At 35.8% G+C, this 72,089-nt stretch overlaps 1 long non-coding RNA gene across 1 annotated transcript; it reads left to right on the forward strand.

The window, feature by feature from the left end:
* The first annotated feature begins 70,554 nt into the window (after positions 1 to 70,554).
* On the forward strand, positions 70,555 to 71,891 carry LOC127843049 (uncharacterized). The gene is made up of 3 exons (XR_008032067.1): positions 70,555 to 70,622; positions 70,984 to 71,069; positions 71,791 to 71,891. It is a non-coding gene; the product is annotated as an uncharacterized LOC127843049 (long non-coding RNA).
* Positions 71,892 to 72,089: the final 198 nt, after the last annotated feature.

The raw sequence follows: 72,089 nt of genomic DNA on the forward strand, positions 1-72,089 counted from the left end.
CATTTACATGTCCACGCATGGCAGGTGGTTCCTGCAAGTCTTAGTCTCTCACACCGCCACCCAATGAACTTACCATATCAGTTTATTTTACTTTAATAGTTTTAGAAACTAAGCTATGACCAACTATGTCCATAAACTACTTTTATGCCGATGCACAACAAAAATGAATACAGAACTAACTAATTTAAGTACACAAATGATTTAAGTTTCAACTATCCTTTTATACTACAAAAACGGACATCATAGGCTATTATCATATTGTGACAATACTAGGCAGCATGCTCTAATACGCACAGCTGTGTCACTGGCCTTACCTTTTCAGTTCCGTTAACTCTGACCTTGCATGTCCGCACAAGACCATGTCTGCCGTTGCTTACCTCCTGCACATCTCCCAAAGGCCAATGTCCACGTGAAGAGTTCTCGTCACACACATGCATAATGTCATTCACAGCTAGATTTCGCCTGCTGTGTTGCCACTTTGATCTTACCTGTAAGGCTGGGAGGTACTTCTTAAGCCAGCGCCGCCAAAAGATATTGGCCAAGTACTAGACTTGCCTCCAGCCCTGTCGGCAATAATTGTCGGTCTTGTCAAATACACCTGGAGGGAAACACCTATTCGGTCGTAACAAAAACAGTGTATTCGGCGAGAGAGCTTGCGGGTCACGGTGATCATCACTTACCTGTGTAATTGGTCGGTCGTTCAATATCCTTTCAACCTCGGTAGCCAAAGTTAATAGGGCTTCATCGCAAAGAAACTGTTCACGCACGGCAGATTTTAATGTCTGTTTGAAGGATCGAACCAACCTTTCCCAAACTCCTCCCATATGACTTGCATATGGAGGATTGAAATGCCATACAATACCTTTCTGGTTCAAATGCTTAGAGATATGACTCTGATTCCACTGTCGTATCGACTCACGCAGTTCCCTTTCACCTGCTGTCAGATTTGTGCAATTGTCACTAAAAATCTTCTCCGGTCTGCCTCGTCTACTCCCAAACGCTGTAACGCACCGATGAAAGAGTCGGTATTCAGACTGTGCGTAATTTCAACGTGTACCGCTCTAGAACATAAACAAGTAAACAGACAGCCGTACCTTTTCAGCTGCCTCCTGCAAGATTTCACAAACATTGGACCAAAGAAATCAACTCCAACGTTAGTAAATGGCGGCTTATCCGGCTCAAGCCTCTCATCAGGGAGTGGGCCCATCTGTTGAGTTTCTGGTTGCTGCTGTCGTCTCTTACAACGAATACATTTGCTAACCACAGATTAACTGATTTGAGACCCGGTGTTATCCTATACAGTTGTCTTAACAAGGACAAAATGTGATGTGGTCCCATGTGAGCATTGGTTTCATGGTATGACCTGATGAGAGTCACATGGTGGTTACCTGGTAAAATGATCTGATGTTTGACGTCGTTACTAAGGTGGTCATTTTCGAGGCGACCGCCTACCTTTAGTAAACAATTTGTGAAAACTGGGCTAAGTTTTGACAGAAAACTTTTACCTGAAACATGTCCTGATTTCCGGACACAACTTATTTCGTTGTTATACTCACTACTTTGTACAAGTGACAAAATAGCATTTGTCGTGGCCCTCATTTCACTTACCGTCAATTGCTTAACCTCTAAGCAGACATTCTCTTGACTTCGTGAATATTTCTGAATGAGATATGCCTTGAATCTGAGAATCTGCAGCGTAAACCAGTCGGAATGCCTTATCAACAGGTTATCAAGCCCGCTATCGGGTGTCAATTGTGTCGCGTGCGCATAACGGTCCTGCTTTACCTCAATATCGTCCGATAGACTGGCTACTGTTTGTGGTATTGATGGCCAGTCGGACTTACCTTTCAGCAGGAAATCCGGTCCGTTCAGCCAAATGTTGAGTTTTTCTTTCTCATATGCCAATAATCCCCTAGTCAGCGGGATTCATTTCAGTCGGAACGTACCTCCAGTCATTTAGCTTGGTTACATCATGGATCGCTGCTAATCTGTATCTATGAATGTCTTAAAATGTCTAGACTCATTTCTAATGTATCCTAAGACTATCATTGAGTCTTTCCAAAAATACCTGTCCTCAACCTTCGAATCCAATTCTTGCGATGCAAATTGATATAATTTTACAGCTACGAAAGCTGCAGCTAGCTCTAATCTTTGTATCAACATTGCTTAAATGGGTGCTAGCCTAGACTTGCCCATAACAAGACTGCATTTGCAGCTACCGATGGCATCGTCTATCTTAATATATACGGCTGCCCCGTACGCTTGCTCGGATGCGTCACAGAACATATGTAATTCTACCTTTGCCGAAGAGCCTTCTACTCCTTTTGGCTGGAAACATCTGTCAATACTTACCTGTGACAATGCAGGTAAACAATCTAGCCACTGGGTCCACTTATCAATGTCCGTGGACGACATCTGTTCATCCCACTGTAGCTTTTGTCGGCAAGCATTCTGTAAAGCCAGCTTTGGGATGAGAGTAGCAGGTGCCACAAGTCCAAGTGGGTCATACAATGAACTAGCTACTGAAAGTATGCAACGACGAGTGTGACATTTGTCAGGAAGATCAACATCAAATATGAACTTATCCTTTTCTACATACCACTGCAACCCAAGAGCACGTTCAACCTGTTTTTCACTATCAAGGTCAACTTTTTAGCACTGAACTACCCTGTCAGATTCGGGAATTGTGTCGAGAACCCTATTGCTATTCGAAATCCACTTTGTCAAATTGAATCCTCCGTTTGACAATAATTCTCTCAGTTCAGTAGACAAATTATTACCTACCTGAACATCCGGTACGGACTTCAACAAGTCACCAACGTAGAAGTTTCTTTCTACCGTCTTTACTGCTTCTGGACTGAAGCTGTCAGCATTTTCTCTTGCTGTGCTCTTCAAGCCGTAAGCTGCACAGCTGGGTGAGTACGTCGCACCAAACAAATGGACAGTCATACAATACTCACCAGGTGACTACTCCATATCTCCACCAGGCCACCAAAGAAATCGTAGGGCATCCCTGTCTTTGTCACTCACCTTCACTTTGAAAAGCTGCCTTCCATGCAGGGTATTTTGTCTTGTCACCAGTGAACACGGGGAGCTTTACTCTTTGAATTTGTTTCCACATATCTCTGCCTAATGCGGAATCCAATTTACTGCCGTCTTCTTAGTTTGATTCATGATCTTGGTCATACTTGGAGCTTACTGTGAAAACGTCATCATATAAACTCACGAGTTTATCATACTGTTTTTCAAAACTGTCAATTTCAATCAAAGTACTTTCCAATTCTGTTGAATCGTTCACTTAGGCTAGGTCTTTAACACTTTGTACTGCCATGTCCATAGCCTCTTCAACCTTGTCAAGAGTCTCTTTTGCACGATTTTTGTTTTGTGTATCATCGCTTAAAATGTTTTTCATTTTATTACGCGCCCTGGCAAATGCTTCTTTACATGTTGCTTTCTTTATTTAAATATTTCACACAATACTATACTTTTCATATATTGCATTAGACAACTGTTTTCTATTGTTTCTATCAAAAAATATATTTCCACGTATATCCTTTCTCTATAAAACCGAAAACTAAACTAAACTGCTAGTCTATCAAAACTTATTCTAACAGCTTTTTAAATGTCAATCATTTATTAATGAAATCAATTTGCTTCAGTATAAACAAGAGCATGGTAAAATTAATGCTCTTTCAACAGAGTGTTATTAATATAAACAATCTGGCAACACAATGTTTTTATAAACTTCATGGTTAAATGCTAATCAACAGTTTTGCTTCAGAAAATTCTCCCCTACCTTGATAACTTTAGATTATCAAAATGTCAAGTAAACCAGATATATGCTAACTGCATTTGCTAACTGTACTCTGACAAATTTCAAAAGTATGCCATATACTGTATTTGTTCAAACGCCGTACGTATAAGACTTATCCTGTATTCTATCAAATGTTAATAGTATGAGATATCTTTTGTACTATGTGCTTATCTTGATTCAGTGGAAGCGTTACTATTACTATACTAACTATAATTTACTGTAAACGAGACACTTTTATCTCCAAATTCTCAATCACACAATCCTTCCTTTAAAGTCTATGGTATTGAATAACGTGTTTGCTTACATATTGAACATGTTTCCAAACCTCTTATCTACACACTATGATGACGTTAAAACTGCCCATGTTTGATCCTGGTCTGTAAAACGTGTTTAAATTGAGTGTCACTCTTCGCCGTGAATGATCATTGTGTTTTTTACTTGGTCTCTGGTACTATAACTTTCAAGTCTCAATGTCATCTCATTAGCGCTTCCATACTCTGGACCGCATACCTGTACCTTTCACTAGGCCTTCACTGTTTTGATGTTCTTGCGTTCAGAGAGTTGGGTCGCCTTTTTCATGTCAGCATCGTCGTTAAACGTAATGATCCTTGATGCTGTGTCCTTAACCTCAAATGGTATTCCTTTTCCATGTAACATATCAGTCAACACCTTAAATTCTTGAACGTCTACAGAGACGCCTAAATTGTATGTTTTCAAAGATTGAGACATATTTTGTACCCTACCGGTTTCTTGTTTGCGCTCTGTCTGTCAGTCTGTCATGTCAGTCACACTTTTCTGGATCCTGCGATAAGTTAAACAGTTCTTAATATTTGTTCATGAAACTTGACACATGGATAGATGGCAATACGGACATTATGCACGTCATTTCATTTTGTTCTTACGTAGAAAATTATGGTTGCTATGGCAACAAATAGACTAGAAATACTGCTGAAAATGGTGGTTTTCCGGATCCTGCGATAACTTTAAAAGTTCTTAATATTTTTTCATGAAACTTGAAACATGGATAGATGGCAATATGGTACGTCATTTCATTTTGTTCCTACGTCAAAAACAAAGAATAAATCAATAAAATTCTGACAATTGTGGAATTTCTGACAATGGTGGAGCCGGTAGGGGACTATATTGATTGGCAATAGTCTTGTTATAGTTATTGTACTGTTTCTTCTTAAACGATTCTGTTAGCTTTGAACAACCCTGCGTGGCTTCATATCCCATCCTCGTCGCCAGATATCGTGTTTATTAAACAAAGACTGGATACGGCATTGCAACTTTATTAACTGGTATTATTAGTCCCCTACTGGTGAAACCGGAGAGGGACTTATGGTTTGCGCTCTGTCTGTCAGTCTGTCAGTCAGTCACACTTTTCTGGATCCTGCGATAACGTTAAAAGTTCTTAATCTTTTCATGAAACTTGAAACATGGATAGATGGCAATGTGGACATTATGCACGTCATTTCAGTTCGTCCCTACGTCAAACATTATGGTTGCTATGGCATCAAATAGACTAGAAATACTGCTGAAAATGGTGGTTTTCTGGATCCTGCGATAACTTTTAAAGTTGTTAATATTTTTTCATGAAACTTCAAGTAGTTAACATCCGATCTTCACCACACTTGGTCAGAAGTTGTATCTAGATGATGTGTAAGTTAAGTTTGAACATGGGCCATGCAGGGTCAAAAACCAGGTCACCGGATCACTGCGTGCGTTTTAAACATTGAGCATGGTGTCCGCTGTTTTTTTGTGAAGACAACATGCACAATATTATTTACCAATGCGGCATGTGGGGTGTAGGAAATAGGTTACGCAGTAACTTTTTATATGCGATAATTGTCAAGTTCCTTTCGCAGAAACTTTAAATTATGCAATAACTGTGCCACGGAGTATAGAGACACAACTCCTGGCGCGATCACCTGTTGCAGTCTTAGAAGACAAAGCAACACACGCGTCTTGTTCTAATAAATTCTTCACTTTATTGATTGACGCCAACAGATGTTAAATCATATGCAGAAGACGAAGACGTTAAGGTTCGAAGACGGTTATCTGTTTGTATCATTACCTATACAACCTTTGTTAAATCATGTATTTAATATAATGCATGCGTCTGATTGAATGTTGTATTATTATCTCATGAATACATGATTGTACATTCATACAGATCACACTTATACAATCAATCAATTAACCTATGACATTATGTGTGGTTTTCCTGGCCTTTACCAAAAATCTTATCTCATTAAGATATCAAAAATTTACTGATAAAATATCAGAAATACTATCGATAAGGAAAATTATTCTCTTATAAAACTGACAATTATGAGGTAACACAAAATATTACTTACTTCATATTACTATCTGTAGTCCCCAAAAATGATTAACAGTCGTGCCAGACCCAATAGTTTCAGAGTCTACTAGCACATGAGTGACCAACCTACTTGTTTCAAGGTTCTACGTACACTGAAGAGTTGGGCAACTTACAATTGGAATTCAAATAATTAATATGCATGAATGATAGGCCTGACCAATCGAAGTTCAAGAATGGCCCCTAAACATCAGATCCAATTACAACGTTTTCCTTATATGGAGCATCCCTGCTCACCTTGAAATGCCCTCTCTGTGTTTATTCTAACAACAACAGTGACACTAGCAGAGGTTGCAGCTCGGTGAAACTGTCATTTTAATTAAAAATTATGGTCATAGCAGACATGGGAAATGAGCAAAACACGCCCATTTACATGTCCACGCATGGCAGGTGGTTCCTGCAAGTCTTAGTCTCTCACACCGCCACCCAATGAACTTACCATATCAGTTTATTTTACTTTAATAGTTTTAGAAACTAAGCTATGACCAACTATGTCCATAAACTACTTTTATGCCGATGCACAACAAAAATGAATACAGAACTAACTAATTTAAGTACACAAATGCTTTAAGTTTCAACTATCCTTTTATACTACAAAAACGGACATCATAGGCTATTATCATATTGTGACAATACTAGGCAGCATGCTCTAATACGCACAGCTGTGTCACTGGCCTTACCTTTTCAGTTCCGTTAACTCTGACCTTGCATGTCCGCACAAGACCATGTCTGCCGTTGCTTACCTCCTGCACATCTCCCAAAGGCCAATGTCCACGTGAAGAGTTCTCGTCACACACATGCATAATGTCATTCACAGCTAGATTTCGCCTGCTGTGTTGCCACTTTGATCTTACCTGTAAGGCTGGGAGGTACTTCTTAAGCCAGCGCCGCCAAAAGATATTGGCCAAGTACTAGACTTGCCTCCAGCCCTGTCGGCAATAATTGTCGGTCTTGTCAAATACACCTGGAGGGAAACACCTATTCGGTCGTAACAAAAACAGTGTATTCGGCGAGAGAGCTTGCGGGTCACGGTGATCATCACTTACCTGTGTAATTGGTCGGTCGTTCAATATCCTTTCAACCTCGGTAGCCAAAGTTAATAGGGCTTCATCGCAAAGAAACTGTTCACGCACGGCAGATTTTAATGTCTGTTTGAAGGATCGAACCAACCTTTCCCAAACTCCTCCCATATGACTTGCATATGGAGGATTGAAATGCCATACAATACCTTTCTGGTTCAAATGCTTAGAGATATGACTCTGATTCCACTGTCGTATCGACTCACGCAGTTCCCTTTCACCTGCTGTCAGATTTGTGCAATTGTCACTAAAAATCTTCTCCGGTCTGCCTCGTCTACTCCCAAACGCTGTAACGCACCGATGAAAGAGTCGGTATTCAGACTGTGCGTAATTTCAACGTGTACCGCTCTAGAACATAAACAAGTAAACAGACAGCCGTACCTTTTCAGCTGCCTCCTGCAAGATTTCACAAACATTGGACCAAAGAAATCAACTCCAACGTTAGTAAATGGCGGCTTATCCGGCTCAAGCCTCTCATCAGGGAGTGGGCCCATCTGTTGAGTTTCTGGTTGCTGCTGTCGTCTCTTACAACGAATACATTTGCTAACCACAGATTAACTGATTTGAGACCCGGTGTTATCCTATACAGTTGTCTTAACAAGGACAAAATGTGATGTGGTCCCATGTGAGCATTGGTTTCATGGTATGACCTGATGAGAGTCACATGGTGGTTACCTGGTAAAATGATCTGATGTTTGACGTCGTTACTAAGGTGGTCATTTTCGAGGCGACCGCCTACCTTTAGTAAACAATTTGTGAAAACTGGGCTAAGTTTTGACAGAAAACTTTTACCTGAAACATGTCCTGATTTCCGGACACAACTTATTTCGTTGTTATACTCACTACTTTGTACAAGTGACAAAATAGCATTTGTCGTGGCCCTCATTTCACTTACCGTCAATTGCTTAACCTCTAAGCAGACATTCTCTTGACTTCGTGAATATTTCTGAATGAGATATGCCTTGAATCTGAGAATCTGCAGCGTAAACCAGTCGGAATGCCTTATCAACAGGTTATCAAGCCCGCTATCGGGTGTCAATTGTGTCGCGTGCGCATAACGGTCCTGCTTTACCTCAATATCGTCCGATAGACTGGCTACTGTTTGTGGTATTGATGGCCAGTCGGACTTACCTTTCAGCAGGAAATCCGGTCCGTTCAGCCAAATGTTGAGTTTTTCTTTCTCATATGCCAATAATCCCCTAGTCAGCGGGATTCATTTCAGTCGGAACGTACCTCCAGTCATTTAGCTTGGTTACATCATGGATCGCTGCTAATCTGTATCTATGAATGTCTTAAAATGTCTAGACTCATTTCTAATGTATCCTAAGACTATCATTGAGTCTTTCCAAAAATACCTGTCCTCAACCTTCGAATCCAATTCTTGCGATGCAAATTGATATAATTTTACAGCTACGAAAGCTGCAGCTAGCTCTAATCTTTGTATCAACATTGCTTAAATGGGTGCTAGCCTAGACTTGCCCATAACAAGACTGCATTTGCAGCTACCGATGGCATCGTCTATCTTAATATATACGGCTGCCCCGTACGCTTGCTCGGATGCGTCACAGAACATATGTAATTCTACCTTTGCCGAAGAGCCTTCTACTCCTTTTGGCTGGAAACATCTGTCAATACTTACCTGTGACAATGCAGGTAAACAATCTAGCCACTGGGTCCACTTATCAATGTCCGTGGACGACATCTGTTCATCCCACTGTAGCTTTTGTCGGCAAGCATTCTGTAAAGCCAGCTTTGGGATGAGAGTAGCAGGTGCCACAAGTCCAAGTGGGTCATACAATGAACTAGCTACTGAAAGTATGCAACGACGAGTGTGACATTTGTCAGGAAGATCAACATCAAATATAAACTTATCCTTTTCTACATACCACTGCAACCCAAGAGCACGTTCAACCTGTTTTTCACTATCAAGGTCAACTTTTTAGCACTGAACTACCCTGTCAGATTCGGGAATTGTGTCGAGAACCCTATTGCTATTCGAAATCCACTTTGTCAAATTGAATCCTCCGTTTGACAATAATTCTCTCAGTTCAGTAGACAAATTATTACCTACCTGAACATCCGGTACGGACTTCAACAAGTCACCAACGTAGAAGTTTCTTTCTACCGTCTTTACTGCTTCTGGACTGAAGCTGTCAGCATTTTCTCTTGCTGTGCTCTTCAAGCCGTAAGCTGCACAGCTGGGTGAGTACGTCGCACCAAACAAATGGACAGTCATACAATACTCACCAGGTGACTACTCCATATCTCCACCAGGCCACCAAAGAAATCGTAGGGCATCCCTGTCTTTGTCACTCACCTTCACTTTGTGGAACATGGTAAAATACTACTCTAACCTAACCAGATTTGTTTGGGTTGCACACTGGGTGGTGTGGGAGAACATGAAGAGAAAAAAATGAAAAAGGTATACATTGCAGATCTACATCTACAAAACTTATTTCTCCCATTTACTATCAAATTGAGCCATTCATGTCTTGCTAGCAATCACAACAAACAACCTTCATTCCGTAAAAAAGACACATTGTTACTAAATAATAACCAAACAAGAAAATAATAATGGTTTGGTGGGCGAGGCCTCACTCTGTGGCATGTCGGTTAGAGGCGTATGTACTTTATAAAGAATTACTGAGGGTCATTAAACCCCGCCACCATTTTTACCACTTTAAACGGTACAGTGTCCGAATGTTGGCCACTGTGGCTTTCAACACGTTCATTCTATCGACAGAATATTCTGACACTAAAATGTATAACAAATTTATTTACACTTAACTGACATTAAGATAAGCGAAACACATTAAATAAAACCAGAATAGCAAAAACAGAGAAACTATTAAAGGTATCCACCCACCCTTTTACTAGATAAAAATTTCAGGCCCTACGCTTGCTCAGACACTTACCTAATCTCCACCGCTGGGACCGCTCCCAACGGCAAGAATTTGAGGATCGCCACCCTTGAGAGCCACACCTGAAAGGTCCCCGAGATCCATCCTCCAATATCTCCCGGCGTACACACGTAGCGACTACGTTACTGCACACACCGCCCTGGCGGTTTACATAACTTGACAGATTCCTCGGGTATTACTAGAGGGAACCCTGCGACTGGACACCTTACGCCGTATTCCCATAGCTGGAAAACTCCTGCTGGCGGTTACCGGTGGGAAACCGGTAACTGGACTCCTCACGGTGGTTAACCGTGGTGCTCCCATAACTGTGCCTCTCCTGCTGGCTTTTGCCAGTGGCTTTCCCATAGCTGGACGACTCTTCCGCTGTGCTCCCAAAGCACGGAAACTTACTGAACTATGCCAGCGGGATTCCCTTAGCTGGACGACTCTACAGCTGTGCTTCCAAAGCTGGGCAACCCCTGGTGGACTATGCCAGCGGGATTCCCGTAGCTGGACGACTCTACCGCTGTGCTCCCAAAACTCGGCAACTCTTGCTGGACTATGCCAGCGGGATTCCCGTAGCTGGACGACTCTACCGCTGTGCTCTCAAAACTGGGCAAATCCTGCTGCTCAGGAATCGGCTTGCAACTGTGTTCTCCCTCTGCTGTTGCTTCACTGTCATCGATGCCGCCAGTCTTACCGTTGCCTCCTACAGTGCTTATGTTTGTGCATATCCTTATTTAACGGACAACTTCGCAAACTGTTGGAAGCGCCAACGGAATCGCATCATCGATGCCTTCAGTGAACGCGTCTTCTCTGACGCCGATGCCGCCAGTCTCACTGTTGCCTCCTACAGTAATTATGTCGGTGCACACCCCAATGTGATGGACAACTTCGCGAACTGTTGGTAGCGCAAACGTTACCGCATCGTCGACGCCTCCAGTCTCACCGTTGCCTCCTTCAGTGCTCTCGTCGGTGCACACCCCAATGTCACGGACGACGTCTTGCACTGTCGGCACTGCCAACTGAACTACATCACCGACGCCTCCAGTCTCATCGTTGCCTCCTACAGTGCTCTCATCGGTGCACACCCCAACGTCATGACGATGTCTTGCACTGTCGGCAGCGCCAATGGAACTACATCACCGACGCCGCCAGTCTCATTGTTGCCTCCTTCAGTGCTCTTGTCGGTGCACACCCCAATGTCACGGACGACATCTTTCACTGTCGGCAGCGCACAGACGGCTTCTTCCAGCCACCTTACCTGGAGCTTCACCCAGCAAGCCGTGATCTCCGCCACCAAGTTGGATATATGGGCGGCCAGCTCGGCTTTTACCTTTTCCTGGGCCTCGCGGAGTCTACTTATTTCAATTACTATTACCTAATTAAAATGGCAATCAGCAAACACAATAAAAACTAAATTGCCCAATAATAACCAATTAAATCACCAAAATCACCATAGCTATAACACCAATTAAAATCAAAACAATACCCAACCTGCAATCTTTTAGCTACGCCACCAAAAAACTCGCTCTTAAACCCCAATTTCCTGGCACTGTGTTTATATTAGTGATGCCACAGGTGTTACTTCATGTAGCATTCGACCACTGCAGTGCATGAACTGCGATGCACTCAATTCGCGCCAAATATCACGCGACCTTGGAATACAGACAATGGAAAGTCTAGACTTTTCAGCATAAGACCACGAGGTCGTCTGTTTATTGCACACGTCTTAAAATAGACGAACGTTGCGCCAAGTACAATAAGTATAGCATAGACCACTTTTTGAAAAGAAAGGTGAATACAAAAACTGCAAATTAAATGCGATGCGACGGTTCAAATAAAATTCAACGATGCCGATTATAGAAATATAATTTAGAAAGTTACAGATTAGCCTAACCATTAAAACTAGATATGCTACTAGGTCACCCTGTTAGATGGGTGTATATTTATTTAACTTGGTTGTAATCATATTATGTATACCTTGTTGAGTATTGTGTTTCTGTCAAATAAGGCAGTCATTGATAAACCTTTTTGCAAATTATAAAAATAACATTTTAAGCAACACTCTTTATTTAAAGTTCTTACATTTAATCAAATAATTTTATAATATTTGTACTTTCTCAGAAATGATCACTTAGATAATGTATATATCTCTTATATCTCTTAGTACTATCACTGCTTACAATCTACACCTCAGACATTATATCAGGAAGATCTATCCGCCTAGGATGCTTCCGAGCAATATCACATACAACATTGCAAATGTTAAAGCCAATGTCCCTATGAATGGAAAGCAGTCACAAACCGGACAACTTTATGGTGGTAATTTCTTTGACTGCATACGTCCAACGCCGGATTTGGTCAGCGCTTCCAAATGTTGGTCTAGTCTATGCCACCACACATATCTTCGTGACATTGACTTCATTTTGACTAAGCCCAGATGGCTTTCATGTAGGTCATTCAGAACTGCTTTCTGATGGACTTTAAGTACCACTACCCTCTGGCCCCACCTAATATACCCTTTGAAAAGAGACATTACATTTCTTCTGTTAAAATATGGGTAAAAGTAATTAATATCACTTGCACACGACTCACTACTCAGGCCACCCGCTTTTCAAACACTCATACACCCTTGAAAGAGCCTTGTCAGCTAGGTGACCTAGCAATTTCAAACTTGGAAATGGGCAGTTTCTCGATTTGAAGAATAACTGTTGAGTCCATCTTGTCAAACTGACAATATAAAGAAGTGAAACTCCAGCTGCTGGAGCAGTATTGAATTTTCATTAAAAACAATTAGTTGGTCCTTTATTTAAGGCAAGTGACCGATTGCCCAAACAGTACAAAACAGCACAATACAGCACAATACAAACCAACATAAACACAAAATATGAATAAAGCTGGGGTCACCGCCTTGGAACGGTCAATGCAAAGCATTGGGGGTTTAAACCTGGTTATACAGCGCTCAACCTCACACTTGGCCCAGCAATATTCATAATACATTTAAGTGTAAATAAAATTTAACGTCATAGCATTGTAACTCAAATTAAACAATAATAAAAGGGAATTAAAACGCATTCAATTTAATTACTATTTAATTACTCAATTGCATTGAAGATACAAGAGTAACAGAATTACAACATTTTGACGAACGATCAAATAAAACTATTAACAATTGTCAACTACATTCCTTCTTTATAGAAAAGATTTGAGAATATAGAATCATATAGTTAATATCTCAGATAATCATCGCGCAAATACAGGAGAGACAAAGTGTCGCAATTTGTGAACGCCTTAATTTTTTTTGATTATAATAGTGAACAATCAACAGCACAAAAAACATTATTAAACATTGTTTTACAACCTTACATAGGAGTGCAACATAACATTCATAATGAAATTATTGAAATCGAAAACATTAATCGCATACATGTAGTATCATTATCATGGTATATAAGATACATTCTGTATTTTATGCACATTAAAATTTCTATACACTCTTCAATCAAATATTTTGAGGACATGAAAAGAACACCAAACCATCCTATATGATAAAATGTACATACAGAATATAAGATTTTTTTGGCAGCTTCTGCATATACACATATTTGAAATTGAACGTCAAAATAATTAATTGAACAAAATTGCATTGTGTTATTAATACCAATTGTAAAAAAAATCTTATCTCATGGGTATCAGACAAACAATGGCAGATGCATATCTTAAAATCAAGAATAAGATGCTATGGTATACATGGCAAAATGACAACAAAACATCTCAATAATCAGCAGATATATCTTGTGTATACGGTTCAAGAACAGTCTCTCATCATGTATAAAAATAAATCAGAATGAGATCAATATATACTGAGAATAACTTAGAACTACTTAAAAGATAACTGTTAGAATGATATAATATATGTGCACCTTTGAGAATCTACATGAAGCTGCTGCTACCTGCAGACTTCTTAGTAACAACAATAAAACATATTTTAAAACAGATTTGACTTACTGGATCAAATATTTGCCTAATGATATACGTGTTATATCTAAAACATCACACTAAACTCCTTTGTTTGAACATCAAATGTTAGTTAGAAGATCTTTTGCTGCATTCTGAGCTGTCCATGTTTTTTTCTTATCACTTGACACAGCTTTTTCAGTTGATTCCTTTCTGGCGGTACTGTCTTCATGTGTGCTTTTGCTTAATTGCTTAGTCATAGAAACAGCTGTACTCTTTTTTTGCCCAATGAATTCCTCTTCTGTTCGCAGTATTGCAGTCCGTTTGTCCCCTTCTCCATTCTGCTATTGGCATTTTCAAGCATACCCTTAGCCACCTGAATATCAACAACATATTTTTCTTTCAAAGCAATCCCTATTTTTGTTGTGGCTTCTTTTAACAGAACTTCAGCACTTTTCAGCACATTATTATATGCATCCTCCTTTTTCATAACCTTCTCATGTGTAACATTGTTTTTATTCAGTGTTCTTACATCCTCAAGTTCTTTTGCAGCATTTCTTTTTCCTGTCTTTTTCTTGAAGTGCTTTTTCCTTTCTCTCTGATTCTTCTTTTTCCTTCCTTACCCTCTCCTCATACATTACTTTTGCTTTCATGGCCATACTGACTTGTTTGTTGGACATCTGGATATTGTGGACTCCTTTCACATGCTAAACTTTATCTTTTGCCAATCTCAATCCATTTATTGTCTCAATGCCAATGATTGCTCTCTCTGGTGTGACAGTGTTTTTGTTGTCAGGCAATTACCTTTCAATATCAGCATTTCCATGAGATATTGTTAATGCCGACTTGATCACCAAGAAGGCGTATGTCTCGACAAATTTGTCACTGCTTTTAGCCTTTACTCTAACTGGCACGATTGACAATGCGTTACCAGTCCCCGTACGCGCTGTATATGTTTGCAGCAATTGTTACATTGGCTTCATTTGAGTTTACTGCTTCAATACGTGGCTGTACGTGAAGGATGGTGGGATGTAGCCTTTTTTAATTGCTACATGTTAGTTTCCTTTTACATTTAGGTTTCCTATGGCCCGTTTTAAGACAGCTGAAGCACAAACCCGTTGTTTTCAAAAAGGTGTATAAGTCCTTAAGGGAATTCAGGGTGATATTTCTACAGTCACACAGGTTGTGATACTTTGCACAAAATAAGCATGGATTTTTAGCAGAGCTATTTTCCCTAGTGTCACTAACAATTGTCGCCAGGGTTCGCCACTGTTTGGGCACTTGTTTGTCTCTAACGGGCGCCGATTTACACAAACCCTTTGTTTTCAAAAAGGTGTATCTGCCCCTAAGGGAATTCAGGCTTATATTTCTACAGTCATACTGGTTGTGATACCCTGCACAAAATAAGCATGGATTTGTAGCAGAGCTATTTCCCCTAGTGTCACTTACTATTGTCGCCAGGGTTTGCCTCTGTTTGGGCACTTGTTTGTCTCTAACGGGCGCGGATTTGGTTGTCTTCGTCACGAGCATTTCTTTCACGTACACGGAACACATTTGCCGTTTGGCCTCTTTTTTTTACAAAGATCACTAACATTTCAAATTTTATGGTTTGACCCTTTTCTTTCTGCACATACACACGGTTTCGACATCTGTCATGTAGATATAATTGCAATTTTTGTACAATTGCTCTAAAAAATTTCGGAGAATTCTAGTACTCTCGCGGCGTCAACATCCTCGACCGCAAGTGGCATTCTCGAAGAAATATATCGATTTCATCAAGTGGCTTTGGATCGTCTGCCTTGATGATGGGCCAATCTAGCGCCTTTTTGACGTACGTTTGGGCGATGACGTCAGCGCCACCATATGTCTCCTCGAACTCTTGGAAGGCTGCCTTTTAACCAGTTTCCGCTTTCAAATTGGAATAAACTGTTATTATTGTGTGTGCTTCTCTTGTAGTAAATTCAAACAGATAATTGAGCCTCTCATCGTTGGAATCTGTGTTGTTGCTGACTATTGATAGAAATTGTCTTTTTAATCTTGTGTAGTCAGATTCTGGGCCTGAGAATTTATTGATTTCCGCACTTAGCTTATTAAGTTCAAGCGGCACACTTATTTCGAATGGTTCTTGAGTTTTGTTTATTGTTATTGTGCTTACATAGGGAATTTGTGATTTGATTTCAAAGGCATTATCATGTAGAATACTTTTTTCTTAGTCCTCCAGAATTCGCGATTTAGCGTCACTAACATTAATTTCATTTTGTTTTTCAAGTTCTTCTTCTTTCAGTTTTAGGCACAATTTTTCTTCTGGTGTGGCCTTTTTCTGTTAAAGGGCTTCTTTCCTTGAACGCAACTCCGCCTTTCTCTGGTCCTCATTGACCCTTTCGATTGATACGTGGCTTAAAACATCTGTCTTGACACTGCTTCGTATAGATTTTCCATCGCTGTTGGTGCCTGCGCGGCCCTCTGATAGTTCCTTGAACTACTGTTCTGCAGCACGCTTCATGGTCAAGAAGTCCACATATTATTTTTAAAATAATTTGTGATTTTGCTTGGTTCTTTTTGAGTCAAGAAGTATTTGCACTTCATCGTAAACTGACAGTGATTGTTCATAACTAAGCCAAATTGTGTATTTTGATTTTACCACTTTTGGTTCATATTTTAGAGTGTCACTTAGGCTAGTTGTAAGATTTTTAAAATTAATAATTTATTAATTAAATGTCTTCTTTATTTGCCTTTGACATCTAGTTCGTATGTTACGCCCTTTTCAATTAACGTTCTTTTACGGTTCTGGGTCGTCATTAGGACCTTGATCCATGGTGTAGAATTTTCAAGTGATTTTTTTAATCAAATTCTTCAATATATGTACTGTCTTAGTCGGGTTTATAGAGTAACTTCTCAATGCGTTTTTTATCTTTATTTTATCTATAAAACAGTGACGACGCAGCGTCCGGTGAAATGTCTACGTCTACGTTTGAAAACGTTGAAAACGATTGACTGAAATAAACAAAACAATCTTTCAGTCCTTGAAATTCTCAATATTGCAATACTTGTACCAATTACAAGTTTAAGTGAATTGGACATTTGACAGTATCATAAATAAATGATAAACAATATTTTGTTTGGTTTTAGTTATAATCTGTTGCTGCTTGCCAAATAAATCACAAAGTTTCTTGAATACGTTGCCTGTTTTCTAAGGGAAAGCAAAGTCTGCTAACATTGCAACATTTCCAAACATCGGTTATCTATCTTGATAACAGCCCTTTGCCATGCGATTAGACTACCAGCAACTCGCTTTAAAATGAAAAAGTTCATGCTTGAAATGATTTTTCTTCAATAATCCAATGTGGTGACTGTTCATTAGAGTTATGGTCATTTCGTCCCACTACCAGTTCGAGCCACTGATATTACTGTTGAAAAGGGGTAGCGTTTCATCCCACTGATAATATATAGCCGGGTAGGTGTGAATAATACCGTATAGGTGTGAATGAAAACGGGAAACTTTTGCACCTGTGATGGTCACCTCTGTGCCACATAAAAACATTATTTAATTTCAAGATTATTTATTCAGGTGAAATGTATTCTGCATGCGATTTTTCATAATTGAAGATTGAATTTAAATATGATAAATTAAATTAAATGTATTTCAGTCAAAGATTTATTTTAAAGTTGTCATATATATTATATATAGTGCATTAACAATATTGCTATGGAATACATAAATAAAATAAAACATCACGCCACAAGATATATTTCACATTTTGTACACATATATACACACAATAAAACAGGCTCTTAGCAAATACAGTACACTATACGTTGTTTTTGTTTTTAATCAGATTTCACAAGATTTCGTAAAAAAGATTTACACAAATAAATACATACTCACAAGCAATAAAAACAGCCTTTAATACACATAGCACAAATATAAAACAATGAAACAGAGCCTCTTATACACTACACTTTTTTCAGTTTTTTTTCTTCAGACCTCGTCTTCGTCGTGAACCTGGTCATGGAATGTATCAGATCCCAAACCTGCAATGCGACTACATGCCGTTGAAGCTGGGTAGTCGTTGTCTCATGGTTCTCATACTCCTCAATCCACAACTATTTCAATGGTACAGAAGGATGCAGACGGAAAATTTTCACGTTGTTTACACCTGGCAGTAGGAATGGTGACTGAATTTCTAACTGTTTTAACGTGGTCTGCGTAATTGGAAGATCGCGCTCCAGTTTATTTAAGGAGTAATAATCGACATATCGTCCGTCTTGAAAGAAAGCCACACAAGATATAAAAGCCAATATCACTACTTTACTTTCAATTGGCAGTTTTTTCTCTTTGATCTTTTCCAGTACGCTCTTTAGCCATGGGAAGACCCCAGAGCACTTGGAGGAATGACAAAGTTTCCTTTTTTCCAGTTCTGTTAGAACTAAATTTTGCATTGCCGCACCTTCACGTTCAAATTAACTGTCTTGGTCAGGTATATCTGTCAACACCCAAAAGCCGTAATTGTACTCCCAATTCAATCCCACATTACGGTTGGCACCATTAGTCTTTATTGCTGGAAAGTAACCTAAAGTCAAACCATTAAAGCCGTTCTGAATTGCCTCGTCTACATTTAAGAGTATTTTGAGTATTATGATTATTATGACTTTTACCTCAAAGTCCAGATCGGTTGGGTCTCTGGGCCTCAGATGTTGTCTACATCTCTTGGCAATCCTGACCAGGTTCGCCGGTTTCGGCAGGTTGACGTCGTTTGCCGTGATTATTTCCTTGAGGACGTCCTCCACAATGAGTGCCGCAGGTGCGAACACATCCTTTTTCGAACGTTCCCCGCACACGCGTCTTGACTTCTTTGGACATGCCAGGATTTGCGGGATGAGTGTGCCCACCCAACGAAGCAGTGTAGATGTCACCGAACTGCTTGACGTTAGCGTAACATTTCTTGGCTTTGTTTCTGACACTGCACTGCCAGTATTTGCGACCACCATTACTGAAAAGTCCAAGTCAAATAATGGCTATAACCATGTCAAAATCATTGATGGATACCTGCCTAATCAAGTTCCCCTGAACAAGAAATCCAAGTATGATTAAATATTTTTTATGATTATAGAGAAATAGATTTTTAACAACAAGAATGACATTTCAAACTTGAGAATGAGTCACAGCTCTGGCAAAATTAAGGGTAACCTGCACTAATCAAATGTGTTTAGGTAAAATGCCTTTAACATTTAAACGCAATATCTTTGATATATATTTTTTGTCGAAATGCAAGGTTAGCCAATTCCAATAACTGCCATGCTTTTTATATTTCAACAAGAGCTGTGTTTGTGAAACACAATGCGCCCACCCATATATTTTTCCTTGACCTTTGACCTTGCAGGATGACCTTGACCTTTCACCACTCAAAATATGCAGCTTTATGAGATATACACGCATACCAAAAATCAAGTTGCTGTCATAAATATTGCAAAAGTTATGGCCAAGTTTAAAGTTAAGGAACAGACTCACACACATACAATGACAGACACACACATACAATGACAGACAGACACACACATACAATGATGACAGACAGAAAGACAGGCCAAAAATATTATACCCCGATCATTCAATCTGAAGGCATAAAAAGGCGGTGCTTAAATTTATTATTATACTTTTTCACTCACATCATACTCAATGTAAATAAGAATGACTATGCATATGACATCAATGTTATTGAGAATTGATCATAAGCAATAATCTAATATCAACATTATTGTTGCTCTGTTCAAACAATTAAAGTACCAAGTACTTCTTTTTATGCCCCCTTCGAAGAAGAGGGGGTATATTGCTTTGCACATGTCGGTCTGGCGGTCGGTCTGTGGGTCGGTCGGTCCGTTCACCAGGTGGTTTCCGGATGGTAACTCAAGAACGCTTGGGGCTAGGATCATGAAACTTCATTGGTACATTGATCATGACTCGCAGATGACCCCTATTGATTTTGAGGTCACTAGGTCAAAAGTCAAGGTCACGGTGACCCGAAATAGTAAAATGGTTTCCGGATGATAACTCAAGAACGCTTAGGCCTAGGATTATGAAACTTGATAGGTAGATTGATCATGACTCGCAGTTGACCCCTATTGATTTTCAGGTCACTGGGTCAAGGTCACAGTGACCCGAAATAGTAAAATGGTTTCCGGATGATAACTCAAGAACGCTTAGGCCTAGGATCATGAAACTTCGTAGGTAGATTTATAATTGCTGGCAGATGACCCCTATTGATTTTCAGGTCACTATGTCAAAGGTCAAGGTCACGGTGACCCGAAATAGTAAAATGGTTTCCGGATGATAACTCAAGAACGCTTATGCCTAGGATCATGAACCTTCATATGTACATTGATAATGACTCGCAGATGACCCCTATTGATTTTCAGGTCACTAGGTCAAAGGTCAAGGTCACGGTGACCCGAAATAGTAAAATGGTTTCCGGATGATAACTCAAGAACGCTTATTCCTAGGATCATGAAACTTGATAGGTAGATTGATCATGACTCGCAGATGAACCTATTGATTTTCAGGTCACTAGGTCAAAGGTCAAGGTCACGGTGACCCAAAATAGTAAAATAGTTTCCGGATGATAACTCAAGAACACTTATGGCTAGGATCATGAACCTTATAGGTACATTGATCATGACTGGCAGATGACCCCTATTGATTTTCAGGTCACTAGGTCAAAGGTCAAGGTCACAGTGACAAAAAACATATTCACACAATGGCTGTTACTACAACGGAGAGCCCATATGGGGGCATGCATGTTTTACAAACGGCCCTTGTTTCAGTTTAATTTCATTTTCTCTTGAACCTGGTCTATTTGGCCTGAACAATTGCTGAGGTAGATGGAGGGGATTCTGGGGCCAAGTGTTTTGCCAGTCTTCTTGAATCACCTTCTTCCAAGACCATTTTTCTGCCCATTCCTACTTTATCCTTAATCCGTTTTTTGTACAGCATTTCTGCCATCTCTGGAACATAGCCATAGGTCTTGGCTACTTTCTCTGGAAAGACTGACCAGTGCTTGCTTTTTTTGTTGTAGCATCTGTGATACCTGTGTTAACAACAAACAAATGTATAACCAAAAAATAATATGACAGCTAACTAATTTGTATTAACAATATTATTGCAGGAAACTGTCACAGTTGACCTATGTTCCCCCAATAGGCTTTTTCACAAATATCCGCCATCAGGACAAAAAAATGAGTATTTGCGTAAATACTTAAAACCATAATTATTCTAAAACACAATTTACTGAATTAATTTTAAATTAAATGAGTGAACAAATAATTTCTTGAATAATCAAATATTGCAAAAAGAATGGAGTACTTATGGTCAATATTTTATGTTCAACAGATAAAACTGGTTTAAATAACTAACAGATTTAGTACCTATTGCCTGTATTATATCTGTATTGTTTGATAATGCATTGTGCAACTACAGTGACTGATAAATGAGTAAACTTTGGTAGTACGATATCAGTTTTAGGTTACTCAAAATTACACAAAATGTTTGTTTACTGCTGCTTCCATTAAATGCAATTAAAGGGGCATGTTGATATACAATGTGCATATTATTCCCAACAGGGTTCAAAAACTCTTTTTTCTATAGTTTCATAGAAAATCAAAATGTTACACTGATGTAGCAAGGCCTCCTTAGTGGCACTGATGCCCTGAAAAAAGTGCCTTGACTCAATTTTATATTAAACAAAACTTACCAAACGAGTAAACCTTATCATATCAGTGAGACTTAGCCACTGAAATATGGGTCTTCTAGTTATATATCATACACGAACTGGTGTACTAACAGATAAACAGACCGACCGACATCGAAAAATAATATACACCTCCTCTTCAAGGGGGGGGGGAAGCATGCAAGTTTGATGGGGGAATTAACCTCATAAGTGTAAGAGAAGATAAGTGAGAATTGTGAGAGACTCACAGGACACTTGGACAAGATGCACTACATGGACAAAAAAAAACACACAAATATTACATACCAGAAATTCTTCATAGGAGTCAGCCTTGCTGCAGGCAAACCAGAAGTGGTTTACAATGTCCTTCATCCATAGTATTAAAATTTGGTTTGCTTTCTTCTTCACAATCTGAAAATAACAAAACAATAAAAACACATTTAATTACATGTCAGTTAAAACTCCAAAATTTATTTTGATAATTAAAAAAATCCAAATACATTGTGTTTTTTTCGGCTTATATTGGGGCAGAAAAGGGGCCCCATTCCCAATGCCAAAAAGAAGATATTTTTCCCACATAGAAGTAAACAATTCCCAATCTGGAGTTGCTTTTTAGCATTTCTTTTATTGAATTCTGGCTGATACATTTGCAACATAACAAACATTTGAATTGTAGATGGAAATTATATGAAAGGTATAATGTATCAAAAAAGCACAATTATGATTTCCCAAGTCAGGAAAATTTTCCCAATTCAATAGGCCCGAGCCCCATTCCCAAAATAAAGAAAAATAATTGATATATTAATTTTTTTTAATCTAAATAATTAAAGCAAGAAAAGAGATGTACTGTAACAAAAACAAATTTATCCCAATTTTACAGCGAAATCGGTTGATTAAAGCCCCGTTTATTAAATTTCATCTATAATCAACGGCAAGGCTATAATCAATGGCACGAAATGACGTCATCAACTGTCGAACCGGGACTACTTTTTCCCACGCATCTCGTCACCTGTATTTGTCAAGTGCATCAATAATAAAAGCAATCTCAAATGTTTGTCAATCTTTATGGCCTTAAAACAAAGGAAAGTAGCAAAAAACTTTTTTTTTATTTATTGTCATTAAAACCTAGTATTAAGTAAATTTAACACTATTCAAATAGGTTCTGTTGTTGTTGCTCCCCTTTGAAGAAGTCAGTTCGAGTTGCTCCCCTTTGACCGTAGAAAACAGTCGTCTGGACCAAGAAATCCTGTGTTAATTTACAAGCTGTACTCGGATATGCGTCCATCTGATTTTTCTTCAAAGCATCTTTTCTACCTGGCAATACGCACAAATGACACTGCATCCCAGTGATTCTTGCATCAACAATTAAGTGTCAACAAGTTAGGTCAGATGCTGAAGGCCATGACAAAAGACGCCGGCTTTCTCAAGCACAAGAGAATAACGAACCACTCAGTTCGCAAATTCCTGGTCCAAAAACTTCGAAATGCAAACATTCCACCCACTTAAACCATGGCCATAACATGGCACAAAAATGTCCAGTCCATAACCAATTATTCCAACCTATCTGTTGAACAGCAGCAAAAGTGTTCATTCTTGCTCAGTCCAGTAAACCTTCATGCACCGAAACTATGGCCGAAATGCAGCATAGACAACCACTGTCTACCGTCGAACAAGTTGATCTTGATGTTCGCCCCACCCAGTCACTTCACCACTAAATGTCTTTCTCTAGTTCGAACAACTTTGCCTCACAATTCTTTGGTGCCACTTTCAACATTCAAAATGTTAATGTTTATTATTAGCTTAAATCCAAGTAATCTTTGTTATTTTATCACGAAATAACCACATATTATAACAAAGAAGCAAATAGTGTGCACCTCGTGATCGACTCGATAGTTTGATATCGAAAGTGAATTGTGTGTGGTGTTAGGCTACGTTGTAAACAAATGTAGTTCCTTGTATATAACAGCTTAATGTCATATTGATATCATAAAACTTAAAGATTTGCAATTCAATATGATTAAAATTGTAATTAATAACGCTCGACACTTTGTTACAGAACGATATTCTGATTTAAAAAAAAATGATGAGCGGTTATTTTTGGAACGCGGAGTAATACACTGACCTTGGTTACACTACAGTCATTATCAAAGAACGACAAACACTCATGAAAACTTATTTTGTTAAATAAGAAAAGTTTACTGAATAAAAAGTGGGATAAATAGAATAATAGGTCAGTGTTGATTATAGATCAGGTTTATCATGCTCGGCACGATAACGAAAAAGCACTTGCCAAGGCTCGTGCTTTTTGTTTTCTAAGCCTCGCATGATAAACCTGATCTATAATCAACACTAACCTATTATTCTCTATTTAACCGTTAAACAAAAATTATGATTATTATTCTGTTTATTTGACGCACATGCTTTTTTGTTCAATCAAACATTCACAAGGAAATTAGAATTGATAAGCAATCTAAGTAACCTTTATCTTGCCTCTCTGCTTCACTGGAAATGGAAGATATTCCAGATACTGGATGTTTAAAAACAGATGGTCTTGTTTTGAATGGAGTGCTTGTTGTAGCTTTCTTTTCTACTTTCTTCCCACAACTGGAAATACTGAAAACAAACAATATGACAAACATGAAAATTCATGCAGCACATGTAGTATAGAATAAATGAAAATTGCACACAGTATGCAACAAAATGGTTTGGAAGATTATCATCGTTATTCTTTGTTCGCTGTATATATTCAAACTATCTAATAATATGTAATATAAACGTACCAATACATGGAAATAACATTTCTTCACCTAAAACAATAATAATCATAGAAAAGTAAACAACACTATTTTTATTCGTACTCGTAGGCTACTCACAGATCTAAAAGAAAACGGGCGGTTTCCTCGTTCGATCGAAATTTGTGCTGCCTTTGAAAGTCTCTCCACCTTACAAATTCACTTCCAATAGTAATACGGCCAAGATTATACGATGTTTTCGCATCCTTTCTGCGTTTCGATTTTTCTTCTATCGATAGTGTACGCTTTCTTTTTGAAATTGACGCCATTTTTGTTTTGAATGTCTGGCCTCTTCACCTTTGACTTGCTCACGTGATACACAATGTCTTGTGCCGACCAATAAAAATTTGTTGCCGGAAAATCGGCCGAAATCGCTCGGCATGATTTAGTAAACAGCGATGTAAATAAACTGATTGTTTGTAAACACGAGTGACTTGGATGATACTGTATTTTGAGCTCAAAACAAGTTGTATTGCTCATATTTTTTATGGTAATGTCCAATAGCATATATATATTGTTTTTTGATTACCTTTATAAATAAAATAAGGAAAATATATTTAAAAATCGGTAAATAATTACGGATCGTCACCTTTATAGTGCCTTTAAATTTTAAAAACTGTTTCAAAGGTAGTCGCTCTTGGTCACTACAAAAATAAATATGGGAACATATGACTTTGCAGCTCCATTATTTTTCAAGATATCTTAAACATTCAAACGGATTCGTGATCAGCAACATGGCGGTATATAAATTTACACATTTAATTTTGTTTTTGGACGTTTATAGGTTATACATCATGCTGATTTTAACTCTAAACCAATTTGTATTTTTTATCAAATAAACTGCATTAACATGTATGGTTAATGCCACTATTTTCACAAATATTTGATCGGCATCAAACCTGATTGTGGTTAACTTATGTTCTTGATGAGTGTTTTAGAAAACAGTCAAACAATTCGAACAATCAAAGTGAACAAAGAAAAATATTGAGTAAACCCCTTTTTCGAGTAAACCCATAATGAAGGGTTAATGTCAATATTTTCTCAAATAGCTGATTGGCATCAATCTTGTTTGTGGTTAAATTAAGTTCTTGGCGAGTGTTTTCGAAAACCACTCACACAACTGGGACATTTCAAGTGAAAACAGAAAAATAGTGAGTAAACCTTTTTTTTAGTAAACCGAAAATAAGGTTTAATGTCAATATTTTCACAAATAGTTGATCGGCATCAAACCTGTTTGTGGTAAACTTATTTTCATGAAAAGTCTTTTCAAAAACCACTCAATTAACTAAAACATTTAAATTAAAAATATAAAAATATTGAGAAAACCCGTTTTTGTGTAACCCCCCGAAAAAGGGTTATTGTCAATATTTTCAAAAAATATTTGATCGGCATCAAACCTGTTTGTGGTTCACTTAAGTTCTTTGCGAGTGTTTTCCAAAACCATTCAAACAACTGGAACATTTTAAGTGAAAACAGAAAAATATAGAGTTAACCTTTTTTTTTGAGTAAACCAAAAATAAAGGGTTAATGTCAATATTTTCATAATATTTGATCGGCATCAAACCTGTCTGTGGTTAAGTTAAGTTCATGACGAGTATTTTCGAAAACCACTCGAAAAACCGGAACATTCAAAGTGAAAAACACACACATATTGAGTCAACCCTTTTTAGCTCACCTGATTGCTCAGATGAGCTTTTGTGACCGGTCTTTGTCCGTCGTCCGTCCGTCCGTCGTCCGTCCGTCGTCCGTCCGTCGTCCGTCCGTCCACATTTGTTCATAAACACTCTAGAGGCCACATTTATTGTCTGATCTTCATGAAACTTTATTAGAAGCTTTGTCCCAATAAAATCTCGGTCGAATTTAAAACTGGGTCGAGCAGGGTCAAAAACTAGGTTATAAGGTCAAAAAAAGAAAAAAACTTGTAAACACTGTAGAAGTCACATTTCATGCCCAATCTTCATGTTTCTTTGTCGAAATGTTTGTCTTAATGATATGACGGTTGGGTTTAAAAGTGGTTCCGGTTAGTTGAAAAACATGACCGCCAGTGGCCGGGCAGTTTTCTTTATTTTGCTATAGAGAAACATTGTAAACACTAGAAGTCACAATTTTTGCCCAATCATCATGAAAATTGGTCAAACTTTGGTTTTATTGATATCTCGGACGAGTTCGAAAATGGTCCAGATCGGTGAAAAAAACATGGCCGCCAGTGGGCGGGGCATTTCTCTCTCTCTCTCTCTATATATATATATATAGTGAAAACATGTGAACACTCTAGAAGTCACATTTTTGGCCCAATTTTCATGCAATTTAGTCAGAACATTTGTTTCCTCGATATGAGAGTTGAGTTCGAAAATGGTTCCGGTCAGTTTAATAATATGGCTCCGGGGGGGGGGGCAGTTTTCCTTATTTGGCTATAGAGAAACCTTGTAAACACTCTAGAAACAACAGTTTTTGCCCAATCATGATAAAAGTTGGTCAAAACATTGGTTTTATTGATATCTCGGACGAGTTTGAAAATGGTCAAGATCGGTGAAAAAACATGACCGTCAGTGGGCGGGGCATTTTTCTCTATATGTATATAGTGAAAACATGTGAACACTCTAGAATTCACATTTTTGGCCCAATTTTCATGCAATTTGGTCAGAACATTTGTTTCCTTGATATGAGAGTTGAGTTCGAAAATGGTTCCGGTCAGTTTAATAATATGGCTACCGGAGGAGGGGGCAGTTTTCCTTATTTGGTTATAGAGAAACCTTGTAAACACTCTAGAAGTAACAATTTTTGCCCAATCATGATAAAAATTGGTCAAAACATTGGTTTGGTTTATATTGAGTTTAAAAAGGTTCCGGTCAGTTGAATAACATGGCTGCCGGATGGGGCAGTTTTCTCATATTTATATAGTAAAAAAGCTTGTTAACACTCTAGAAGTCACATATTTGCCCAATAGTCATGAAAATTGGTGAAAAGCTTGGTTTTTATATATATCACATAATTAATGCCATAATTATTGCCTTTAGATTGTCCAAATTTTCATTATATTATACAAAATCCTCTTAGGGTTAAAATTTTGTTTTAGATTTTATGAATCTTGGTCATAATATTTATTTTTGTAAGCAAAGTTTGATGTTTGGTTAGGGGGGTCCCATTTGAAATAATGTACAACAAAACAATCATATAATTATGTAAATAAAAACACCTTATTTGGTTAGTGTTTTAAAACAAACATTATCCGAAAATTGTACTACTGCCCCAGACAACAAATACAAATGTGATACAACCTGGTATTTAAGATAAAGTGGCATGTAGTTTGTCACAGTGTACGAAGCCGATTCAAGACTGTTACGTTGACAACCATGACAATCAAAAAGTGTAGCCTGGAAACTGGTAGGTTTGGACACTTTAATATACGAGTGGCGCATGCGTATTGACATTAAGCGAAAAGAAGCAAAACGTGCTAGATAATTGAAAAATAAACAATAAACAAACTATCAACAAAATGAAATTTCATCAGAACAGTCTGAAGACATTAGACATTAACTTACTTCAAATAGAATACCCAGTTGACCGCTCTGTGTCGCATAGGTAAACCGGTAGGTTCGGACGCTCGGATGTTGTGAAGTTGCATGAGGCTCTGAAAGTGACATCTACATTGATGTTTAGTGTAACGGTATAAGGATAGTGTCTTTTTAATTTTAAAACAATATACATGCCAAAATGGGCTCAAACGAATAATAAATAGGAACCATTGTGATATGACCATGAACAAATATATATAACGTCACTTACATTTCGACGGTCTCAATTGAAAATGACGTAAGTAGAGCTGAAAAAAAAAACGGACTTGCATCCTTTTCGATCGAGACCCGTGTCTTAAAATTATTTCTAACTGTATCTAACTTCCCTTATCCTGCTTGATTTTTATGTATAATTTAAAACGACAATATGATTGTCAGATTTTGCAAAGCTAAAATTGAAATGTGATAACAGTACGGATATGTGTATGATTTTGCCGTCAATCACATTTACACACATCCCTGCTGACTTTGTGTTTTTAAGATTGGTGCGAATGTTTATCGTTCAGTAGACTACGCACGAGTATACAACACTTTAAGCTATATAATTTTTCACATGGGAGCAATATAAAACACATGATAAGGGAGAACGCGTAACGCAATAATTAATTAACTAAACACAGTGGGTACACAAAACTTGTCTCCCCTCCTTATGACTCGTTTCTCGTGACAAATAGATAGATGCATACAATCACTGCATGCATCGCAATAGGCCCAATTAACAATTTTAAGATAAGGATTTTTTCCGATGATGGGTAAACACTCTTACAAACAAAGCAAACCTCAGAATCCTCATTGGAAATTTCATTATGCCCCCCTTCGAAGAAGAGGGGGTATATTGCTTTGCACATGTCGGTCGGTCGGTCTGTCGGTCGGTCCGTCCACCAGGTGGTTTCCGGATGATAACTCAAGAACGCTTGGGCCTAGGATCATGAAACGTCATAGGTACATTGATCATGATTCGCAGATGACCGCTATTGATTTTGAGGTCACTACGTAAAAGGTCATGGTCACGGTGACCCTAAAATAGTAAAATGGTTTCCGAATGATAACTCAAGAACGCATAGGCCTAGGATCATGAAACTTGATAGGTAGATTGATCATGACTCGCAGGTGACCCCTATAGATTTTCAGGTCACTAGGTCAAAGGTCAAGGTCACAGTGACCCGAAAAAGTAAAATGGTTTCCGGATGATAACTCAAGAACGCTTATGCCTAGGATCATAGGATCATGAAACTTCGTAGGTAGATTGATATTGGCCCCCTATTGATTTTCAGGTCACTAGATCAAAGGCCAAAGTCACGGTGACCCGAAATAGTAAAATGGTTTTCGGATGATAACTAAAGAACGCTTATGCCTAGGATCATGAAACTTCATAGGTACATTGATCATGACTCGCAGATGACCCCTATTGATTTTCAGGTCACTAGGTCAAAGGTCAAGGTCACGGTGACCCGAAATAATAAAATGGTATCCGGATGATAACTGAAGAACGCTTATGCCTAGGATCATGAAACTTTATAAGTAGATTGATCATGACTCGCAGTTGAACCCTATTGATTTTCAGGTCACTATATCCAAGGTCAAGGTCACGGTGACCTGAAATAGTAAAATGGTTTCCGGATGATAACTCAAGAACGCTTATGCCTAGGATCATGAAACTTCATAGGTACATTGATCATAACACGCAGATGACCCCTATCGATTTTCAGGTCACTAGGTCAAAGGTCAAGGTCACGGTGACCCGAAATAGTAAAATGGTTTCCGGATGATAACCGAAGAACGCTTATTCCTAGGATCATGAAACTTTAAAGGTAGATTGATCATGACTCGCAGATGACCCCTATTGATTTTCAGGTCACTAGGTCAAAGGTCAAGGTCACGGTGACCCGAAATAGTAAAATGGTTTCCGGATGATAACTTAAGAACGCTTATGGCTAGGATCATGAAACTTCATAGGTACATTGATCATGACTGGCAGATGACCCCTATTGATTTTTAGGTCACTAGGTCAAAGGTCAAGGTCACAGTGACAAAAAACATATTCACATATTGGCTGTCACTACAACGGAGAGCCCATATGGGGGCATGCATGTTTTACAAACAGCCCTTGTTATCGTTGTTTTAATGGAGTTGTTGTGAATTCCTATTGTCGATGGTTGGGGACTCTTTGGATTCGTTGCAGTTGTGCCAGTACGGGTTTCTTTTGCATGTTCGTATTCGTACAGCTGTTGCAAGAAAGTGGCCTCGGTTATTTGTGTTCCACTTGGTTTAGGTGTGTATATGGCCTTTTTGCAAGTGCATTTGGATGCTTGAACACCTGTCTTTGGTGACATAAGGCTAGAACTTCTACGGTTGTTCTTGTCTTCGAAGTATTTATCAACTACCTCTTTGCCAGTTTTCATTGCAATTACCTTCTGCAAGGGTGTGTCTCCCCTTGAAGTCTCACACGGGAACAGTTTTTCGGCCTGCATCACCTGTTACTTAAAGGGGTATATTCCCGTCTTTCAAAAGGCCGATACAATATTTAAGGGACTCATTACGTACAAATATGCCGTGCACGCAATTTCTGCCATGTCGTATTTGGTTACTGATCTACGCATATGCCTATGCATAAATGCAGTGCATCCCTGTAATAATGACCTTTAAAGGGACCAAAAATAGCTACGTCCAATGGCTTCAATATGTGTGATGTATGAGCAGGTAATACAAATAAGATGATATTTACTGAAATGGCCCACTCAAAAAGCTCCTTGCATGTTTGAGAACTATGTTCATCAAAAAGAAGCAATATCGGTTGCTTGTCATTCTTTCCACGTCGGATGTTTTGAATGAAATGCTGCTCCAGATAATATTTTGAAACATTACTGTTTGACCACCCAGAGTCGAACATACACAATCTTGAACCGGGAGAGCTACCTTTCATAAGCACGGGATTCTCCCGTTTCCCTTTAAAAACTAAAAAAGGTGGAACGTGATTGCCGAAAGCGTTTGCGCACCAAATTACGGTAGTTGTTTTTGATCTCGGGGGTGTAACTGACTGCGCCTTTTCATAGGTAGGGGCAATAATGTTAAGGAGCGATGGTCTGGCTGGATAACTGTCTCATCTAAATTGTAAATACACTCTGGCTTGTTTAATAAGTCATACTGTTTTAATGTTTCTTTAAGAATTTTTAAAAAAGATCCACCGATTCCGGAGTTGCATACTTTGCACGGTAAGATTATAATGCACTTGGGCGAACAAATTACAGGCGTGTTTTCCATCTCTGTAAAACTCCCGAGACTCAATCGTTGCTTAAAGGCTTATTTTTTCCCGTTTACAAAGGCTGAAATCTAAATCCCCAGCCAATTCTATATGTCGTCTTCTAGTTGCCCCATATCGGAGCTGTACCAGGGATTCTTAATATTCCACTAACCTGAATTCCTCCTCTTGGTTAAAGAGTGTCTCCTTGGTTACTGTTCCACTAATCCGTCCCGATACTCTTATACAGAAAATGGTGCTCTTGCTCTCCTCACCGACAATCCCTTTTGGACTGCTTCGATAGCCAGAACAAGTGCCTCTTTTCTGTATCCCCTTTATTTACTATGATATATCGATGGTTTCGGCTAAAAGAAAGGGTAATACATAGTAGTACAATACATCCAAGAAACAAGAAAACCGACACAGTTCTATAGTAAAAAGTTGATCACTTAAGCGTATGGCGAAACATGGTTGCTCACCTGATTCTTAAGGGTTAAGTATTGGTAATTCTTCAGATAAGACTGAACTTTCAGAAAATGGAAAGTCAGGTCGCTCAGTAAAGCAATTAAGTTTTTATTCAACTAACAAGTGTAAACTATACACTGCCAATAGTTATGATAAAAGGGTTGGAAGCTGATCAGAGCATACAAGAGGTAAATCGGAAAAAGCTAGAGAGGTTAAAACAAAGGGAGATTGAAATGAAGATTGCGGCACAAGAAGAGAGAAGATGAACAAGTGAAAAAATATTGAAATACCAGTTGATGGGTGCAACAAGTTCTGGTAGGTTTTAAAGTAAAAACAACAAAATAAATAAATATTCCTGACATAATGAAATATATATAGAGTGATTAATTTATTGAATTTTTTTATTAAAAAAAAATGTTGGTACATGTATTTGAATTAAATAAATATATTTATTTTACGGATAACATGAAAACATAATATAATATTGTGTTGATTTATTTTCTTGACCGATAACTTGTTGTTTATTAATCATTTGGTACCCATCATTTATATATTGTAGATCAATTATGTCAACCGGAAGAATTAGTTACCGTAGCATTGGACGATACTCTGGATGACATTTGACAGAAACTGGGAAGCCCTGGTATCCACAGTATCAAATCCACCGCACAACATGTGTTCACCAAAACCAAACCTCTTCTCAAGAAACTCCCATCAATTAATAGGTACAAGGGACCGGAAAATAAGTCATATGGTACGGCAGATGTGGGAGCACACAAGATGGATGGGAATACTTCTTTATGTGACTGGATAGCGGAAGATGATGAATATTTCTAAATGTTGCACATAGCGGGAATAGAAAAGCATGAACAATTTACTGAATCTTACAGGACTAATAGGAAATTTAAGTCTACTAGCCATGAAAGTAATGTTGAAACAGTAAAAAAAATGGCAATACAAGTTACAAAGAAACATTTGGAAAGTCTTCTAATATACATAATGAAGAGGTTGTTCAAAAGAGAAGTAATATAGGTAAGGAAGATACTCTAAAATAGAAGAGCACAGTGTTGACTATTTAATAGTGCAAAGACTGCACAAATAAGAAAATGAAATGGCAGTGACAGTGTTGATAGACATAAGGGCAGTAATGATGTAATGGATGATGAAATGGATGAAATTGAGAGCTACCTTACTCAGGGTTGCCATTGAAATCAGGGACAGAAATCCAACACCCGTGAAGTTGATATAGAGGAATTCGTGTCTCAACAGAGTCATCAGCTAAATTCTAATTCTATAAGCAGAGAAAGAAGGTAAAACTTTCCTTTATCTTCTGAAGATCAATTAATCATTCAACGTATGCCAAGTAGGCTGCTTAGACAATGCCTTTAATTGATGGTATCTTATGATTCCTTTAATTCAACAAAAATCAGCATTACAGTATGTTTTGTAACGAATGCATCAGTGACCAAGTTGTTATTTTTGTGATAGGGCCTTTATTAAAGGTTATTATAATTGCATTATTTAATATTTACCACTGTTGTAACAACATAATTGTTTGAATATAAATGTCATTTTGCCAGACTTTAGCATGTATGGCATGGATTGTTTTAGCAAAGTCAAAACTAACTGTAATTAGTCATGGAACTTTTTATCTATTGTTATGCCCCGTTTCGAAGAAAAGGGGGTATATAGTGATCGGACTGTCCGTCTTGCCGTCTTTCCGTCACACTTTGCGTTGAGGTTTCGAAAAATGCTCATAACTTCTATGTCCCTTGAGATAAAGCCTTCATATTTGGTATGCATGTGTATATGGACAAGGCTTTTGCATACGCACACAAATTTTGACCCCTGTGACCTTGACCTTGAACTTAGGGTACGCGTTTAGGTTTCGAAATCTGCGTTTAGGTTTCGAAAAATGCTATGACTTTTATTAAAGCGTTTATAGGGGGCATATGCCATCCTATGGTGACAGCTCTTGTTGGAAACAGAATGGGGAGGAGCGTTTATTAGGGAATATACAGTATATGTAAAAATGAAGGAATGAAATAGCTTTTAGTCATAAATATAAAAACCTAGGCAAATCTTAAAATTATATGACAATATAAGTAAACTACAAAATTTGGAGGCATACTGTGTTCCTCTTTAAATGTTAAAAAACAAACTTGTTTTGTTTTACTAAATGAATATAATAAGAACTTACCTTAGCTAATCTCTAATATGTGATCTTGCCGGAAAAAAGTGACCAGACGCCTGCACATGTGGCCCCTTGTTTCCAATATGGCCGACACTTCGTCACCAAGGTGGATCTTGACAGATTATCACACATAACTTTACCTCCTATAATTGGTTTTGTTATGCCGTTGCTAGGCGTGTTATCTTTTTAGTCACTGTGGTGGTCAAAGGGGTAGGTTGGTTTGTCTGATCGTTTCTCTGCATAAAATATTCAAGTTTATGAAGCAACCACATCAACAGTTCTCAAGCTATTAAATCAAGCATGCCCAACGTCATTACCATGAAGTGTACACTTTTTTCATTCTTAGCAATTCCTAAATAACTGAGTTATGTGACCTTGAACTTAGTCACAGGCATGCAGTAGCATAACATGTTATGTATACGCGGGGTGATCTAGTGCAATATTTCTCATGTGATCAAATTAAAACTTCAAAGTATGTTGTCATCACAAAGTGTTGATGCACAATACACCTAATCCTCAATGATACATACAATCCTGTTTTATTTACCCTTCAATGTAGTTGGCAAAGCGGTACACGGGTAATAGTCACCTATGTGAAAAATCTGTAGTCTTTGTTTTTATGTACTATTAATTTGTCCGGATTTTCTATAATTTCCACATTGATATCATTATCATCTGGATTTTGCTTTAAAATTGATTCGCGAGTGTCCTTTCTTTCGTTTTATTCAAATTGAGCTGAACAAAATTTCCTGTTTAGTTAATTAATTATATGAACTTTTTTCTGGGAAAAAATTGGCTTAATCCATGTGCTCAAAGTGTTGTCCCTGATTAGCCTGTATTGACTGCATATGCTTATTTGGAACAACACTTGAGGCACTCGCATTTTACCCAATTGTCCCCAATCAAGGCTCATATGGTGTTATTTCTTTCATAGAGTAAAGCATCAGACAGTTTTGGAGCTGAGTTCAACAATGGATGGGACAGCCAGATCCTGCACACTTCATGGCTTCTGGTAATAAACCACTACACTGAATGCAGAATCTTGCCTTGTAAAAGTATGGCTCTTTGTTAATATTGTTTGTACCAAATATCAAGGTTAATGTATTATGTTTCCTAAAATGTAATGAAGACTGAAATAAACAAGGGATTATTAAACAGTATGCTTTTGGACAAACACAAATTAATAATGCACTTACATGTATACATTTATTTGAGCTTCTACGTCAAAATTTTGAAATTATTTTATAAAGGTACAGTGAAACCTGTCCAAACATCTTTGAAAACCAAAAGTCCTGTCTATGTAGAACATATTTGTTGGAGATAATTTCTTCCTTACTTAAACACATTAAAACCTTAATCAACCCTGTAAAAACAAATATCAAACAATTTTATCACAAATTTCATCCAAACAACATTAAATAATCTGTATAAACCTTACCATTTACCCAATCAGATGTCACTTTACGATACCATTGATTTGTAAACGTTATGATTGGTCAAGCAACTAGAGCATAAGAGTCGTTGTGATAATGAGACAGTTGGGTAATTTACAATTTGCTGGTAGGTTAATGTAGCAATAGCAATTTTTATCATACCACCGCATTGTTTTATTCCTGATATAACGTTGCCTGATAGATTTTTTACATCATGGTCATTTTGCACATAGAGAATCCCATAACCAAACCGTTTCTTAAAGGTCATTCTAAGCGGAATCGATTTATGTACTACAAAAGATATGTCATGTTCAAACCAAGAAAGAACTCGACACAAATCAAAATCGACTGTTTTTGCAGCCAGTGCAATGCCTAAAGTCTCTTTGTTTATCACATTTAAGGGATTTAGTAGTGAACACCTGTTCATGCCCTACCACTATCTCCAAACCATCCCTTCGAGACAACTGTGATATTTTGTTAGAGAGTACAGCCCTACATAAAACGATTATTCAGTATACTGTAACATTGAAACCGTAATAATTTGACGCGCAACCCCAATCCCATCGTATATATCCCTGTATACTAGCACCCTGCTTTGGTCACAGTACAGCAGCCCTTATCAGCAGGGATCAATGCAGGGGAAAAAGTGCAGTGAACCCTTGAATAGTCATCGGAGAGAAAACTTTCAGGTTGAGATAGGATATTTGTATGGTACAGGGACGTAGATTATGGGGAGGCAAGAGAGGCGGCCGCCTCCCCAATATTTGGACTTGTCGCCATTTTATGAATAAAACGTAACATCCCCAAAAATCGCCGCCTCAAAGCCAGTATTTTTTTAAATCACGCACCATCAGTGCAGAAGCCATGTGTCCCCTCTCCGTCTGCTCCGAGGTTGCCAATAGTGATGTGTCAATATCCATTGTTAAAACAATTTTGAGTAAATATACGCGTGAAAAACATTAATTTGATTGAAAATAGTTTTGTTCTCTAAGTATAACAGTTATTATTTGATTAGAAATCATTGAAACAATATCATATATGTAATGTTCATAATGAGTATTCCTAATCAGCCTCGAAATTTTGCTTTGCGTACATTTTGGCAGAAACAGCCAGAACAGCGTTCATTCCAATATTGTTGGTTTGATTCGTTCACATGATTCCACTACAAACGAAATTTAGAATAGAACTCAACATACAAATCATACTTGTATTGTTGCTTAATAATGTTTTTATTATTATTTTCATTGATATTTGACACAAAATTTATCACTAGCGTTTTTCCCAGGCCATTTTAGCGTGGCGAAAAGCCACGCTGCCCTCCCGGATCGCCACTCTGCCCCCTTCAAAGGCAAATTTCTCCACGCGCCCTTCTTTTCAAAGGCAAATTTCGCCACGCGCCCTTATCGTAACATCTTTATTGCCACGATCTAACTTGGTCCGCAAAATCTGCTTCCTTGATTGTCTGTGACGCTCCGACTGTGCTTGATTTACTTGAGAAACGACAACGTCTAATCGACTATATTAATCGAGTAGATTTAATCTATAACAGTGCTCGATTTATAGGTAGTCAAACTGACTGCTCCAAAGCTGTGAATTAGTCATGCGTGAATAACCCCGTGTCAGTATCAATTCGATAATGCCGGAGGCTATCTTATACCAAGCGCTCCTTTTCGGTCGGCAATGTGTACTATTCCACGATAAAATCATTATTTCGGAGACTTTTGATGAAAAACTTGATGTTATTTTCATGGCAATTCTGCATTGCATGCATTATTCAGTTATATCAAAACATTTTTTTTTACGCATAATTACATTTAAAATCACAAACAAATTTATTCTTCATTGTTTTCGTCTTTAAGACAATTAGATCTAATTATTGAAATAATTACTGAGACGTATACTAATTTAACAAAATGCGAATCGCGTATACGATTTAACGTTGCTATGCGCACCTGTCGCTTACATCATTTGACATTTTATCAACAAGGCGGACTATACAGAATTAAATTGTGACTCAGCAAAAATGGCAAATAACGTCGTAAACGATCGAATTAACGATGGAGATAATACTTTAAGAATAAATTAATGAAATGTCTGTGATAATCAACGATGCATAAAAATGTTTTAGATAGCAACAACATTATTTATTTATTTGTAATTACTCGGTGGATGTATGTCACGGAAACGAGTGTTTGCATATTGTAAGCGATCAATTTACTCGCAATGTTATTTTAAACATCTGTCAAGAATATTGTTAGAAAATGGGATAAGACAAACATGGTTTCATTTATATGTTAGTGGATCTGTGTATAATCAGATTCATATGCATATATTGCTTTATTATGTTTGTCGTGCTGTACAGTTTATTGAAACAGCATGGAACTTAAATGTACATTGCAAGGTAAATATATTAATATAAATCGTAGTAAGTTAAATACATCTATTACCATTAAATGTGCTTGTTTATATGTTTTTTTTTCCAAAACTGCTTCTGATGCGATCATATGTTTCCCCGTAATTCAGGTATTCAGGGAACGTTTTTGCCCTTTTTTGCCTAAACTGCGCGCTGAAATGCCCTTTTTGAAAGTAATGCGCCATGCCCCTTTGCCCTCCTGGGAAAAACACTAATCACATTAACAATGTTATTCTTTTCAGAGCCAGAACCTTGCGTTCTTCAATCTTTGCATGGCCGCCAAGAAGATGGGCAAGATTGACAACACGAAGGTGGACGGCAGCTTCATCAGTGACGGCTTCTCCAACTTGAAACAGGGTCCCGTGAAGTTCCGGAAGCACGACGGCAGCGATTACCACAAGGAGGCGGTCGAGCGACTGGTGACGCTTCCCGCCACTACGAGTGACGTAGGAGAGACGCTGTCAGCGGGGCACGCTAAGGAGAAGACTGAGAACCGGAAGCAGCTGCTGTAAATCCTACGCAGCATTCGGTTCCTCGCACGCCAGGGCATCGCGCTACGTGTGCATGACGACGATGAGGGAAACTTAATGCAGCTGCTACAACACCACGGGGAGACGGACAGCTCTCTTCTCGCGTGGCTGGAACGGAAGCGGAACAAGTTCGTCGCCCCTGATATACATAAGTACTCCAGGTCATGGGACTGCGCATCCTCTGTAAGGTGGCCAGCGACATCAAGACAAACGAGATCTTCACGATCATGGCTGACGAGACAACAGCTAGACAAGTCCAACCGAGAACAAGTGGTGTTAGTCGTCAGACACGTAGACGAGGAATTAAATGTGCACGAGGACTTCATTAAACTACATAAACATTTACTTTATTTTATGTTTAAATTAGCACGAGTTGTTGGAACGAAAAAAATAACTGTTGAGATTTCTGGGTCGTCATCGGCGGCATTGGACAAACTGGTTTCATGACAAACTGAGAGTGAGAAAAAAATCGAGCATTTATATCAACATGTAAGTTTCCCCAAAACGCACCATATTAATTGTTATTGTACAAATTTTCGGAACCACGGGAGAGGACAACCCTCTCAAACGAACCCCTTTATGTTCCCAGTCTAGAAACTGGACCACTTCTCCAATGTTTGGAGGTTATCTACGCTCCTGTGGTAGACCAATAAACCTAGTGGAAGACCCCATGGAGGGGCTGAAAATTTCAATTACGAACCTTTTTGACTGGCATATCTTTGTGACAATGGCAAAATGGTGTTGATGTATTGTTACAAAGAGATATTACAGCTGAGCAACAGTCTGGTGTATGGGGGTCGTCTACTGTATGGGAGTGAGGCAGTGGCTACCCAGACCTTCTATATACTAGAGCTGCAACGATTTGATCCGATGCATCGAAAATCGATTTTAAATGCGTCGATTCGATTACGATACCAACCCTACCAAATTCGATTCGATTCTGTAACATATAGACATAGATACGTCAAGCGCGCTGTATTCTGATACGGATACAGATAGGTTTTATCTTTACCTGTAATTACGACGCGCGCGATTGGTTACTTATTGCTTTAGTCATCCAATCAATAAGCGCGTTACTGTCTCCTTTCGGACAAAGCGTCAAAATGGCTGAAAAAGTTGTGGCCGAAAAAATTGAAATTATCAGATGCGCCTAAGAAGCTAAAAAAATGTTGGTTTTCGGGATGGTAACCCTCCCGATAAAGCTCCGTGTAAACCGTGCTTCCCGGACGTGACGTACCCTAAGTCCGGCTCAATCACTAATCTAATGCAACATGTCAAACGCAAACATAACGTTGATATAGTAGGAGGTAGCATCAGTGCAAATACTCAAGTCACCAGCCTTATTATTATTTATTTATTTATTATATTATTGTGTAGTTTACACAATCTTCTATTCAGAAGTTTATTGATATTAATATTGAGTTCCTAATTTGCTATCTTTTGTATATGTTTTATTGAAATATTGACATAGTTTGTCAGAAAATCGGCAGTTTCTTGCTAAATATTTCTTTCAAATGTTAATTTAACACACTTTCAACAGTTTTTAAAACACTGTTGAACCAACCAAACTATATAACACAACACACAAATGCAAAAGATATCTAGGTATGCAACACATTTGAACAGACATGTTTATTTTGAGGCAATATGGTGAATATATTATATTATGAAACTAGGTTGAAAGATGAATTGAATCGAAACAATTGGTATCGGACTGTCTGAAATCGAAATCGAATCTAATCGAGCTGTTGGTGAATCGTTGCAGCTCTACTGTATACCCAACCAACACATGGTCTGCCAGGTATATTACTTGTATTTATGAAAATCGACATGTTGCTGTTACAATATATGTACTGGAAAAATCGGGTTTAATGAATATGCCTAAATTGTCGTCTCAGATTGGCCTGTGAAGTCCGTACAGGCTACCTAGGGATGAAACTTTTCCTTTGTATTGTATTTTTGTTTACAGGATGTCATTTCTTAGCAAAAATCCAATTGCGGGGAAAAGTTTTGTCCCTGATTAGCCTGTGTATACTCCACAGGCTAATCTGGGACAACACTATGATAATTCCCTGTTTTACCAGTGCATGACTTATCTATTTCGCTTTTTACTTATTCTTTAAGCTGTTGTCATGATTTTTAACTGAAGTGTGTTGTTATGAAAAACCAATGAACATGTATTAATGGGGTGTAATGTTTGCATAAGACATACGATAAGCTCATAGTGTTATGTAATTGATTTTAGTTTTCAAATATTGTCTATTGAAAAAAATTTGTCTTTTGCATCTTTTGCTGATTTGCCTTTTGGAATTTAGTGAACAATATTGCCTATACAGATGCATCGCCTGAAAAGATGTTGACCGGGCCATGCAATGACCTATAGATTTTGATGTATCTTTTGAATACGCTCAGACAACCATTCTTTTGATTGGTAGGACATAGCATTGATCAAACTATGCATAATACATTTTCCTTTTAATGCCCTTAACTAGTGGAGTTTTACAGTACATTTATATTTAATGGATACACTTCATACATTTACTCTTTTATTAAATATTTCGGCCAAAGGCCTTCTTCAGTAAACGATTATTAAGACAACTTTACATAGCGTTTTTTTCTGTCGATCATAAGGGAAGTAAATACAAAAATATAAATAAATGACGTAACGTTACCCGACGTGAACGTGACGTTACGCGCCAATACTCGGAAGTCGGGTAACGTTACGTCATTTATTTATATTTTTGTATTTACTTCCGTTATGATCGACAAAAGAAAACGCTTTATAAAGTTGTCTTAATAATCGTTTACTGAAGAAGGCCTTTGGCCGAAATATTTAATAAAAGAGTAAATGTATGAAGTATAAGTAATTTCCCCCCCCCCCTGAAGATCCAATACATAGCGTATTTAATGGATAGCTATATGTTTAAGGTAATAAGAGAATCTGTCTGAATGGTGAGAGTGCTTGATGTACAGTTGTCAAGTTCTGTCGTGTTCTTAAGCACTGAAAAGGTAGGTCTAAATGAAATACTTAATTAACCCTTTCCCTCTAAGAAACACATTTTGACCAGTTTGTAGTCCCTTAGAAAATCAAATTCAAGTAAAGCCCTTTCTAATTATTCTTAATTGTGGAAGGGTTCATTTCCATCCCTAAGATACTAATGAGAAGCAGACAGCTTAACCTGATCAGCCTGCGAGGATGTTCTGGTTTTATGCTGGTTGCATATAGCCATTTTTACTTTGCTTCTGAACAGTATAGGTTTAAGTGTAAAAAAATGTATTATAAAGATAACTTGACTTGGCAGTTTTTGAGGTAATTGCACATTTATATGTTAATAATTAAATGCAAATAATGTTGCGAAAACTACAGATACTTACAGATTTCTTAAAATGATGGCCTATTGGGTATTTGTATATTCCGCCTTCTATTTGGGTCTGCATTTCCCTTTGTGAACAATAGTCACAAAGTCACTATATTTCAGCGCTTTTATGTAAAGAATACTTTTATTTGCTATTATAAATTTATTGTTGCAGCGGATTGCGTCGCACAGTAAAGTCCGGGGAGGTGGATTTAGAAATGAGACAGAAGCAAACATGTTTATGCCCCCTTTCGAAGAAAAGGGGGTATATAGACAATCCCAGAATCGATAATATGGGCGCCGCCATATTGGCTATTACGTAACCCGCGATTGAAAACGGTACTGAAGAATTTGACAGACAACAACGTTATCATAGTGTACACCCCCTTTATTCCATAAACAGTACTTTATGACTTCGCACAGTAGGATTGAAAACAAGTAAAACATGAAACCAAGTGTCGATATGTATCACATCGTAAATCAATATAATTTAAATAAAAAATATTCACGATAGATTCATAAAATATGTGTCTCTGCAACAATATTCAGTGACAACCGAGTTGGCATTTTTAAGCATACCTTTCAGTAATGCCTTTGTATAAAATTTAATAATTTCTTTATGGAATAAAATTATTCAAGCATAATTATAAAGGCATAGAAATATCTAAAGTCTGAAGTAAACGTTGTGATTTTAGCGTAAATAGTGCCGGAGATATTAACAAAGATCTATCAATATATAAAGATTGGAAACATCCAATCAGACCAATTTTATATAGATCTTTGATATTAATTAGATAGATTTAAGGCCGATAAGGTAGACAATTATATTGATATCTGCCTTTGTTTAAGCCTATATTATTTCTTATTAAATGTCGTACTTTCTATACTTTCCGGAGATATTCATTAAGAAACGTTGTAAGATTTAAGATTGAGGACGACTTCTTTTATTGAATAATACATATCTTTGTTTGTCGAAACAGTTACCATTTCGCTATTAATATTTCCCTTGTAAATGTCATTTTAAAGGTAATATACAATCTATAGCCGAAATGAAGTTTGTGGTTCTAAAATTGTTCCGTAAATCTTTATTATATCGAAACTCTGTAAGATTTTAGGTAGAGAAAATAATGTATCTAGTTTAGCCTAAAACTTAAGTGGTTTTTAGCAATCTTTTATTGAAAAATCGCTCTCAAGCTAATACAAAAATATCTGGCCGGAAATAAATTTTGTGATTTAAATGAACAAGTATCGGAGTTATTCGCTTGCAAAACTGTGTAAGATGTCAGGATATGTCATACTTTTTTATTGAAAAGGACATATCAGCTTTTGTCTACAACTTTCTTATATTATTATTTAAATAACGTTTTTCATGTAAAATCAAAGTTTATTGCCTGAAATATTATTAAATTTTCTTAATAACATCTTAATTCACGATTGAAATGTTCAACATGAAAAATAATGAGCCTTAAATAAACTTAAATAGTTCCAATTGTGTTCTCTAGATTTCCAAAAGTATGTCATTATTAAATTTTCGTAATACGGTCTAAATTTACGCTTAAAAAATAAAAACACGAAAAAAATAAGTGATTTATTTTTCTTTTATTACGGATTATTAATGACAGCAACATAAATCTCTTGAAAAAAAATCAGCGATAAAGGCGCGAACGAATTCGCTAAATTGGAGGCGATGTTCCAAGTGCGGATTAAAAGCGTTTATGGGTTTGCCCGTGACACCACATGTCTGCACATGTGTAGATACCGTAATTAAGATAAGATATCACGCGTCACCTTTAAATAACATGTTAAATGACAATCAAGACCTTATTCATGCCAGGGACCTACACAAATAGGTCCATGTCCATGCTTTGTTTTATTACTCTTAAAAGAATGCAGATGAACGTTATTTCTACAAATTTACGTAATTTATATTATACAAAAAACACACAAACTATTATGTGGTTGTCAGATCGATATTAGAAACTCTTTAAATCCTCAAATATATCCGATATAACCGTTTCGCTCCCTTGTTTTGCGTAGGGACCATACAAACATATATAGGTCCATGTATATTTCTTCAGTACCGTTTTGGAGGCGCGCGAGAGTATTCATGGGCGTGTCATCCAGGAGGTATCGATTTCTGGGATTGTCTATAGTTTACGCACTGTCCGTCGGTCAGTCTGTCAGTCTGTCACACTTTTCGTGTCCGTTCTCTAATTCAAATAGTTTTTTTCCGATCTTAACCAAACTTGGTCAGAAGTTGTATCTAGACAATATCTAGGTCAAGGAATATTTGTCATGCCGGGTCAAAAACTAGGTCACGGAGTCACTTAGTGCATTTCAATAACTTCTATCAAAGCATTTATTTGGGGCGTATGTCATCCTATGAAGACAGCTCTTGTTAACCATGTCATCAAAGGATTTGCACAGGTAATAACATAGTTAGTAGCTTCAAACCAGTTTAACCAATTTTATTTGTTTTTCGGAAATATGTTTGTACAGTTCTTTGTACATGAGCATGTTTTAAATAAGTGAACAGTCATAACACAATATTTTATTAAAGTATGGTACCATTTTGTTAAAATACAGTGTTTTAGCTCACAATCGCACAATGTTCTCATGCTTAGTCAGCATTTAACGTGTGAATACTCAAGAGGCCATATTTGTTGCCCAATCTTCATGAAACTTGGTCATAACAATTGTCTCGATAATATCTCAGCTAAGTTTGAAACTGGTGTATAAAACGAGGTCACTAGGTCAAATTAAAGAAACAGTTTGTTAACATTCTAGAGGCCACATTTATTGTCCAATCTTCATGAAACTTGGTCAAAATAATAAGTTTAATACTGGGTCACCTGGGGTAAAAGAACAAGGCTATTATGTCAAATTAAACAAAAAGGCTTGCAAATACTCTTCAGGCAATATTAGAATATTTGCCCCAATGATATATCTGTAGAGTTGAAAGCTGGGCACCTTTGGTCAAAAACAAAGGCCTGTAGGTTAAATATTTTAAAAAGCTTGTGAATAGTGGAGGCCACATTTAAACCAATCTTAATGAAATTTGGTGAGAACATTTGGCGCAAATAATATATTTGCTTAGTTTAAAACTGGATCTTCATGAAATTGGTTCAGATAATTAGTCCTAATAATATCTGACTAGGTCGTTATGTGGAATTAAAGAAAAGTCACATGCGTTTGCAATGTTTTTATAAAACTAACTTAGAGCATGTATCTGTATTATTTCTTGGCAGAGTGAAATAAAATTCTAGTCAATTGAAAACCATGGCTACCATGAGGTTTGGAGGGTTTTCTTATGTGGGTATGGTAAAACCATGTGAACACTCAAAAATACATATTTGTGACCCACTCTTCGTGAAAATGGCTCAATACATTCAAAAATTGTGTGATTATATATCTTGGTTCAGCTTGAAAATGATTGTGGTTTGTTCAAAAACGGCTACCAAGTGTTGAGGCAGTTTGGTTTAGAATTCTGTTGCAAAACATTGTAAAGTTACTTAATTAAAATAGATAAGTTCCTTGGCGGTCTGTGCTTTGGCTCTCTTGCTTTCGCCATTTGGAGAAAGGTGGCAGGGCCCTATAGATAAGCAATATCCTGGTAAAAGGGTAATTAATTTGTTAGAAAGCATGATTATACAAGTGTATTCTACTTGGTTATGAAATATTAATAAAATGCCTAATATTAATAAAAGGTATATTTACAATACTGCTCCAGCAGCTGGAGTTTCACTTCTTTATATAGATGGGAAATTAGATGATGCTCAAATTTAGTATGTAAAAAATACTATTTATTTAAATTGAGCATTGTAATGGGGCCTAATGTTAGCCCTCAATAAGCCTTAACAAATCCAATACTGCTCCAGCAGCTGGAGTTTCACTTCTTTATATAGATGGGAAATTAGATGATGCTCAAATTTAGTATGTAAAAAATACTATTTATTTAAATTGAGCATTGTTATGGGGCCTAATGTTAGCCCTCAATAAGCCTTAACAAATCAATGAACCAACATATTTAAAGAAAATCATCGTATTTATATTTGTATTTTCAGTTTGGATTTCCATTTAGAAGAACAATGTAAATAGCAAATGAGACCTTACACCCATTTTATGGCTGAATATGCAACATTGGGAACATTTTTATGCCTGATTCATTTGGTTCTTTTTATGCATCAATACGAAACATTTGCTACATTTTATGCATTAATATGAAACATATGGTACATTTTTTGCATCAAAATGAAATATTTGGTTCTTGTTATGCATAACTAAGAAAGATGTGTTACATTTTATGCATGAATATGAAACATAAGGTACATTTTATGCATGAATATGAAACATTTGGTAAATGTTATTCCTGATTATGAAACATTTGGTACATTTTATGTATAAATATGAAACATTTGATACATTTTATGATTATATATGCAACATTTGCTACATGTAATGCATGAATATGAAACATTTGGTACATTTTATGCCTGTATATAAAACATTTGCTACATTTTATACATGAATATGAAACATTTGCTTCATTTTATGCATGAATAATAAACATTTGCTACATTTAATACATTTATATGAAAAATTATTAATACGAAACATTTGCTACATTTTATGCATGAATATGAAACATTTGCTACATACAAATTTTGTTTTATCTCAGGTGGGCATCTCAGGCAGTAAGATTGGAGTGATTGCCCCTCACAGAGGTCAGGTCCTTCACCTTAGTGAGAAGCTAGGTCAAGGTCATCAGAAGGGTTCAAGTGTATAGGTGAACACAGTAGACTAGTACCAAGGCAGGATAAGGATATCATCATCATATCGTTTGTTATGAGCTCTAGTTTCGAAAATGAAAAGGTTTGTTTTAATAAAAGAGAACATATGGTTAGTAATTTGGCTTCAATTAATTAAAATAGTATGAAATTTTGAAATGTGCATTTCAAAAATTTTTAAGAACATTGCGTTTTCAACAACACTGTTCTGCGCATATTTTGCGTCTTTCTTAACTTATATCTGTATTTGTATATTCAATATATACATTGTGTTATTACTAGTATGTTTTTGTGATAATGGCAGCGTTGGTTTAAATATGCACATTTTCTCAGAAATATGTTACATGATCCATGTAAAGATGTTTAAAGTATGTTGTTTAAGTTGGCAGAAAGGTCAAATAAGCAGTCACAATGATCAAGTGTATTTTTTAACGTCATCATGCAATTAAAAATAACGTTTCTCAAATGTTTACCATCAATAAACGATGTTGCGCATGTAACATCTATGTCTCTACAACAAAGGTCAAGGTCACACATAAAGATCAAAGATGTAATTTGGTCATATGTGGCTTGTCTGGACTTTAACTGTCACATTCGTCACCCAATTGTTAAATAACTGTCAAATAATAACTACCATGAGAACTCGAAGTGTGGCGTATGAAATCTGTCTCCCTTTCTTAAAGACTTAAAGATCAAGGTCAAACTTAGAGGTCAAAGGTTAAATTTAGCCATTAAAAAGCTTGTCACTATGTACTGTATCGTAATAATTTATCATGCATATGAAAATAACTTATGGCCAATAACCACCTTGAGAAACAATATGTTGCTTTTATTTACGTTCCATTTTATTTATATTTTCTCTCTGATAGGCGTTTCTTGTTTGATTTAATTATTATTATTTTTTTAGCAGTGACATAAACAACCAAGCTATGTAATATGGAATGTTTACACCCATTATTGCTGCTTCTTCCTGTATTTGCGCGATGATTATCTGAGATATTAACTCCATGACGCTATATTCTCAAATCTTTTTCTATAAAGAAGGAATGTAGTTGACAATTGTTAATAGTTTTATTTGATCGTTCGTCAAAAAGTTGTAACTCTGTAACTCTTGTATCTTCAATGCAATTGAGTAATTAAATAGTAATTAAATTGAATGCGTTTTAATTCCCTTATTGTTTAATTTGAGTTACAATGCTATGACGTTAAATTTTATTTACACTTAAATGTATTATGAATATTGCTGGGCCAAGTGTGAGGTTGAGCGCTCTATAACCAGGTTTAAACCCCCAATGCTTTGCATTGACCGTTCCAAGGCGGTGACCCCAGCTTTATTCATATTTTGTGTTAATGTTGGTTTGTATTGTGCTGTATTGTGCTGTTTTGTACTGTTTGGGCAATCGGTCACTTGCCTTAAATAAAGGACCGACTAATTGTTTTTAATGAGAATTCAATACTGCTCCAGCAGCTGGAGTTTCACTTCTTGATATTGTAACATCTGTATTCCTATCTCAAGGGTCAAGGTCACCGGTAAAGGTCAAAGGTTAAATGTTGCCATAAAACATTTTGCCAAGACTGTAATTTCATCGTACATCTTGCAATTGTAAAATGATTTATAACACATTTTCACTACGAGGAGACTGTGTGTCATGTCCACTATGTGGAGAAGGCACGTCACCCCATGGGCGAAGGTAAAGTTCGTAGTTTATGCCAAAGGTCCTATGTGTACATGGTATATCTTGTTAAATAACTACAAGCATTATTGATAATTTTGCCGACAGGAATCTAGTAAATCTGTTAGGTTCAATTCAGATTTGATTTTTGTTTATTGCATTGTGTGGTGCATGAAGGTTAAGTCTGTCATGATTCAACATTCTTGAATGCCATCCTCGTGAAGCTGCATATAAGGAATTTATGAATATTGCGTTATGAATATGGGATGTGCTCTGTGAAAAGGGGGTTTAATACATAACGTTTTGTCTCAGATTAGCCCGTGCAGTCCGCATGGTCTAATCAGGGACGACACTTTCTGCTTTAATGATATGTTATGTTTCAAGAAGGTATCTTTTTGGCAAAAATCTAGTTAGGGAGGAAAAAGTCGTCGCAGATTAGCCTGTGCATACTGCACAGGCTAATTTGGGACGACACTACGCACATGCATTAAACCCCCTGTTCACAGAGTGTGACTTATATAATAATTGTTTCATTATAGTATACAAGAGAATTCTTTACTACATAAAGTTGTCAAATATGTGCAAGTGTGGTTGCTCTGACAAACGAGACAATTTATATTGACTGGGAAAAAGAGGCCAATTATTTATTTTTGTTTTATCTGTGAATTTATTGTAACAATTCATTGTAAAGCCTACATGCATCTTTTTGTAACTACTTGTTGCCTTATATTCCACAGATATGAATGTAACAGGCTATGATGTTAAGTCGTTTATATAAGGGACCATGCCATAAACAGTGATTATGTTTGTTTGGTGCCAACACCATATTGATGTTACTTATTTAATATATTGATCGAACATTTAATACTTAAATGCATTTTCAAAAGGTGTCAACGTTTTGTGCATTAACATTTTGTTTATGTTATTTTTCCTTCACTGTTAAAAAGTATTATATATTTCTGCTTCAAAAGTCGGTGAATAATAATGTGCAATAACATAAACCCGATAACAAGTTTGTGCTCTGACTATAAATCTTGCGAAATGTTGTTAAGCATATATTATCAAAAGTGAAAAGGTTAGACAAATGTGCACTCTCATTAGACGGTGTTATTTACCTTTTCACTTTTAGCAACGGCCGCCACATAATCAATAGAACCACTGCGACGCTCAGAAATCGTGTTATAGTCTCATCGTATGAACAACAAACACATTAATTATTTAATGTGTACCTAAAACCATGATTATGTTAGAATGTGAATGGAATTTGGTCCTTAACGTTGCTCATTCATATTCATGTTGGCATAATTTTATGTTTGATCACTTGATTACTGAACGTGAAGCGAGTATGCGCTGAATGCCATCTCACACACTATGGTCAATATAAAACTCGTTCAAAGGTTTATAATGACCGATGCCTTATGGAGAGGATTTTAATGTTTCAAATAAACAGACGCAATTAACAGAGGCATGTATTGCTACCATACGCAGTGCGTACCGAAAACGTAACACATCTGTACACACATAGTATACTTGGTATGCCGTTAAAAGGCAAAGTTTTCGGACACTTATGTTCTTGTCCGAAAATTTAGATACAAAAACATGTATTAAAAAAACTGATATCCGAGAATTTAGAGACGCCCTAAAATAGTGCATGCCGAGCAAACGGGTGAGCAAAGTGCAAAGCGTCAAATGTCTCAAAGAGTAAGTGCGCGTGCTTGTAAAATATTACGCCAAAGTGTATAAACTTCTTCCACATTTTTAACTTTAAGCTGTTGGTGAAACCATTTTCTTTTATCGTTATGCATAATTATGTACCCAATAGCGCCGATGTAAAGGTCGATTGGCTTAAGGCATTCGTCTGACTAATTGTTTGGGCTAAAAACTGGGGTGTCCGAAAAATTAGAGTGTCCGAAAACTTAAATTAGTTTCTTTACTTATATGTATTATGTTTAATATATTGGTTAACTGCAGTATGTGTGACTATGGACAGCTTATTCGAACAAAAGGTCAGAATTTATTAACCAGGTTTTTATTCAAGTTGGGCAATGGCTGTCGTCTAGCCGGCGTGGTATTACTATTAATGTACTGTTAATATAGACGTATTGTTTTCACAAGATCTCATGTGCAAAACAGATTGCGTGTTTTTGTGTGTGAAAATTAAGTATTTCTAACATTTATTTGATAACATTTTTCATAAAATCTTTTTTTTAAACCTCAATAAATAAATTTAGACAAGATATTTAGGTCAAAGAACAAAAATCGCTTTTAAAATTGGCTTTTAATTTATCTTAAACCTTATCAGTTTTCGTTGCTTTCATGCGATATTCATTAATCTTGATGAAAATGATTTTAATAATAATATAAACTTAATATTTCGAACAACATCAGAAACCAATTTAGTCACCACGTGAAGTATTGAGTAAAATTACCTGATTATCTGACGTCAAAACACTAGATAGCTCACAGAGATTAACAAAGTTATAAAATAAACATTAGTAGCATCGTATACAGTTACAAAAAGGCGAGGAATATACTTGTTATATACTGTATTGCGGGTTACATTTTTAAGAAAAATAACAGCATTAGGAAACTTATTTCTTAAAATAAGAGCTTCTTTTACAAATTTTGCCAACTTAATATGTTCAAATTTATTCGTTGTATTTAGAAATTGGTGGCATATATAAACAAAAGGCCTAATGTTATAACATTTCTGTAGACATTTACAAAGAAAATTAAACTCATCCTATACATCTATTAAAAGAAGAAAAAAAACGCTCGTGTCATGGTACATGTTATCCAGCATATCATCCAGTTTGCATTTTTAGTGGCAGACTCGAAATTCGAAGCTTTGTGATGTAGTGTCTAAGTGATTAAGGTAAGACTTCTAAATAATGTTCGTAAACAAACGTATCCTTAAACACACGGTACATATCTAATATAGAGCTATAGACAACGTATTAAAACCACTCTTGTTTATTGGTATCAATCGACGGAGCGTGGATTATTAAACACGTATGACAAACCTTAGATGTCTAACTTTTTTTTACATAAGATACCCAACAAGAACGTGTGCTATTATTGACAAATTATAAAAGTGAAATCGAAATAAGATTTATTTTTATTCAGTTATATATTTCGTGGTAAGAAAAACACATATAGGATTTACATTAAATTTATAATCGTTTCTCGTCACAGTCTTTGATTTGAGTAGGCGCGTGAACGGTTAACAGTTTCTAGTTTCGATTTCAATGTAAACAATAATGGCGACTTAAGTAGGAAATATCAGCGGAAATTCGTTTATTTGCTCAATATGTTTGGAAGACTTTCAAAAGCCTAGATCATTGCCATGTGGACATTCTTTTTGCCATGTGTGCTTGTGTGGGTACTGTAAGACGTTTGAGGTAAAATCGGAGATGCCGTGTCCATTATGCCGAAAACCTGCAAATACTGAAACGCTTATAACGCTAGACTCTATCGAACAGTGGGTGGAGCAATTCCCACCATATGACCTGATGCGAGGTAACATGACGAGTACAGGTAAGTTGTGTTTATCAACGTAACAGTCATGTTAAGCATGCGCAATTGAACAAAAGCATGTGGAAGCAAGTTTATATTGTTTGGACTGTTGCGAACATTTATGTAATACCTGCGGAGAAACCCATACAAAGTTCAAACTGAACCGAAACCATAAAGTATCTCTGTCAGAAAAAGCACCATCGTCCGAGGTGGTATAGTTGTTATTGGAGATTGGTAGATGCCCGAATCATGAGAACAAAACTGCGGAATATATTTGTAAAGACCATAACCAACCATGCTGCGGAAAGTGCGCGATAACATCGCATCGTAAATGCAAAAAAAGTTCTTACAATAATAGACGTAGTTTAAGAAAATAACACGCTCGCTGATAGGATTGCAAATTACACTCATTATCTGGAGGAAAAAATGATGTTGACATTGGACCTTAGTCACAGAGTAAAAGAAGAGCCTTCACGTATTGAATCTAGTTCTGAACGTATTGAAAAGCAATTGACTGAAATTAAAGTGCAGTTAGATGAAGCATTTGAACGCCTCAGAAACAATGTTATCGGTGAGGTAATGTCAATGAAATCAAAGCCTCTGGATCAAGAAAATGGAAATTTGCAGGACGTGTATGTCAAACTTAACGATATACGAAGAAAAAGGTGTACATGCTCAAGCAGCCACCCGTTGATGACGTTAAATCGGGATGGAGTACTCCATACACAGAATACCAAACAGTATTCAAGCCAACAGGACGAAGAGTCGAAAATTCAAAAAGTATGCACACTACAAGGATTGACATTCTACGATACGTAGAACTTGGAATAACATGCAAAGAGAACACTCCGTTATCGAGTATGATTGAACAAATAGATAAACTTTTTATTGTGGAACAAGACAGGTGTGCCCATACGATTTAAATTCAGCATGCACTGGCAGTCGCCTTAACTTAACAAATACCGGTAGGCTACAACCTCGCGCTAAAAAGTACGGGTTCTGTCATGCGAAAGGCGCCATAACAATGGAAGTTTAATATTGTTTCATATGGCATATTAAAAAAAAGTTAAATCCATGTAATATATGTTGCCTATTTGCTTCTATTTACTAGCATAATAACCCAAATTATATACTTAAAGTGACCAATTTGTATTTGGTTGATTTTCCATAAATGTTTTCAGCATAATAGCTGATTGCCACCCTGTCAAATAAATTCTTTGTAAAAATGCGATTACTAGTATTTTGTGTTTTCCCACTACTGTCATGTATTATGTTTTATAGTGTGTACATCGCTTAACTCTGTATTATCACTCACTCTTCATATGACCTTTCGATATGTATATTATAGTGTGGTTCAGACTTACGATTGACTATGTACAAGTCGTAAAAAATGTCTGTTCTGTTCTATGTCTTTGGGATCAACAACATTATAGTACCATATAAATTTATATTCTTGAATGTATACATTAATAAATACGATAGTTACAAAAATATAACATTATATGACATATTTGATTTAACCGTCTCTGCGCGAATGCAGTTATACCTATTGAATTTTACGCAAAAAGTTAGTTTTTGCGTTAAAACGGTCATACCTGCATTTAATGTCGAATAAAACTGTTTTATTATACATGAGAGCCCATGTCATTTAAACCTATAAAGTAATATGCGATACAAAAGTCGTGCATTTGGATCGGAGAAACGAAGGGAAATCAACTAGTGCATGAAATGCATAACACAACATACGTTGGATGACATTTTATTTTAGGTTTAAATATCATTCTGCAATACATCTAACGTATATAAAACTGTTTGCAATTAGGCACCATCATAAACAAATAAACTGTTACCTTTTCAAACAACATACCGCACAATTTACTATAAATTATACGAGAAGATAAAATTTTACAACGACATCAACGAACACTTTACTTCGACACTTAGGCGTATCAATGTACACTCGTTTGAAATCCATACCTTCATTCAAACGTGCTGCACTCTCGTGCTGTGTAACACGAGAATCTTGCTTTACGCAGATGATATTGTATAAATAGCCGTCTCTGAAAATACTTTCAAAACATGTTAAACACTCTTAATTCTCTACAAATTGTAACTGTAATGGTATGAGTCTAAATCCTCTAAAATCAAATAGTGTACACTTCAGAAATCAATCTGTTATTCAATCAAAATATGAATTTAAAGTCACATTACTATTTAAATCAACGAAACTCGCGTACAATATTTCGTAAAATAAAGTTAAATAATTAAAAATCATTGTTCCTTATGGCAATTGCCGAAATTTCAACGCCAGATGTAGTCTGGTAAAATAGATGTTTGTGGATACAAAATGCTCGTTTTTATTATGGGTTTAACATGTTACCATTTTAGTGTTCGTGTGTCGTATGAATAGATATATTCGCTGGAAATTAGCATGGAATTTATTGTGTCCACAAATAAATAAAAACGAGCATTTTGTATCTACAAAAATCTATGTAATCATACCACATCTAGCGTTGAAATTGTGGATATTGCTATAAGGAACACTGATTGTTTAGGTTTTAATTTTATTTTACGAAATACTTCACGAAATTTTCGTTGATTTAGAGCGTCATAGAGACAAAGATTGGTGATGTACCATTGAACTATGTCACACAGTACCACTGGGGGCTGACGAGGTCAAAGCGTAGTCCATTTCGCTACGACGTCGGGTATATGTTTTACTACGAAAACATTGTTTAAATACACATGACATCGAGAACGGATTAGTCGAAAATTGTGTTTAAAACATGTAATATTATGCTTTTTTAATAACAAAACTTTGAATTTAAGCATAATGACATTTCATAGGTATGTAACATCAAATTATAATCCAAGATGTGTGTGGTTTATGCGGTTAAACATGAAATATACCGCTGATTTATCAAGCCGAAGTCAAGTTTCACTTTAAAAAATGCAATTAAGGTTTACACCTGTGTTTAATTGACACAATTTGACAATTTCCATATTGATCTATGTATCGTTAAGCCAATGGTGTGTTTAGAGATGTGTAGGTTGACTCAGTTATCAGAAATAAAGGCTAAATATTATTATTAGGCATGATCATGTGTCTGACAGTAAACGTATATGCCTCGCTACGACAACGCTTTAGCGTGTATGCGTTTCTCAAAGAAGACGTATTGGTTATCTCTCGAAGGCAAAATAAAGAAGTTTTTTTTGTATACAGAGTCATGGAGTGGCTGGATGTTTCCTTTGAGGAAGAGGTAGTAACAACGGCACAACATGATCTGAAGCGCACAGTCGACATGGTAATGCACATTATTATGATATAATTAAATTCACGACTAGGCCAAAGGAAACGATTAAAATCGAAAATCCAAATATAAGATGACAGTTGAGAGTCAAGAACCTAATGTCGTCGGTCTCAATCAAAATGACGCATCTTCACCTCGTGACAATCCCTTATACGTTCATTTTGATAGAGACCGACGATAGGTTTTCAGCATACGGTACTCTTTATCAAATAACATTCGAGGGGGGCGTTGCCGCAGCTCTGCCGGGGTCTGATGCCTGTATAGCCCCGGTGAGTGCCGGCGTAGTGACAGTATACCGGGGCTCTGCCGGCTTTCACAGGGTTCAACCTTTTCGTTTGGATGTTCATGCGCACAGTGAAGCAAGGCATCTTTTGCACTGGGAAATGGCAGTCTGCAGTAACTGCATGTGATATATCCTGAAATGGATACAGAAACTTCGTTGAGCAACCTATACATTATATTTGTACTTCGTTGCGCAACCAATACATGCTCTGTGCGAAACCTATACATAAAGCTACTTGTAATTTCCTTCGAAACAAAGCATTTGAATAATTAAAATACATGTTCGTATCCTGTTTTGTACTTTAAAATGTGTAATGTACACTGAATAAACGTAACATGTAGTTTTATTTGATTTAAGTTACCGTAATTGGCTATTTTAACAGAATAACCACCTTATGCATTGCTTCAAATAAAAATATTTCGATTTTAGCTCAAAATAAACCTAAAGGTTGAAACTACGCGCATTTGTTATTGAAAATAAGTACCTACCATTACTGGATGTTCCGTTCTCTAATCCATAAACACCAGAAAAGATGAACCTTGCCTGATTAAGTAGTGTATTTACACAATGTTTTCGTAGTAAAACATATACCCGACGTCGTAGCGAAACCGACTACGCTTTGACCTCGTCAGCCCCCAGTGAGTACAAGTTCCTGGGACTAGTGTTTAGACTATTCAACAACTGATAATTTATCTGATATTGATAAAGTTGGATTTATATCATCTAATGCAGACATAGCAATATTGTGTGCCAAAACCTGCTATAATGTCTTAAATCAAAGGAAATTAACTCTTAGTCAATGATAAGTATTGACTCACTTGTTAGTTTTGTATATAGCTTGTAGTATTGTATCTTTTAACAGCTATGCCTAGTGTTTTAGTATAAATGCTAATTTGTTTTACTGATGTACTTGTTTTAGCTCTTGACTAAAGTTGCCTTGTTAATCAAACTTTGTTATGATCTGATCAAAAAAAATTCATTATGTTTCACCCACTTTGACAATGTAAGGTTTTAGCCTCATTATTCAAATTCAGTGTTTTGACAACCCATATAAGACAGCTTTTAACTACACGATTAACAAGGATACTTTAGATTTTACCTGTTTTACCTGTATAATATGTATATAAAGTGAAACCATGGATCACTATGCATTATTGAGATTAATGAGTATGTCCTGTTATTTAATATAAAGAAGTGAAATTCCAGCTGCTGGATTAAATATCTTGTTAATCTTTTTGATTAACAATGTACTGTATTTTAATTTGTGATATGTATGTTATGTTATAATGTGTACAATGATGAGACCTTAATCAAAAATATAAATATAAATTAACAAAATAACAGCTATATACTTGTTTGCATGGACTTTGTAATCCTATGCTTTAGTGTGTTATATGCAGTCAAATAATAGTTACATTAACAGGGTGCAGGATCACGTGATTTTGTGGGGTTCCCAATTAATGAATGTAAACACTCCGGTAAGTAGTGCTTTTTTCAAATAACTTTTTAAAAACAATTTTTGTCTAAAGAATTTCAGCTAGTGCATAACAAACACATTATTTGCTGCTTAAGAATTTTGTATCTACTGCATTCATTATACACGGTTATGCTTCACACAACGTGCAATTTTGTCATCGATTTCAGACGTATTCAAGGATGTATTCTTATACTCTAAGTAAGATATCTGCACAAACTGCAAGAAAAACTGTCTTTAATGCAGTATAGATTTTTGCAAATGTATATCAATAACTTGAGATATATGCAAACATAAAGTTCTTAACGGGGTGTTAACATTCTGTCCAGCCCGTGTGTAAAACCCGGGAAACCCCGTTGATTCTTCACCCTGATTTAAGTGTGATAAGATCCCGACTCTTATTCTACTTTATAATTTATTCTTGAAACTTTGGACTCACTTTACAGCCTCAAGGATTTTCCTTTTTATGCTCCCCATATATATATATATATATATATATATATATATATATATATATATATATATATATATATATATATATATATATAAATACTATCGCGACCGTTGGGCGAAGCCGAAATTCAATTTTGCAGAGTTAAGTCGACCTCGACCATTATGGCGAAGGTGACTTAATTCTCTTAATTAATTATTAATTACCTGTTAACTATTCCGCTTTAAAAATTAGTATGCTTGTAGAGCATGATATAGCAAGTATATTGATACATTTGAAGACGTTTTACAATAGAACATGCATTTTTCATGATTTTTCTTTAAAAAAAGTATGTATGTGGTTATGAAATCCAGCCTTAGGGCGCATTTTAAAATATGTGGATTTTATTCTTCTAAACCAATAATATATGTTTTCGGTTGGACCCTGTAAAGAACAAGTTTCGAACGCTGCAGATGTCTGTACATTTTACATTTCGTTGTTTTGTTGTTTAATATATAAGAAATACATTTCAAAATTTCGACTTGTCCAAAAACACTTAGTTTTCTTTTCTAAACCGGAAACTGCTACGCAGTTAATGGTAGCAATTACAGACTTAAGAAGCTCAGCACCTTAACGCTGATTTTGATCTTGCTGTGCTTACCAATTTTAACGGTATATAGTCATTGAATTCAAATTCGAATATTAAAATTGTATTACAGCGTCAACATTATATAACAACAATTATAGTATGAGTCAAACTAATTCTTGGGTCGTTTTAGTTGTGTTGTTGGTCATATTACAGATTGATTGTGCTAAAAAGTTTATTTTTACCATTTAAAACGAAAATTGGTCTTATAATTGTCAATAGTTGTTTAAAAATATACAAAAGTTAGAGCATACTCGTTTTTTTTGTATTACCATTTTTTCAGCGAAATTTAAAACATGTCTTTATCTGTTCTTCAAAAATGCTTCTCGTCAATAACCCGTTTGAAAATTAAGAACAAAAATGTCTGAATGAGCGAAGTTTATAAATATTTTAATCTTCGTTATGAGAACCTCCTTTTGGCTAATTCAGATCTTATTTTGATTTTGACAATGCTATTCTCGCAACATATGTGTGTATACGTGTAATATGTGTTCAGTTGTATTGCCAAAATGGCTGTTATATATTTATTTCTATATTTAAATGAACCCTGCATTATCGAGACGTCAAATAAATGGAAGCTTTTAGGGTCTTTGACTAAAAACTTACATATGGGCATACCTATAGTACAGTCAGGCTCCTTTATATTGGACAAATACTCGTATACTATGCTAAAATCCAACACGGCACATAATTAAACATTTAAGAAAACGGTTAAAATATGTATAAAAATATCACAACTTCTGAAATTTTGTTGACATACATGCTCAGAATTTAAAACGTAAATTTAGTATTAACAATTTAACAATTTTAAACGTAAGATCAACATTTCTATCCTATAAAACGCAGGAGCAACTTCAGATTTAACCGTAACAATGAACACATAGGTAGTAAAAGTTATGTAGGCATGCTGTACACAAAACATGGTCCCGAATGAATTACAGTTGATATGCGTGTAAACAACAATCATATAATTCTCGAAATATGTTTAGAAAAGCGCTTAGTTTGGAATTCCCCATTATGCTGAAAATTCACACACATAGAAAGTATCAGTTTGTCCATGAACTTAAATTATCCGACGACAAAAATGAAAGCGTTCAGGTACTTCGACTTAATGATCATTTAAGGGCAAACCCATTGTAGTCTTCTTTTCGTTGGACAAATACCTGTATGCTATGCTGAAATATATCATGGTATATAATTATCAACGGTAATAAAATATATAAAAGATATTACAATTTTCGTCATTGTGTTAAGGCACATGATCAGTAATTACAGGTGCTTTAAACATAACATTTATATCCTAAATAAACGCTCGGGCAACTAGAGTTATACTCTTATATATCGAATATATATTTAGAAAACGTTATAGACATGCTGAACATAAACATGGTCCTGAATGGATTCCAGTGGTAACACGTGTAAACAAACGTTATGCAACCCCATGAATATGTTTTAAACGCTTTGTTTAAAAATTCCCCGTAATGATGGAAATACACACGCATAGAAATTATCAGCTTGTCCATGCATGCAAAATAATTCAACTATTATGGTAAAATGTATATATTCCTTTATGCGTTTTTATTTGTCTACCATATATGTTTATTCAGGCGTACACTGTTTGCATATAATTCTTACATAACAATAAGGCGATATCATATTATTTCGTACAAATGAGAGTTTCAATGATATAAGTTTAATATTAACCAGAACAAATAAGTAGTGAGTCAAGTCAATTTACAATATACGTTAATATGTTAACGTTTTTTTTGGTATTAAAATACATCATAACATCTTCATTTTGTATATCATTAAATTTTATATAGATATAGATATTTAATTTGACACCATCAAGAGAATGCGTTTATATACTTCGACATAATACTGTTTTGGTAGAAAACAAACTAAATGTATGAAAGAAAATAACAGAAGCTAAAACTTTTATCACATGGCTGCAACACGCCCTTAATATAATAACATGGCAACACAAAACTTTTTATTGATACGTTCTTTTCTTCCAGCAAGTCCGTGTGAATATCAAAGCGCTAGGGGCACTGAAGTTGTTCGCTGTTGTATAATCTTAGACGCAACTCAGTTTTCAAAATTATGTTATAGCATTTTATATCGCAAGTTTGAAATGAATACACCCCATTCAATTTATAAAGAGTGTGTCTTAAAGCACAGGTTGAGATGGGTTTTTTATAACATAAATAAAAAAGATGATTTAAGCTTCATTTTGGGAAAACAGGGCTTTTTGCATATGCATTAATTGTCATCCCAGTACCAGATACTGTCTTTAAACGAAAAACACCATACAATCAGAAAGTGTCGTCCTTGATTAGCTTGTGCGAATTACACAGGCTCAATGTGTACAGGCTAATCATATTTGACATGCATTAAGGCCCGTTTTCTCTGAAAGCAGCCAATATATACAGATTTCAATGATAAACACTAGACTTGCCAATGTCGTCTTACAAGCTGTTAAACACTATTGATTAAATACACACACTGCAGTAGTAGCGCAGACGCTCCTAACATTCGTCTTCTGCATAATGTCAATGCAGGTAGTGCAGGCAGGAAGTGGTTATCGTTCATAGCATAGCTTACAGCAGACTTACTTGCAGTTATCGTTCATAGCCTAGCTAAAGCAGACTGAATTGCAAAACTGCCTCTCTACATTAGTTGTGAGCTAAAGCTCACAACTAAACACCAACCATAACATTTCACAATGTTGAAAATGCAACCTTATTCTGAAAATGTATATAAAATAAATAAAAATAAAGCTATCCGTGTAAGTATGAATAATCAGATAATATTATGAACTAGATTGTTGGCAATGCTACTTTCCCAACATCTGTGTTTACACATGTGATTATTAGAGAAAGCATTTGTTAAAGAAAATGGTTTTTATGCAAAGTTCATTCAGTATTAATATGACGAAACAAAAAAACTAGTTCATCTTAGCAGTTGGATTTAAATTTTGCATCTGTTTAAATGGTGATATACTATTAAAGTCGTCAACGTTTTTGTTGCCAAAATCATTGTTATAGACTTATTTCTTTATATAAATTGAACTTAAATTATCCGACGACAAACATTAAAGCTTTAAGGTACTTCGACTTAATGCTGATTTAATGGCAAACCCATAGCGCAGCCTTCTTTTCGTTGGACAAGTACTTGTATGCTATGCTGAAACCCAGCAGGGTACGTAAATATACATTCACAAAAACGGTAATAAAATATATAAAAGATATCACAACTTTTGAATTTGTTAACGTCCACTATCAGAAATTACATGTTCTTTAATACATAACATTTCTATCCTAAATAACATACTTTTAGTAGAAAACAATATAAATTCCTAAATAAAATTATCAGATTCTAATACTGTGATCACATTTCTGCAACAAGCCCTTAATATAATAACATGACAACACAAAACTTTTTTATTGATATTTTTTCTTCCAGCAAGTCCCAAAGAATGAAACCAAACATAACAGTTCAGACTGTGGAAAATGCAACCGAATTCTTAAAATGTATGCAAAAATACATTATTATAAAGCTTGTTGATGTCAACAAGACAATTGATTCCCATTTTAAATAAAAATTGTTTGTATTTTACATATACCTCATGCTGATACATATTTGTACAATAAACCAAATATTAAAAACGACAAAAGAGAAATTTGGTCGAAACAAATCATAAGAATGTTTAAAAAGAAATAAAACACGAAGTACAAATCGAACTAATGAATGACGGGTCATACGAGCGAACAATATGAGACAGCGCCTTTGGCCTGTTGCGGATAAAAGTGTTAAAATACGACACTCGGACACTTAAACACTTAAAGAACTTTCCATGTACAATGAGTTGCTGACTTCGACTAGCTAGCATTCATTTATATACTTCTCAGTCTGGATGTTTTTGTTTTTATGATTTTTTATTTGTATAATTATACATTGTTTACTTTCTAAATGCCTTTAAGTTTTATATGATTATCAACAATCCCCTCTCTTTCAGTACATATTTTACTGCTTGTAAAGGAATTTTTTTTAGGTGGTAAATATCATATAAGTTATACTTATTTTCCTTACTTTATATTTCGGTTCTATTAATATACACAACCAAGGTGTACAATTTGGCTCTTTACACCCATAATTGCATCTTCTTCCTGACCATGTGCGACGATGCTCTGAATAATTAACTATATGAGGTTATTTCTTGAAAGCTTTTTTTTTCAAAAGATGGGATGTAATTGATACTTGTTCGTTCATTGCATCGTGCCTCAGAAAATTGTAGCGCTGTTGTTCTGGTTTCTTCTTACCATAGAGTAATTAATTTGTAATTAAATTGAACATTTGTAGTTCTCTTTTATTGCCTTTTAATTTGTGTTACAATCCTATCAGGTAAATGTTTATTTACACGTATGTGTGTTTTGAATATCGCTGGGCCAAATGTGAGGTTGAGCGCTCTAAAACCGGTTCAAACCCCCAAATGCTTAGCATTGACCGTTCCAATGCGGTGACACCAGCTTTATTCAACGGCCTTTGTTATGTGTGTTGTTTTGTTATGTTCTATGCTGTGCTGATCGGCAATTGGTCATAGGCCGTAAATAAAGCACCAGGCGCGGTTGATGATGGGAATGCTGTGCCGCTATGGCAGCTGAAGTTTCACCTTGTTTACCTTCATTACAGTGGCATTGAACCTCAAAGTTATGACATCAATATGTACACAAATTTCTAAAATGATTTTTATTTCAAAATACATAAATACATTTCCCGTGAGATATTTCCAGTTTATACCAGTATTATATGTTCAAATTATATTCTTAATTTCATGTTTTTTTGAAGACTTTGCCCATTTGGGCCCTTCAAAAGTGACATAGCCCCTCGGCGTGAACGATTTTGTTGCCAAAATCATTGTTTTAGACTACTTCTTTATATAAATTGAACTTAAATTATCCGACGACAAAAATGAAAGCGTTCAGGTACTTCGACTAAATGCTGATTTAAGGGCAAATCCATAGTACAGGCTCCTTTTCGTTGGACAAGTAACTTGTATGCTATGCTGAAACCCAGTATGGTACGTAAATATACATTTACAAAAACGCTTATAAAATATATACCGGTAAAAGATATCACAACAGTTGAATTGTGTTAACGCCCATGATCAGAAACTACATGTACTTTAAAACATTATATTTCTATCCTAAATAAAGGCTGGAGCATATAGAGTTTTACTCTTATATAATGATCGCATATTTAAAACACGTTAAAGGCATGAACATTAAACATGGTCCTGAAAGGATTACAGGGTATACGCGAGCAAAAACAAATTATGCAACCCCAGGAATATGTTTTAAAAAGCGCTTTGATCAAAATTCCACCTAATTCTAGACATACACATACAGAAAGAATAAGTTTGTCCATGCAAGCGAAATAATTAAACTATTATGGTTTAATGTATATTTTTCTACATGCGTTTTATTTGACTACCATAGATGCGTATTCAGGCGTACACTGTATGCATATTACATAATTATATGGCGATATTAAAATCAGTTTTTCGTACAAATGAGAGTGTCAATGTTATAAAGTTAACATTTATCCAGAAAATATAGGTGATGAATCAGGTCAATTTAAAATAAGCGTTGACGTTTTTTCTATATAAAAAGTACAACATAAAATCTACATTAACTATGTATTGTTAATTGTATATGAAGATATTTAAGTTGACCCCATCAACAGAATGCGTTCATATACTTCGACATAATACTGTTTTAGTAGAAAACAATATAAATGCATGTAAGAAATTATCACGATCTAAAATTTTGATCACATTGCTGCAACAAACCCTTAATATAATAACATGACAACTCAAAACTTTCTTATTGGTACTTTTTCTTCCAGCAAGTCTGAGTGAATTAAACCAACCATACGTTTCAGACTGTAGCAAATGTAACCTAATTCTGAAAATGTATATAAAAATACATGATAATAAAGCTATCCGTCTAAGAATGGGTAATCAGATATAATTATACAATGTTTTATCAACTAGATTGCTGCCAATGCTATTTTCCCAACATCTGTGTTTACACATGTGATTATAAGAGAAAGCAATTTTTTAAGAAAAGGACTTATTTTTATGCAAAGTTATATCAGTATTAATATAACGAAACATAAAAATAAATAAAATATTTCAACCCATCATGGTACATAATTATACATTCACGAAAACGGTAATAAAATATATAAAATAATTCACAATTTTCGGAATTGTGCTAACGTACATGGTCAGTAAATATGGGTACTTTAAAACATTTTATTTATATCATAAATAAACGCTGAAGCAAATAGAGCTTTACTCTTATGTAACGAACACATATTGAGAAAACGTTATAGTCGTGCTGAATATAAAACATGGTCCTGAATGGATAACAGGGTATACACATGTAAACAAAAGTTATGCAATCCCAGGAATATGTTTTTTAAGCGCTTTGTTTAAAATTTCCCGTAATGCTGAAAAACACACATACAAGCCCTTAATATAATAAAATGAAAACACAAATTATGATCCTTTTTCCTGCATTAAATCCGAATGAATCACACTAAACAAAAATTTCACACGTGGGAAAATGCAACCTAATTTTGGAAATTTATATAAAATAAATAATAATAAAGCTATCAGACTAAGTATGAATAATCATGAACTAGATTGTTGACAATGCCATCATCTGTGTTTACACATGTGTTTTAAGAGAAAACATATGTCAAAGAAAAAGGATATATGTTTATGCAAAGCTAGTTCAGTATTAATATGACGCAATATAAAAATCAATGAACTATTTCAACTAAGCATATTGGATTTTAATTGTACAACTATTTAAATAGTGATGTGCTATTTCAGGTCTGAACATTATGTTGCCAAAATGTTTTCGTTATAGATTTATTTCTTTATATGAATTTAACTTAGATTATGCCGACGACAATAATGAACGCTTTCAGATACTTCACTTAATGCTGTTTGAAGCGCACATCTATATTAAAGGCTTCTTTTCGTTGGACAAATAATTTTATTCTATGAAAAAATCCATCATCATTCATAGTTATACATTTACGAAAACGGTAACAAAAAACGTAAGATATCGCAATATTTTTAATATTGTTAACATACATGTTCAGAAATAAGTCTAAAACATTACATGTCTATCCTAAACGCTTAATAAAAAATTTAATGTTAAAAATAACATAATTAATATTATAGAAAGCATTGGTGGTTTAAATCGGTTAAATCCGTTGGCATGCTGTACCTTAAACTTGGACCAGACCAGAGGATTCACACGTGTAAACAAATATTATGCCTCCCTGGAAATGTTTTCAGACAAGCAATGCGTACTACATTTTAGCTAGTCTTTGTGAGAGAAGCGACAAATTACATGAAAACAGAAAGCTGCAATGCAAAAAATTGGAGTAAAACTGCGGTCAGCGCTTTGTTAAGAGAATAATCATGCTTTTTATTCTCCTGAGCACGAAGTGCTCAAGGTGAGCTTTTAGGATGGTCTGATGTCCGTCGTCCGTCCGTCGTCAACATTTGCTTTAAACAGCATGTCCTCTGAAGCTGCTGACTGGATTTTGATTAAATTTTCAGGAATGATCAGTGGATAATCATCTACAAAAGTTATATAAATCGTTCCGCTCCGCTGATTAAGTAGGTCACATAAGCTAAACAAATGATTTTCCACTTAATCGACATCTCCTATTTAACCAATGCATGGCTCTTGACCAAACTTCACAGGAATGATCCGCGGATGGTACTCTACCAAGTTACATAACTAGTTCCGTTAACATGCATTATACTAGTAGGTCACAGGAGCACTTAATCGACATTCCATCCTAAACCAATGACTGGATTTGGATTAAACTTTACAGGAATGATCAGTTGATGATCCTCTTTTCTCATTAAAATAGCAGTTCCGCTCCAATGCTTAATTAAGCAACAAGAGCTAAAAAAAGATATTTCACTTTAATGACATCTCATTCTTAACCAATTATTGGATCTTGACCAAACTGCACAGGAATGATTCTTGGATGACCTTTAAACAAATGGCTAAAATCGTTCTGCACCACTGAACAAGATGGCCATCAGAGCTAAAAATAGAAATGCCTTTAAACGACTTCTTACACTATGCCATTTATTTTCTTTAAAACTTCACGTGACTGTTCTTGGTGACACTTAATAAAGAAAATAAGCCAAAATCGCTCATTTTGATACAAGTACATACACTTTTGCGCTGACCTAGACACAATGGAAGTCGAATCTGAATATAGATGCCAAAAAGAGCGATGTTCAACAGGTGAGCGACATATGTCCATTTTGGCCTTCTTGTTTATTGTCGGTTGGTCTGTGATTTCCTCCTCATTATTTGTATTGTAAGACTCCATTTCATAATAAATACCAGTGACAGGATCATGGAAAAATAATAAGTTCTGTCCAATCCTTTTGAAAATGTTTTATTTTATTTTTTGTCTGTTTTGAGGGTTTTATTCAAATCAAAACTGTAACATCCAAAACGATACAACTACATATACATATAAGTGCATAAAATATTAACAGTGGTTACATAAAAAATAGTAGTTCAAAACTTGGTTAAAAAGTAGGTAACACATCTGAACATTCAAAATTTACAACAAGCAATAATAAAAAAAATCTACCAAAAACAAAACAAAATAAGGAACATGTATAAACAGATACACGTCTTTTGAAAATTGTTAAGTGACAAAAAGTAGTTCACCAGAGCAACTGACTACCGTCTTCAACTTCCCTGCATAGTGTACAACCCTTGTCTTTGACCTAACTTAAAGGTGTGTTTTGAAATACTTAATGTCTGAAAATTAATGTGAACGTTAATCAGATCCCGGTAATATTAATGTCTACATTACAATGTTTTTACACGTCCCGCAGGCGCTCAGAAAGCGGAAAAACCAACAGAGCGCAAGTTCTAAATAAAATATATTAGCACAAGCCAAGTAGACATGGTCCCTAAAATTTGTACCGGGCTCAAAGATGTTCAGCGAAACTCCTATATCTACTATACGAAAGATAGAAGGGACAAAGTTGTGCCAATTGGTTATGAATGTTAGTTTATAACCCAGAATATGTATTTTTCCTGCCTCTGTTGCAAACATTGACCAAATAAAGCAGGGTCGGATAAACTAGTTGATATCCTGCAGTACATCACGTGACCGTGATCTAACCGTAAGTATGTATTCCTACGCGCCGATTAACATGTTCTAATATTTGACCTTTGAAATTTATTGGGACGCATCATGAATGTTATCGTTATATTATATATCATCCTTTTTGTCTTCTTTAAAATATATTACCGAACCAGCTTTCCGTATTTATAATTTTCATTTACTTGATTACGCAATGTATGACGTATCTAGTGTGACGTCATTTCTCAGATAAAACATACTATCTAGATAGATAGATCTAGTTTCTCTCAGTATTTTAGGGACAACAATTTTGACGCGGTGGTTTTAACCCTGTTTTTTTTTAATATTTTAAAGCATCGAACGAATCATAAACGTAGATCTATTTCGGATTGTGTGTTTGTCATTCATAAGTGTTAACTTCGATAGGAAAAAAATAATTCGCTACGACAGGATTACGATTTCGTAAATCGGCATTCGAACCCGAATCCATCCATGAGCCATCTGATGATATGATCATATGATATTGGCCTGGGTTCCTCTTCCAATTAAGCTATCTGACCTTTTAAAAATATGTAGGTAAACTGCAATGTTGTATAATAGCATGATACCTTGCTTAAGAAAATTTTACAAAGAATTACATTTAATTTATATTTTGTTATGATTTAGAACAGTATATTGTCAGTTCAAAAGCTCAAATGAGTTAATGTTTGAAAAGCCCACAAAAGCTTCTGTTTGTAAAAATGATGCTAATTAATTTGCCGACTGTGTATAGTTGAGATAAAATCACCTTATTTTGCACAAATCTGGTAAAATATATATGGTTTGAATACCAACTGCGGATAAGAGCAACAGAACAGTCCTTGTAACTAAATAACTCTAATATTTTAATAAGTAATTATCTAAACCATAAAGTGACCTATACTTCGATAATTATGTATACCTGAAGAGAAGATATATCGAAGGTGAATATTGCGTAACACATGAAACTATACACGGTTTTTCAATAAATAGGAACAATGCCTGTCGCCAGGTAATAACGACACATTGACGATATAAAACACGGGCTATCCTTGTTATACATTATAAACCCATTCATATAAAATAAAAATTAATCGTAGTTTGGCATTTCAGATCAAATAGTTAGCAAAAGTGATTTAACAAAACATCTAATTTAAATGTCCGTTACTGTCGCCTTCTCATATTAATTACATTATACCATCCACATATAAGTAACCTCTGTGATACTGTTGGTTTTAAACAATGCATTTTCTTCGAAAACAAATATGTAAATATGTAAATGTAAACTATTGCAGCACCAATTGCTACGGGGAAGTCAAACAGAATGTTTCAATTGGAAAACAACACTCGCGTGAATATTCAGAACCTTTATGAACAGTATTAGATTTAGCAATAGTGCTTATAATAAATTAAACTTTCGGTTTACTGGTATAAATGAATATACCCACACAATAATGGGCTAAAGTCAAAGAAGTTGAATAGTATATCAGAGGGGGTAATCACGTGACAAACAAGATGGCGACGTCCATGCCGAGGCAGGGTATTTTTCGTCGTTTTATACCCTTTATTACTTGTATTTTTTTATGCCGCTCATTTTCCAGCCATATTAGGAAGAAAGTTACTGGCTACTATTTCATAGTAATATTCGCTCTACATTTCGACTTTACTCGGTGCGAAATTTCTTAGCGGAATGACCTAATTAGGGCTCCATTAAGAAAAATTTGCGGGGAGTCAAGTCGAGATATTTAGCGAATTTAAATACGAAATATACGCTAATCACCTTTTACTGATATGGCTGGAAAGTGAGCGTCATTTAAAAAATAAACAGAGGTAATAAAGGGTATAAAACGGCGAAAAATAATTGTCTCGGTATGGACGTCGTCATCTTGACTATCACGTGATTACCCCTTCTGGTATATGCGATCGCAGAAATGTCCGTGACGATAAAATATCCGTGACTTGTAACATATATAACGTTTCAGGCATGTTGGGAGATTGGGATTTATACTTCCATTGTGTTTATTTCATTGCAATGGTTTATAAAGAATGCTAGCACTTATGTGTGTGCCTAAATTATATTATGTTAATATTGTAAATCTGCAAAGGAACAGTTTGTGTGGTCTAAATGCTCAGTTAACACTATTTTTCACAAGTAATATATGTCACACTTAAGAAATATTTTGTATAGATAATGCCATTATCATCCATTTCTGCATGTTTAGCGCGAAAGCTCTGTATCGGCTATTGTTTAATGTTTGCTTCACACAATACATTTTTCAATGTTTATTAAATTTCCGTTACTCTATAGTGTCGTTTAAATTTATTGAAGTGCACTTATATAGGAAACAGAACGAATAAACATATGTAATTAGTGGTTCACCTCAGTCATAAATATGATTATTTTGTAATTAACATTATATCGAAATCAACACAACACGTTTTATACAAAATACAAAACTTGTGTTCAGTACATATTTAAAAAAATGAGACAACACAATTTTTCTTTCTTCATTTGATCATTGAAATTTTCGTGAGATAAAAAAGAAACACTTCACTGACGGTCTCTACAAACAGATAGGCATCTTCAGAATGAGGTACTTTTATTGTAAAATCCTCTGTACATTATACAGTCGTTTATATTCTGCATATTTGACAATAAAACAAAGTAACAGACATTTAGAGTAGGCTCTGTTGAATAATATACACGGGCACAAACAAACCATCATATATAAAAAAGTATAATAGATATGCATGTAAAACTTCGCATGTACGTGTGTGATGGATATGGCTCCTCAATAAACATATCAAAAACGCATGCGTAAATATTTTAAAAAAATCAATTGTACACCCCTGGTGTTCCTATTTATTGAAAAACCGTGATAAACAAATTGTGCAGCAAACAAAGATTGGTATATACCAAGGAGCTATATAATAATCTATTATGTATGTCCTGGCATTTCCTCCTTAAAACACTAAACAATCAACTAGAACCTACAATGTAAAAATTTAGAACAGCCAACTGCTGCTACCTTCTCAATTATAATTTTCACTGGCATCAGCAATGATTTCTCCATGTTGCATACTGTACTTAGATTTCACAAGGGCCAGGCAGCATTTTTGTTTTATTTTCCTTTGTGAGCATTTAAAGTCAAAGTAATTTCAAATTACCATAATTGAGGAATAAATGCAAGGTAGGTCAGCGATAATTATGTCACCCACCAAAACATATTATTTAATACCATTGATATAACACTTTGATAATTTTACACTTGTAAGTATATATTTTTTAAGTACCAAAATACTAGGATTAAATTAATTTGTATATTCCTAACTACTGTTTAAAACGTCATTTTAGTTAGCGACTGTCACGTCACCCACCGTACTCAAGGTAGCGACTATCACGTCACCCACCGTACTCAAGGTATAGAATGTCAAGTCAGCCACTGTACTAAAGGTAGCGACTGTCATGTCACCCACCTCAAAGTTATTTATATTTTATTTGAATTTATGTTTTAAATATGGTTAATCACATTTGATCACATCTTTTGATTGCTTGAATCAATCACATTTTATAGTATCTATAAACATTGCACTATTAGTATTTGTAGTAATTATCAAATAATTAATTTAGAATGTTCTTTACCAGAAAGGTTAGCCCAGATGTCAATAAGAGCACTATCTCCCTCACTATGAGATATTGTCAAAGGTAGCAATATTTGTTTGAATCATGCCATTTTGTGAGGCATAACAAGTAAGCTAAATTCTTGTATTTTTTGCAATAGAAGAGAATAGATATCACGGTACCTGAACCACGTGACTTTTTCGGCTATGTGTGGGACAATCGGATGTAAACAAAACGTCGCTTCAGGTAACCTTTTTGATAATTTCTTCATTATTTCAAAACCATTTAAAAAACAAAACAAAGACGAGTGCCCGGTCATTGTAAAAAGGCACAACTTTGTTAAGTTTGCGCAAAATTAATTAAGTATTTTTTTCCAAAAAGTGCAACCGCGTGTTTGAAAACACATGATGTGAAATGCTATGTGTGGTATATTTTTTGTTCAATCAACAAAAACATTGATAATAATATTGTCGAGGGTTTAAAAATAGGGGCGGACATTGTAATTCTTCATAGAGAAGCTACTTACATTGTATGTTTGCGCAAATACATCTTATTCGGAGTGTGTGTATATAAATGTTATACTGCTATGTGTTGGATACATTTTTTAAATGCTATGTGTGGTATACAAGAATTCTGCATTTAATCTGAACACAGTTTTGTAAGAATCTAGAACATAAACTTTAGTCTGTCCTGAAAATATATCAAATTAACCAAATGTTACATTATTGAATACTGAAGTAATCGTGTAATGATTAACCAATTTATGTTTAACTGAACTTAATTCTTATTAAAGCATACATGTTATGTTGAAATATAATATTTCTTTGTTTTATTTATTGTCTTTAAATAAATATAATGATTGATATTTCTGCCTGATTATTGAAATTGGTCCATTTTTTAATGAATGACAAAGAAAATAAATAAGAGCACATGCTTTAAAATGGGTTTTACTTCTTTTGTTTTTCAGACTTGAAAAGGATTAGTCGAAAGATCTGTAACGCTTTTAAGGTTCGAAGCTGTGTAAGAACTACATGAACACCATCAAACCACACGGAAGGTGATATGTGGGCAAGTTAAAAATCAAAACCACGGTGACAGAGACAGGGACCCCCGCTTCATTCTGTGATGTTTATGGAAAGCTATTTCAACTAACTACGCAAACATACCATTTAACATGTATTTTTGCATAAGCAAAACAAAGTGTGTGTATTGATATGTGTGTATATTTATCGGTTTTGTATCTATGTTATTACTAAAATTGATTAG

Source organism: Dreissena polymorpha, chromosome 8 (assembly GCF_020536995.1).
Source record: "Dreissena polymorpha isolate Duluth1 chromosome 8, UMN_Dpol_1.0, whole genome shotgun sequence".
In the NCBI taxonomy this organism is placed as follows: Eukaryota; Metazoa; Mollusca; class Bivalvia; order Myida; family Dreissenidae; genus Dreissena; species Dreissena polymorpha.